A 72,089-nucleotide genomic window follows, 5' to 3' on the forward strand; every position below is an offset into this window, starting at 1 on the left:
CTACCTTCAAGGATCGCTATTCCAATTCCCGACACCATTACAATATTCGACGCCGTCATCATTTCCGATGCTCTTGGAATCTCAGTCGTCATTACTATCGCTGACGCTATCACACTCCGTGCCGTAATGAAAGCCAGGCTGCCGGTTTCTTTGTGAACCGCTCACTGCCACGTCCGGGATAGTCAAATTCTAAGCAGTCATTATTAGACCGGCACCAACGAAACCCATCAAAAGCGCAAGTAGTTTCTGGTTGTACCTTTTAATAAGATTAAAATATTGAACCAACCTTTCAGTTTTTCACCTGGGTCCTCAATGGTTATCGGTGATTCGGTTTCATACAGTTCCCTTTGAAGAGTGAGTACCGTGGTGAGTAGATGCAACGCTCAAACACGCAATAGTGATTGTGAGCATATTTACCTGCCAACCACCCACAGAGCGAGTCGAGGGGCTACATGTATTAAATATCTCCCTTAGGGCCCGAGGTAGACCACCTGATGTTCCGGTTCGAGATGTGTTAGCTAGTCGGGATAATTAACTAACTTCAAACGCGTTTTCATTGCAAGCAGGTTTCGGAAGTTCGTTATTAGAAAATTACTTCACCATTTGTTTCAAATTTCGCACACACTTTCTACATGTAAAATGTCAGACTTCAACGTTTTCCTTTTCGTTTTTTGTTACTTTGGGAAGGTTTAACAGCTATAAAAGGCGGATTTTTCGTGAAAAGTTGCATTTTTGACTCTAAACAACCACCAAAAATTCAAAAGATTAAAAAAAAAAACAAACAAAAACATACGGGTCTAGAAAAAAAATCTACTTTAACAATACTGCTTTGATTAGTTGACTTTTGAGATAGAATGGACACCGCAAATCATGATTTCTAAGAAGCGTCCTCAAAAAAAACTTCTTCACCGGCTTATTTCTCAATATTTTTCCACAAAAAATTCACGGAATGTTGTTCGAATGATGCTTTGTATTATGGAAAACATTTGAATTTATTTTGTTGAACGATAGCTCTAAAAAATCGCTTAAATAGTTTTTTAGCCGTTAGATCCTTAAGACACAAATGCATTAATATAAATGTAATCTGTTGTAACTAGCTCTGAAAGTTGCCCCTATTCCTCGACTGATGCTAAGAATACACTTCACTAACAGATTCGACACTAACATCCGCCCGATTCTCCCCATCCCACGTCTGTCCATCATCTTCGTTGGAACTAATAAGATCTTTATTACTTATTTCTGCTCGCCTGTGCCCCGTCTCTTCACCTTCTCAATGTCAACTAATTAACTAATTTTCCGAACAAAGTCATTTCGCTTCCGTACCCCTGTTTCAATCCCGTTTACTGCAACATTTACTTTTCTCTGTGTTACCCTCCTGCTCTTCCACAAAATTCATCGCCCAAGGAATGCCGCTCAAGTCGATGACTAACATGCGGACCACCCGCCTGATCTTAGTGACCCAGGGGTGTGTTCCGCGAACTCACATCAAAAGAAGCATGCGGCCACCAACGAAAAGTACCAACGTCACCTGGACAGTTCCTCGTTATCCCATCCACCAGTCACGGCTGGATTTTCCCAGAATTGCTGTGAAGCGATGTAACAAATTACTAAATTATCCGCTTTTCGAATAGCTATTAGAAATACCCGTAAAACTAATGTAGTATGCCTTAATAAACATATCTTGATGAAAAAAAAATCTCGCGAAAACTCATTATTATTATAATGTTCATGGTACAGATAAATCTGTCAGAATGGTTTTGCGGTATATTGATTTTTAGTTGAATAACGTGTCACAATTTAAACTAATATTAGAATATCGATATTTTTTTCTCGGCAGCTGCCTGAAACATAAAATCATATTTACTGGTTTTTTGCAGAAGCCATTTTTGATTTTACAAGTTTGTTTTATTCACTGTTCGTCCCGACAATTTCTGTTTCCCTTCGTTTAACCTAAAGAGTGTACGAAATCAGATTGCATAACAATACAATTTCAAAATTGACCCTATCAACCTATCCTCTCCAAATTTTCAGGAAATCAAATCAATATTTAGCTTTTTCCATGTTCATTTTATTATTCAATTTCAATCACTCCTATGATGTATTTCGATCGAATAGGATTATTTCGATTATTCTGAATTTCGATCGAATAATGCTTCTGTATTGAAAACACGAACTCGATCGAGATGCAGAATGCAACATTTTGTCTACGATGGAAACATTGCGGTTCGATCGAACTACACAATAGGGGTGAATCCATATCCAAATAGACGAACTTTCTTCTTAGCCCTACTTATAAGGGTTTGTACAACGTTTGGACCAACATTTTTGCGCAATAATTCATTTTTCATATCTTCCGTCGATTCTACATCATTAAGATGTTACTGATGCGCCTGCTTCAGTATGTCTCAGTACTTCTTAATCGGCCATTGCTTCGGTTCGTTCGAAGGATTGAAGTCTTTCGGTACCGAGTTGATCTCATTAGCCTCATACCATTAAAATCCATATTTCGAGTGATGGCTCGAAGCTAAATCCGACCAGAAAAAAGCTCCTTTGTGCGATTTTAGAAGTGGAAGTAGGGTCCTTCCTTCATGTGTATCTGCCCGTTGATCGTCCCTGTTATCAAGAATGGATCACTCCGCTTTTTTATGAGCAATGAAAAATAGGAATCCCGGAAGCTGCCGGAAGTCAACTTTCACGTCTTGTAATCTAAATTGTACGCAAATGCAGTTTTTTCGTCACATCTCTCAAAGAACTCAAAGCATGAGCTATCCGCTCGTAAAGATGAATTTAGTTGAATTTGGCATCTTTAAGCCTCGAGCTTTTTTTTGGAGCAATGTGTGACTTGAATGTTTTTTATTTAGCCTCCGAGGTAATTTTTATTCAGTTTAACTGTTTCGATTTTAGTAGGGCGTGTGCTGCAACTTAATTATCTCAAAATACAGTTGTGTTCAAACTTAAAACTTTGAAGACGGGAGTGCGTTTCTTTTTCGGTACGATTCGTCGATGAAACACATTAAAATTGCAATAAGCGTAGTAGTTATCGACTCGTGCTCGTTTCTCATTTCTGAATTTTTTATTTTTCATGTTTTTCTAAATTCAGTCTTACTGATTTTTGTACTAATGTCGGTTGTAAATCATTACTATTTCCGGGAAGTGGATCTTTATCGCTTTGACCTGTTCATAATCATATTTTATCCTTTTCATTCATCGTATCTCGTCTAATTTGTTCTGGTTTTCATGTTTCTGCGAATCCGAATAGATCGATCGACAATTGGCCACGCCGCAAAAATGGCGTCACTAGATACTATAACAGTCGGTGATCATCGGTGATATAACACTGTAAACATTCAGTAATACTAGCGAGAACACGTTGTTAGGTTTACTATTAATCTTGAGCTAGAAGTGAAAAGTTTTTGAAACTTCGAGATTTAGAATCTCTGTATTTTATTGTTATCTTTGGTTCGACGTTATGTACTATCGACAACAATTTTCTTACATATTTTGCTCAATAGCAAATTCAGCATATTTATTTTTGAAATTTTTATTTTTGGAGTTCTTTGTTTAATAACTCTGTACAGTTAGTCAGATGTTCACTGTCATTTTCTATTACTATTTCCGCCATATTAGATTGAGATTTTTCGGGTACAGATTGTACTACAATATTGGCACTATCGTCGACATTTGTATTATTCTGGATTTCTAAGGGTATTTCTTCGATTTCTTTACAATCAGTCGATGGAGTTGAAGCAGTATCTCTGGAATTTGGTAATATCGGTGAAGGAGGTTTTTTGTTATCATCTTTGATAATCCCTTCGCAACAGTGTTTCTGTAGACAAGTCACCTGACGACACTGCATCAAGCATAAACTAGTGCTGGTTGGTCCGGTAGTATCAGTTGGAGTAACTAGAAGCGGTAACACTGGGAGAATTGTTTTGAATTCCGGCTGAATCGTGACCTGATTGATACCCTGGTCGTGGAAAAAGTCGATAACTCGATCATTAATCGCGGTGTATACCTAAAGAATCAGAAAAAGAAATACTTTAAACTTGAATTCACAACGTTTTTCAACTCCAATAGTAAACCTTTGGTGTCTCAAAGATGATGTGAGCCGTGGAGACATACTTGTTTGAGCTTAGCTGCCAAATGTGTAGGTCGTGCACGCTGACAATGTCAGGAAATGTCCCCAAGAGTGACTTCTCGAATATGTCGATATCGATCGTATCAGGAATTGTCTGCAATAGGATCATTCCTGATTCCTTCACTAAACAGAGAAAAAATATTAAATAAGTATTTTGTTTTAGCTGGTTGTTGAAAACATAGGTGATATAATGTTTGGTGGGTTACGAATTTGTAATAATAAGTCTCAAAGGTGATCGCTAATAAAGATACCAGTGAAGAAAAAAAAAGACGCATTTGAGCAGGATGTCATACGTATTTTGGAAAAATTATCGCTCATAAGACCGATTGTTCACTCTGGCCACGAGATCTGGGCTATGTTGACAGATGATCATCGCTCAATATCTATCTCTAACATACCACACAAATTAATACTGGATTAAACATACACTAGTGATGGACAGAGCCGTTCATTTTAAAAAACCATTCAGCCACTGTAGCACTTTTTCTATGGGAATGGGACCATTGTAAGGATTAATGGGCAAAACCGTTCATTTTGAATGAACCGTTCAGAGATAGAAAGTTCAATCAAAAGAAAGAAGTATGTTTTTGCAAAGACTACACGAGAACTCAGGTTTATCGAGCAAAAAACAAAGAAAAATGTCACTCGAATGAGGTTTCGAAATGTCGCATTTTTATTAGAGAAATACCGTTTTTCAACAAAGAAATATTCATCACTCATTTGAACCGTTCGCGAACGGATTGTCCATCTCTAACATGCACCCTCATTCTTGTTTAAAACCGTATGAAACACGTTCGAAAGTATTCCACATTTGTAATACTGTTTACGTTCGAACAGAAGCCTGTCAGCTTGATGCGAAATCAACCATCAGTTCAGCAACGCCATCGCACGGCATCACATTCAACCTATCATATCAACTGTATGGGTGTACAGTGCTGCTATTTTGGCGCGCACGAATTTGACATTTCTCTTCCCTACTTCTATGCACGACATTCAATGCGGACTCGCGTGAGGGCGCCAAAAAAGATTTATTCGTAAATGTGAGAGCTGGATATTTTGTTAATAATTATGTCTTTGGTTCGAACCAATCGCACTTTCAAATGTCGTACATACATAAGAAAAACGCCAAAATAACATTAAATCATCAATTCCGATACAGACTTGTAATTACAAATATTTGACTTTGTATGTTGTTTGGTTTGATTTTTCGCTTATTTTGTATCATCAATCTTGTTTACGTCCGTATCGTCTAAGAAATAAAGAGGGATGTTAGTCCAACACTTGTTGTTACTAGAGGCCGTATATACTACTGCGCACTTCACAAGTGTCACGGGAGAAAGATATTTGTTAGTAAAAATTTCAGTATTGGTATTATTCGCGCGCGACTCAGTATGTTCCGATTTCAAGATGCTCGGATGCACCACTAAACTCACTAACTTCCCCAGTGAAGTCCCGGGAAGTCTTGATTCACAGCTCTTATTCGAGGAAACTGAAGAAAAATTCGCGTAAAGAATAAAAACTTCCCTATTTTTTATAAATGAAATTACGTGATACAAAATAAACGAGTGAATAGGATTTAGACAAAATAGTTGACATATTCTAAATAGATTTTTTAAATCATTTTAAATCACCAAAACAGGTCAACAGTTTTCACGCGCGTTTTGATTCTTTATTATTTCCGCTTTACTATTTTAATTATTTATTAAAATTATTATTTGGTAATATTGGTTGATCTGAGCAGCCAGTATTTTTTTTACTATGTATTTAATATACCGATATATGTTATCTCTGTTATTAACTTTGTAATATCAACGGATTTACGCACGCTAGACGGAAATTGGTAGGTTGAATGAAGAGATAATTTAGTAAAATAAAGTAATCAGAAGTGAAGCGTTGAAAATATCTGATAACTGAAAGCAGTGTTGGTGATTGCCGATATATGTTATCTCTGTTATTAACTTTGTAATATCAACGGATTTACGCACGCTAGACGGAAATTGGTAGGTTGAATGAAGAGATAATTTAGTAAAATAAAGTAATCAGAAGTGAAGCGTTGAAAATATCTGATAACTGGAAGCAGTGTTGGTGATTGCCGAAAATTTGACAGAAGCTGATATATTGCTATCTATATTGTATACAACATCTTCAATCCGGTAGAAGATGCTACAAGAACTCGAGTCTCTCAATGCATGAACCGTGAGGGAATTTTGCTACATTTCTTCGCTCCACTTCATACTCTGAGTATTTCACGCCCTTAAAAAAAATTTACAGTCTGATAATGATCGTTGCTGTGTAGAATTTCCCGAGAGAGAATTGCAAGTTGACAATTATCGCAAAAAATCGAATCGATGATTCAACTTGATGATTCTCGTACTAGGTTGCAATATTTCAAAACCCTTGTGTGGAGCATTCACAGACATTTTCATAGACACAAATTATACAAAGGTTATATGCACATAGTTAGAATAAGCGGCAATAGTAAAATGATTCTATCGCAATTATCAACTGCCTGTATAGAATCGGATCGTGGAACGAAAATAAGCGACCGTTTGTTGCTTCGGAGAGGATCCCCACGCTGCGTGCAACCTTTGATTCTCAGAAATGTCATCGAGAGAAATTCGCTCTCACACTGGTGTCGATTCTATGTTAAATGAGCCATGCCGGTTTTTTGTTGTTGCGATGGTATCCGTCTCTCTTTGATGGCACTGATTCAATCGTTGAAGAGTTGCCAGGGAGCGTTCATTGATACGATAAAAGCCATCCTTGACAGAAAGGAGAGAGAAACTCCTACAATTGTCGCCTTTTACGACATGGAAGCAGGAACCCAGTGGATCTATTATTGGTTCATTTTTTTCTGTCAGATTCCACAAGGCATCTAGGCTGGTACTGTGCGGAGAGAGCTAATAGGTACTATCAATCTCCTAGTGGATCTCAGCCCCGAGAATTATGGTGTATTTTTTGTGTAGTCAAAGTTCTTAGAAACTAAGTAACCACTAGAATGATAACAAAACTGTTAGTACTATGAGAATTACGTGCTAGGACTTCTTAACAAGCGATTAGGTTTATCGTCACAGCCAATCTCTATGTAGTAGGACTGTTTACATCCTCGTGTGGCAGCTTGGTTCTACAGTAGACAATTATAAGGCAAATTATATGTAAACAGTCCTATTGTACTGCCAGGTATCTGTATCGTACGATATCTCTAACCTGACCGGACTGCAAGAGTACCGAAATGTCAGATGATGCACAATATCTCTATGTTGACCGGACTGCAAGGGAACCGAGATGTGAGTAATAGGAATTGATAAAAAATATATAAATCGAAAAAAATGTGTACAATAGAAACCCTTCAAATTGTTTTAAAAGACATAATTTTTCTATTAAGATAAAACAAAATATAAGATTTGAACAAACAAAAGCGTAAGTAGCAATCCTTATTATTTTAGGGGTATATCTTATCATTTATTTCAACTGTCAGGTTTATAAATTCTAAGCCCTACAAATATTCTCTTTATCTAAAGTTAGCACATTTTTCAGTTCATTTCCAACCCATTTTGCAAGTTAAATTTACTATGCAAACGATTGTCAAGAAATTGACAGGAACGCACAAGTAAAATATTTGTTAGTTTGCTGAAACGCACAAGTCAAATATTTGTTATTGATGCCATTCTCATTTTCATTTTCTCCTGTAGAAATTCTCCGAAATACCACAATTCAACAAAGTTTAAAAAATATTTTTGAAGATTTCTGTTGCATAATACTACTACATTTGAACGTAAGTTAGTGAAAATCTATTCAATCATATGCTAGAAAGTGAAGTGAGCTCCATTTTATTACATTTGATTACTATTGTTGGTACTTCCGCAACCAAAAGCCGGATATTGGCATAGTGACATTCGGTTCATTGAACCATACACTAATATGATCTACACGTTTTTTTTACCATTCACTATGATGATTTGTATTTTGGGAAAAATGTACCGGTAGTCGGACTTGGATAAAATTCAGCAAATCATTTGTGGGACTATCAATGGTTTATTTGGTTACAGAGTCTCATGGTCAAACTAGAGAAATCACTAGGCAATATAAAGATGTAGCTTATAAACAAAGTATTTCTGAAATTGACGTTTTCATACTGAGCACACTATCTCCGGAACCAGGTGTTTGATCCGAATGAAAATTAGAATATTCTTATGGCATCTTAAGAACTTCCATCTCCGAGAAAAGTGAGTGACATTATTTTCTCATTATTAAGGAATTATTTCTACATTATTGGTGCATATCACCCTGTAATTCCGGAACCGGAAGTTGGATCGAAATGAAATTCCGGAACTTTGTATGGGACCGTGAGACCTTTAATTTAAAATAAGATTGTGAAACTCGGTTCAACTATTTTGGAGAAAATTGAGTGACGTTAATTTCACATTTTTGGTACATATCATCCTGTAATTCCGGAAGCGGAAGTCGGATCCAAATGATATTCAGGAACTTTGTATGGGACCATGAAACCTTCAATTTAAAAAAAGTTTGTGAAACTCGATTCAACCATCTCCGAGAAAAGTGAGTGACATTATTTTCAAATTTTTGGTGCATATACAGGTCGGATCCAAATAACGTTTCAAGCAACAATATTTGAAATATTTCTCTGATTGTAAAAACGATGCTTGAATACACGAAACATTCGAAACTAAAATGGCATACATAGACTCGCAATTTTAGTGGTCTTCATGACTTTTTTTTGAAGAAATTTACTGATATTTTAAAATTTTGTGGCAAATGATTCGCTTTCGAAATCATTCGAGTGAAAATCAAAAGGTTTATTCGTATTCGTTCGAAAGTATGTGTTCGTTGAATGGTCAATACGTAAACGTAAACAAGAATGAGGGTGATTTTCTCGATCAATTCCTAACGAATCCTGCAATGGCAAGAACCACTGAACCTTCTAGAACGACTTAACGTAATACAAAATGCATAAAATGATAATTCAGAACAAAACTTCTGACATGACTAATTGCTCTTTGATTGACAATTGAAAATGTTAACTGTCCAAAAGGCCCCAGATAAAAACTCAATACTTTTAGCTAATCAGATACTTACTATAAGGATAACTTAGCGATAGTAAAACAACACAGGATACGATGGAGCATAGTGGATCTACAAATTTGGATGTATCTTCATCTTCGTTCGTGTAGTGCACTATCACTGAACACACGATTACAAACAGGGTACCTGAAAAACAGAGAAATAATTAATTACTTTCCATCACAACTGGTTTGAGTAAAGGCTTACTGCAAATATCTCTCAACATTTCTCGAACACTTTGTCGTTTGGTAGACTCGTACGGCACACTCGATAATGCAGCCATGTGTTTGCGTGAACCAGAAAGCCGTCGTTCACCTCTCCGCATACCGTCGCCAGTTACAACGCGATCAAGCACTACATTGCCATTGGATGTGATATACAGGAAGCTACCCTGATGGTACGTATAGCCACCTATCAGCAGATAGCAGAACCCATTCAAAATAATTCCCAAGGATCCCAGTATCAATACCGGAATGGGATAATGCATCGCATCTTGATGATGAATATGGGAAAGTGTTTGTAAAGCTTCCACAACGGCAGAGAAACAGAAGGATGCTAGAAAAATGCAAACAACTAGCATCGTAAGAACATCGATACGTGTCCAGCCGAAAGTGTTCCGTAAACTGCTTTCCCGCTGCTGGCGACTCTTCGTTTTAACTTTCAATTTTACACTGGCTGGACTAGACTCTCCCGGATTTGGTGATGGCTCAGTCAGGGCTTGTATACCCTGTGCTTGTGCCGGTAGTTCAACAAAGCATGCGTCACTAGCATGATCTAGTGCGAATTGAGAGACGGATACCTGCTCGTGACACGCTCTAGATGATGGTGATTTTTTACTATGCTGTGAAGTAGAAGAAAGAGAATGAATTAGATTTTCATTCTTAGGAAATTTGTGACGAATCGGAACAGCTTTTTTACAGTGAAGTGTCTGAAAATTGAATGTGAAAATTGAATAAAGCTAACATGAATAATTGTTGAATATCACGAATGCCGGCTCTTAATTCAGTTCCCGAATCCGTCTCTAGTATTCATGAGCTGAAAAGATATGTTCGATCTCGACCATGGTACACTCTTATGAAGTCACGAAAATTGGAATTCCAATAAAAAGCCTTATGAAATTCATACGAAATTTTTAGGAAAATTGTGCGAAATTTCTATGACAGACATAACTTCTCTCATATACAGTGGAAATCATAAACATTATAATTGAAGTATGTTTTCATATTAATCTTTTGAAATTGTGATTTTGGCGATTTTTGATGCATCATAAGATTTGCCTTATGGTTTTCTCTACTCATTTTGCCTGAGTGTGGGTGCGCAGTGCTGCTATTTTGGCGCGCACGAATCAGACATTCCTCTCCTCTACTTCTATGTACGAGATTCGATGCGGTCTCGCCTGAGGGCGCCATGCTCGCAAAAAAGGATGTTGCCAATGAATTGTTCGCTAAATGTGAGAGCTGGATATCTTGTTAATATGATATCTTTGAATTTGTACAACCAGACCCTGTCAGCTTGGAGCGAAATCAATCTTTAGTTCACCAACGCCATCGCACGGCATCACATTCAACATATCATGTCAATTGTATGGGTGCGCAGCCCTGCTATATTGGCGCGCACGAATTTGACATTTATCTCCCCTACTTCCATGTATGAGATTCGATGCGGACTCACCTGAGGGCGACATGCTCGCAAAAAAGGATATTGCCAATGATTTGTTCGGGAAATGTGAGAGCTGGATATCTTGTTAATATGATGACTTTGCTTCCCGATATCACATAATTCAGGATACCACAATGACTAGAAGATGACGACACTAAATCGTTACGTTGAGCAAAACAAGTCGGCCTGATTACGATAGCAGAAGCTGTACATGACGAAGTTTAATTGCGAGGTATAGGATGATGAAAACTACATCAAGCTTCCTGAATACCATCAACCAAGAAATCTATATGCAGTGCAGCAATTGCTGAACTGCTCAAAGTGGTTGTACGACTTTCTCCCGAAAATTATTTCGCTGAAGTTGAAGCAACGAAGTATTTTTCCCAGAAGGTACGGTTCTCCAGAAAACCATATTCACGAAGGAACTAATTAGTAGAAAGACACACAACAGAATGTACCATTTCCCAGAATGCCATCTCCTTTCCCCTGAATGGAAAATAATACAGAAACAACATAGGAACAGATATTTTACCAGAAAAGCACCTACTAGAATCAGGCGCGTATACATGAGGGGTTTTAGGGGTTCAAACCCCTCCCCCCTGCCACCCCCTGAAACTCAAGAAATTATTAGGGGAGACAGGGGCTAGACCGGACTGCTTAAATATCTTATAAACCTGCTATTATTTCGATTCATAGATTGATTTTGGAAACGCGCTAGGAGATGACGCGGTAGAGATGATTTGGGTGAAAACCCAGTTTTAGTGGTTTTTTTTTCATTTTCTTAAAAGTGTCCGATTTAGTCCCGGTCTCCCCTAGATTAGAAAATACCCCCCGAAATTTTTTTCTGGGTACACGCCTGACTAGAATGAACCAGTCCAACAAAAATAATTTTCCAGAAAATTTCGGGAATGCTCATTAACTGTAATTTCCAAGGCAACTATGCTTATTTCAAGCTTTGTGGGTCTGGAAAAGAGGGTTCTGAGAATAACGAGTTTAATAAAAATTAATCAAATTATATAACGGGTATGAAATCATTTAGTTATAATTATTTAAATTCAAACATAGCTTCTTTAAATTGGGTTTTTTTTCGCATATAGTATATATAGTAACAAGCTAATCTTTCGTCGTTACTTTGGTCTATTGTACGTGTACTAGCAACAGATTGTTTTGATACATTGTTTAATTTTCTTATCGTCTTACTTTGAATCTTCTAGTGATAAAGTGTTGTAAATAGCACACTATCATCTTATATAAGTATCTTATTCAATGCTAACACAATATTCTGTTCGTAATAGATGATTCAGATCGAGACGGCCGGAGGCCGCGAGTCCTCCGGCGACCCGCCGTCAGAAGCGGTGGCCACTGCGGGGTAATTCAATTTCAATGTAATTTCACATCAATCATGGTTTTAAACCAGATTTTCGTTTCAACTGATGTCTGTTTAATAGAACTATTGGTTTACATGTCGTGTAAGTTTCATCTTTTCTTTCTGTGTTTGACTGATTTGTTATGACGTTTGAACTCTGGCAGCAATTCACGAGTAATGCGCGTTTGGAACAAATGCAAGTTTAAAAAGTAATATAACATCGCTTAATATGGATTTTCAATTTTTATTAGAGGCATTCGTTTCATAATCATTTTTTTTAATCAAAATCGCAGAACCAAAACCACAATTCATGTCCATGAATAACAATGTAACGCATTCTCAAGTGAAACCTTAAGCCATGAATATAATTGCAAGAAAGGAAAACCAAATGAAGCCAAATTTGGCATAAGTGGAGACATGCAGCTAACATACACAGAAAAAAAAAGATGAAACTTACACGACATGTAAACCGATGTTACTATGAAATAGACATCAGTAGAAATGAAAATCTGATTTAAAACCATGATTAATGTAAAATTGCATTCAAATTCATTTAGTTTTTCATTGAACAAGACTGTATATTAACAAACCGCTTAGTTCTGTAATGTAACTTTCCATTCAATTGCCTGTTCCAAATATGTGAATGAAAATAAATGTTAATTCACAAAATATTTTTATCTATGTACGAAAATTAAAAGCTGATCAAATGTGGCGCTCGTACAATTTCACACTCATAATGAAGTTCAAGTAGTATGTCGACTGATTGAACTGTTCAATAAAAACAAATCGATCATTTAAAATTTTGGCTGCCTTATTCCACATCAATAGATCGAACAACTCCATGGGGCTAGACACATTCATGTTGGATGTTAGATCCTATAACCATATAGTTTATGTTGAAACACAATCATAACTTTATTCTAGAATTCTTCATGAGAATTAGACTTGAAAAGAGTTTTAGTGACATTTTTTCAATAAATTTAATACTGCACAACGAGTTATTTACCAGAATCCTTTTTCTTTCAAATGAATATTTATCGAACATAGGACTCATTCAGTAATTAGAAACTACACAGTTAAATGTTTTATAACAGAACATAAAACGTTGAGGACGTGAAGATATTGAAAAAAGATACATATAAAGCAGTTTCATGAGAAACTGAACTATCGAGAAATATTAGATCCATATTGTTTTATTTTGTCATTCATTTGTGAATCAAAAAACCGAATATTTACGATTTTCTTCAACAGTAACATTTTTTCAAAAATCATGACTTTTGAACCTTTTCTGCTAACTTTTGGTTATGTTGTCAATAAATGCCTATAATTTTTAGGAAAAACATGCGAATATTGTAAAGCTGAAGTTTTGTGTTTGATTTTTGGATATGTCATGTAAAACTGTTTCAGCTTGCAGAAAAAATATAAAATGACATCGCGCCCGGTCGCAAACCATGAAAACCGTTGAAAAACCCTGGTCGCAAACCATGAAAACCGTTCAAAAATTATACAATTGACAGTTCAAAAAAACTTCAACTAACAATATTCGCATATTTTTCCTAAGATCTATAAACATTTATTGACAACATATCTAAAATTTAGCGGAGTCGATCGAGTGGTTCAACAGTTATAAATTTATCAACCACATACTTTTTAAAGAAAATCGAAAAAAAACACGGAAACATCGAAGACTTGAAATTTTCAAAAAATCATAACTCAAAAACATATAAACATACATGGCCATGTTTTGGATATGTTATGTAAAAATATTTCAGCTTTCAGTAAAAAATATAAAATGACATTGTGCGCATTGGTCGCAAACCATGAAAACCGTTGAAAAGTTATACAATTGACTTTTTAAACACAAAACTTTAACTTTACAATATTCGCATATTATAAAACTTATTGATAACATATTCGAAAATTAGCAGAATGGGCCGAGTGGTTCAAAAGTTATGATTTTAAAAATAATGTATTTTTTGAAGAAAATCGAAAACAATCGATTTTTTTATCCATCCTAACAAGGAAATGATCACCCTAATGACAAAAGAAAAAAATACGGATCTAATATTTTTCGATGGAAACGATTCTTACCAACAGGCGCGTAGCCAGAGAAAATTTTCGGGGGGGGGGGGGGGGGGGTTTAGAACATGGTGATAAATCAACACATGTACAATTTATATCACAATGTTTCCCATGGGTTATAATTTTTTGTTTCGGGGGGGGGGGGGGGGGGGGTTTGAACCCCTAAAACCCCCCCCCCTGTGTACGCGCCTGCTTACAAATATTACGAAATTTATTGGCATTTATTGATAACATATTCGAAAATTAGCAGAATGGGCCGAGTGGTTCAAAAGTTATGATTTTAAAAATAATGTATTTTTTGAAGAAAATCGAAAACAATCGATTTTTTTATCCATCCTAACAAGGAAATGATCACCCTAATGACAAAAGAAAAAAATACGGATCTAATATTTTTCGATGGAAAACGATTCTTACAAATATTACGAAATTCTGAGAGATTGTATATCTGTTTCTCATGGAATTGCTGTATACACGTTTCGTTGGAAAAAGAGGTGCTTCCCAAACAAACGATAATAGTTATTCGCGAATCTTGACGCTTAAAAATAATGTTGCATGCTGAAAGAATATTTACACTCTATTGCGAAATTTACATAGTAACAACGGAAAACAGCACACAAGAGAAAAAAAGGCAACTTACACACCTAGAGAAAATCATGTTAATTTTTCGTCTCCCTGTACCGACATATTCGAGTATCAAAAATGACTCGAATGCGAAGATAATTTGAGTTCCTTTCAAACAAGAAATGTTAGATAACTTTAATCATCTAGCAATAGCATGCCTATTGATATGTGAAATAGCTAAACCTCGGGTGTGTTCGGCAGGTTGGTTTTCTATTACGCACAGTATACCCACCCTTACATCATTCAATCTTCTTTGTGATAGTTTGAATGAGAATCATTCATCACCTCGATTAAAACGGGTATGCAGAAAGTAAAATTGAATTTAATCTTGAGAGTAGCATACAAAAAAGAGTTTGAATGGTTTATAGGTTAATAGCAGCTATATGCATCTCTTTAGTCATAGTATCTAATGGTGTCATTGATTTTTTGGCTTACAATTGAGTTGAGTTGGAATTCGGAAGAGATTTTTACTGTGGAACAATAAAGGAAACTTTTAAAATTTGAATAAATTCTACTAACAGCTACCGTTCAAGGAAAAAATAAGACTCACAGAGCATTATGAACCTGCGTAAGTATTTTCTGTTTCAAGAAAAAATGATTTCAGGATTCCCCTCCGTCAATTTCAGCTCCACCATTCATGTCATATATTGAACAATTAGAGTAAGTACTAGTTAGAGTAAGATTTTGCAAACGACTTTTGCAATGCAGAATTCGTGCCCGGGTTTTTCACTGAATAGTTTTATCAGACTCTGATTTCAATAATCCTTTTTTTTTTATTCAAAGATATATTCAATAAGACACATTGCCTTAGCTCTAAGATGACGAGAGTAATTCAAAAATACTTAAATGGGTTTTCAAAATATGTTGCACTAATCCGATTTTAGCATTCAGCTGTTCTTATATCTGTTGCATGGATTATTTTTGGGAAATTGGTATCAACTTAAGCAATTAGGCAGTCTGTTACAAAAGAATACAGAATGATGTGCACAATTTAGTTTAAAAAAACAATTCATTTATTATCATTATTTCATTTTTCTACACAGAAATAGAAAAACATGCCGTTGAAGCTAATAAAGATATGTATTTGTATGTAGTTTAAAAACAATTTGAAAATCACCTAATTGTGTTATGATACATTTCTCCTCAGCGTTTATATAAAATATCGATGTGACACTACCACACGAGCAGTTTTGAGATCAGTTTTGAAGATTGAATCGTTTTTGCCTTTCTTTTAAAGAAAGGTTATACAATCATTGGAAAACCGACTTCCGAAACGAGTGCCGTATACCATTTGAATTACTTCGTAGAGATAGAAGAACACAGATAAAAATATTTTGTGAATTTACATTTATTTTCATGCACATATTTGGAGCAGGCAATTGAATAAAAAGTTACATTACAATAAAATGTAAATGTTTGTAAATATACAGTCTTTTTTAATGAAAAAATAAATTAATCTTAATGTTATTTTACATCAATCATGGTTTTAAATCAGATTTCCGTTTCAACTGATGTCTATTTCATAATACTATCGGTTTACATATCGTGTAAGTTTCATCTTCTCTTTCTGTGAATGTCTGTATGTATGTTAGTGTGTATGTATGTGCAAAAATATGAACTTGATTTTCTCAGAGATGGCTGAACTTGATTCCAGGATCCGTATTTACAGGGTGACATGTGAAAAAATATGTAGTTGATGGCAAACAAAATTTATTTCGAATATATCGGCTCTCAGTTCTCGGTTCCGGAAGTACCAAAAATAATGGTCAAAAATTTCAAAACGGAGTTGGTTTCATTTTATCTGAAATTTGAGTGACATATGACATATGATGAAGGGAGAATTTGATTAATCATTAGATCGATGCTGGCTTTTATTCTATATTCGAATAATTACAATAATTTAACAATTTGGTATAGTTTCGATATTAATAAAAAAAACCTGTTTTAATCCACCTAGTGGTGTAAGGATGCCTTCCTCATATCAACCATATTCTCATATATAACACTATGGTATTCTATTCAAAATGTTTCTCTTCGATTCTTGAAAGAAGAAATTCTTTTTTTATTAACTAGTATAACATACATAATGAAGCAGTTCTCCGATCGGTTGGGCCATCCATGATAAAATGAATAGATTGCCACTATTGTAGGTACTTTCCGCACTGAAACCCAAGCGGTATAATCGAAGTTGGTTCGTATGACCATCAACATGACGTACAACCTCTACTAGTTGTTATTCAAATTTTGCTGATTTTTAATTTTTGTTGAATCTGAAGAATATGCTTAATTTTTGGTTGGAGCATAAGATCTTTCATTTGAACCTAAGATTGGGTATATCGGTTCTGTCATCTCCAAAGAAAAAAAGTGAGATCCTTTATTGAATGCATGACTATTATCTCCCGTCGTTACTCGAAACCGGAGACCAGGATAGCCGGAATCGGTTTGTATGGTTGCCTACTGATAATGGCTTCAGTAGTGCATAGTCCAATTTAAAATTTTGTTATGTTTTTTGTTTCGCTGCTTCAATATTATGTAATTAATTTTCATATACGGTATGATCTTCCATTTGAATTTAGGTTTATGAAAATCGACTCAGCCATCTTCGAGAAAAGTGATTGCATATTTTTGTTACATACGTACACATGTACACACAATAAAAAGTCGGTTTACACAGTGATTGCATAGCCCTTCTATATGATCAAGGCAAAAACATTGAAAAATTCAGTTTTACAATGACTGAGTGAAAACATATATTGGAGAAGCCAAATGAATGAAAACTTAACAGAAAAGATGATTTTTTGGAAAAAATGACCACTGATGGTTAAAACCAGGATCAAATAAAATAACATGATTAATACTAATTTAAAAAAAAAATCGAATAATTCTTGTCTTATATAATATGCTTTAGATCTAAAGGCTTCATTGGAAAGAATCTTTATTATTTCAGTGAGTAAATGAAAGCAACTGAACAAAAACGGATAATGTATAGGGGAGAGTCGTCAGCCTTGTGCCATTTTTTGGTATTTGAGAATTCCAATTTCTGTCATTTTAGTATACCGCCTTATCTTTATTATGAGGTTTTGGTAACCAGATTCTTTTGTGATTTATACATAAATAATGAACTTGAAAATTTGGTCATGTAGGATGACAGGTACCTTTGGTCACAACTTCTATCAACTATCATAATTGAATTTAGAAATGTTTCAATTTACAAAATTTTGAATAATACTATATCTTGTAAAGAAAAATATGATTATTTCTACTAGAAATAATATCGTAAATTATGATATTATACATCATGCAAGTAAAATGAAAAAAAATATTTATTTAAAGCAATTTGGTTTCTATACTTGACTCTATTCATTCACTTAACGATTTTGTGGTTTAGATCCATTCCACTAACCGCACAAATCCCAAAAAATTTGGTTATTTGCAATCGATTGGTAATAAACAATTTAAATAATGGATGCTATAGGAAAGATAAATTTGCAAGCCTGTTATTAACAATACAGTCAAATTCTCGAGACATTTTCGGAGTGTTCTACATTTCTCAATTCATATCAATCAAATGGTTGTCACAAAATTAAATCAATCATATCTCACCTTTATTGTTAGTATATAGCCACTAAGCGCAATTATATTGCATAGCATGTGATAGGAGTCTACCAACAGCACCAAGGCGTGAGAGATGTGGCTAAGGAATAGTTGCACTAGAAAGTATAGTATCGATAATACAAGGACAATGTATAACTGTAACGGTTGAAATCGGTAGATCCATTCCTTCATAGGCATTTTTACAAAAAAAATAGTTTTTCTATATGAAATTATCACAATCTTTTGGCACTTCTATGGCGTTTGTACTGCAATATACTAATGAACTACACTTTTATCACTAATATGTTTACTATTTTGAGGTTTCCTCAATCACTGCTTAAAACACATATTTCAGATCTTTGAAAAAATACTTTCGGTCGTCCGTTCCCAGCAAAGAGTAGAACTTATCTTCTGTACGCGACAAGCGTCAACTGCCGAATGTTACTCAGTCTGAAACACGACTGATTATCTGAAAAGGACAAAAAGTAAAAAAGAATTATACATATTGCGAAGCAGATACCAGCGACTAGTACTAATCAATGTATATAGGCTTCAGTAAACTCAGAGGCGCTATCATCTCACTCGTGCTCGTTGATTTATCACATTGTATGGTTCAATATTCGTACTAGTAGATGTTTGCAATTTAATGCTGATAGATAAGATAGGAACAATTTAAGGTTTGGAAAAGGATAGCTTATCGGACAGCTCAGGTAGTGCTACTTAGATTGCCGATGGTTCGGGTCATAAACTTTGCTGCCATGTTAGAGAAGAAATAAACCAAACTGAGACGTGTTTGGTGTTGCGATAGTCTCTTTTAAGCCGAAGACACTGTACTGATATGTGAAGCACTGAGTCTGGAACGTAGGTCTGAAATAAATTCTTGGAAAAATGGTGAGCTATCGAGAAAAAAAAAAACAACATAAATCATTTGATACCCTGTTGCTTTTACCTGCTGCCAGAAATTAAATGGCAAAGGATTTGCTGCTCCCAATAATTTTGTTTTTGGTTTTCCCATTTGTCATCTCTTGACATAAAACTTGTATTTCTTGAACAGTCATGTTTTATCATTGGCCTTTCGGAATTTTCTTTAATATATTCGTGAATATATTTGCTACACGGGCAAAATTCCGATTATAGAAATGTGCAAAGCGAGTCATGATTTGGGGAAAATAATATATTTTCATGTTATGATAATACACCATGATTAAAACTTCTCGAATCATGATCCATTTGGACTGATTTCGCTGAAATTTAAACGTAACGCACTTGACGTTGTTGGGTATAACTTCAGGTGTGTTTCTGCTACGATGGAATTTTCACAACATAAATTCAGGCGTTATGTGTAATTTTTGCAACGATGGTAATTTTTACACCATAAATTCAGTGAAAAGCACGACGAACTTCTTTTAATCAGAATCATTAACAATTAAAATATTATGTTTTTGACAAACGACGATGCCCAAAATAACGTTTATTATCAAATATGTAAGATTACGTTCAAACAAAATGTAACATTGATGTTTGTCAAATGAAAAGTGTAGCCGTGCTTAGTCTCTTATGATGTCAATTTTCGGTTTATTATCTTTGTTTTCATGTTATGTTTATATCTCTATCAGCCGTTGCATAAAACAACACGATTATTAAATGAATATGCTTCAGGATCAAGTAAACATTTTCAGTAGACCTTGCTTTTCAATGTCTGCTTTTTGCTTTATCATAAATATATTTAGCAGTCTATCACATCACTTGAGGCAGAGGGTTCAAAGCGATATCCGGGTAAAAAATTGGAGCTACGAACTTTGAAAGAATTACATTCCTCAAGTAACGCATTTTCGAACCATGAATAATTTTCATGGGAGAGGAGTTATTACTCATGGTTTCATGAGGAGTTAAAATTATTGGTTTCATGATTTTCTAATCATGGCAGCAGTAACGGATTTCTTTCCGTGTACAAATATGTAGATATTTTAAAGCCTCAAACAAAATAACTTGAACAAACATTTTTCATACTGGAGATGTAATTTATAATGCGTGTCCGTTTGCCGTTTGTCTCAGAGGAATTTTTATAAACTGTTCGAGTGGTTTTTTTTTGTAAACTCGAAAATTCAAAAAATCAAATCTCGAAAATTCCACGTACCATATTGAAATGAAAAAAAAAGAGTCGAATATTTTCGAGTTTTTTCACAGAAAAAGAAGTTAGATTAAAAAAAATGTGGGTGCTAATCTAACTTCTTTTTCTGTGAGAAAACTCGAAAATATTCGACTCTTTTTTCATTTCAATATGTTACGTGGAATTTTCGAGATTTGATGTTTTGAATTTTGCGTGGGATGACAATTTTGACAGCAAGATAAAACAAAACAAACAAATTTTTAAAACAAAAATAATGAAAAAATAACAAATAAATGCACGAGTTATTAATATAATAAATTGATAGAATAACAAATTAGTAAGTTATTATATTATTAAACTAATAAATTAAAAATTTATTAATTAATAAATTATAAAATTAATAAATTAATACATTAACAATGGAAAAATGCATAAAGATATTTTGTATGGAAAATGGAATTTTCCGTTGAAAGAGTCGCCTATGCTTGCTAGATCGTCGATAGGTGTTTGGCGCACAACGAATTGCATAATTCGGTACTAACATGTGATTAGAGCATATCGGGCATATGTTGCGCACAATTTCATAGATTGGACTTTTATCTACGAGATTATATCGATTATTGTGTAAATGAAGGCTGTAGAGCTGAGCAATGAGCATTATATTTTGTAACATTCTCAAGAGCCTATCGTGCGTTATGCCCTAATCACATGTTACTACCGAAGTATTTGGCCGTCGAAGAAAGAAATACTACACACTTAGAAAATGTTACATCTTTATAGATGCACATAAAAGGAGCGTCGCGATACACTTACATTCACAATACAAAGCATGTAAATATAAGTCATATCATCAACTTCACAGTTGATTTAGCTGAAACTTACATCGATACAGACGCAACAGTTATGTTCACATGTTAGTTGAAGTAATATTGTGTCATCGCCGAAGAAATTACGGCATATTTGGTTTTACGTCAAGCGTAAATTTCATTTTTTCTAAGAGTGTAGATCGTTGAAAGAATCTTTTGGCGCGCAATGAGTTGTTGTGTGTGATGTTTTCATATGCATAAAGTAGTCATCTTAGTTATCCCATATGACGAAACCATTAGTTTAGAACCTTCGATGCACTGACTCAAAAGATGATATGGCGATCGGTGCATTCAAATTTTTGCGTAAGCTTCTAACATATTCACAATATTTTTTACCTTTTTTTATAAATATAAAAAATAGGTATAGAATTCGCTCATACTGTAGAAAAATTTTCCGAGGCCCGGAGGGCCGAATGACATATACCAATCGATTCAGCTCGACGAACTGAGCAAATGTCCGTGTGTGTGTGTGTGTGTGTGTGTGTGTGTGTGTGTGTGTGTGTGTGTGTGTAAGTGTGTGTGTGTGTGTGTGTGTGTTTGTGTGTGTGTGTTTGTATGTGTGTTGTCAACTAAGAGGTCGAGATCTCAGAGATGGCTGGACCGATTTTGATCAAACTAGTCGCAAATGAAAGGTCTCCCCGTCACCCAAAACGCTATTGAATGGTTTTGAGATCGGATGTTTACTTTTTGAGTTATACGAAGTTTTATGTCAAAATTTTTAGTTTTTTGATAGTATCTGTCACAATTGACCTTGAAAAAAGAATATGTTTTCAGACTTAGATTCCGCACGGTAATACCTATCCAACAAGCCATAGATTGTTAAAATCCGTCCATTTTTAACGGAGATATCGAAATTTTTGTGTAAACGGCTTTTCCCCCTATTCCAGCAGTAGGAGTTTCGAGCGCTGTATGACAAAGAAATGCTTGGGAGTAACGGAAAACACGATTTTTTATACTGTTACATACAATTGTTTCTAAGTACCAAAAAGACTGTGTACAGCATCCTGTTTCATGACATTTAGCCTCGGACCGATTTTAGCACGGCTCGTTTTTGGCAACACAATCGTTCGAATATGGCATTTGTAAACCAGATGATATCAGCATTTTCGAGTTGAAAGTAATTCCATAATTATATTGATTCAAACTACTTACAGCAACAAATGCTGGAATAACATAACACCCATATATCATTCGAATCAGTTCGTCGAGATCAGCAAATACGTGTGTGACGAATAATTTTATAAATTTTCTCCGAGATGACTCAACCGTTTTCTACAAACTCAGATTCATATGAAATTAGTGTTTAGTATAAAAATTTCTATCCCACATATATTACTCAGGTTTATCGGGTTAGCAGATTTGGATAGTCGATAACAAAATAAACTTTTTCAGTTTTAGTGGTATTCAGTTTTCGATTCAGAAAGCACCTAAAAATTTAATTCGTGCTATGATTTCTCAAAGTTGTCTACACTGATTTTCAAATATTTTGAAACAAATGTAAACTATACAGCTACTCAGGTGAATTTATTTGACTTCGGCCATACCAATTTTAGAATTCCGATTCCAGTATCAAATCGTTTCTCAAACCTCAATCGTTTTCTCAAAAAAAGCCTAATCGAATTTCAGAAACAAAAATTCAAATTAAAATAAACTTATAGTCCGATACAAAATTAATTAATTTTATCCAATTATGGCTTCCGATTCTCGAATTACATGATGATGAATTTTTAAAATTCAAACCGAAAAGCTTCAAAGTTGGACTCAAAACTGTTGTAATTTATTCGTCATATGGCCATACGAATCGGTTTTTGTTATGCTGGTTCCTGAATACCGGCTCTGGAAGTACCTTAAATTACCGTAAACTCTAAAGTGGAGCTTACTTCGACATATCAAGGCATGTTTAATCGATTATCACACTTTTAGATTCAAATTCGATCCGATTTGCAGTTTCGACATTACAGAGTAATGAGTGATTAAAATCGCAAATTGCCACTTAAAACGACGGACATTAAAATAATGTCATGAAAACTTAAACACCGAAGAATATTCATGAAAAAAACACATGCGGATTGATAAAAAAGGTATCATCTCATTGCTAGGTGGATTAAACACGTTTTGATAAATTCATCGCAGCCAAGTAATCAGTAAAATAATGGAAAGATTCATTAACAGCATAAGACGTTTGACAATTCTACCGTCCGAAAACATAAATTCAAAAAAAAAAGATTCGGGCGAGACGAAGTTCGACGGGTCAGCTGGTAAATTAATAAATTAATAAATTAATAAAATAATAAAATAATAAAATAATAAAATAATAAATTAATAAATTAATATATTAATAAATTAATAAATTAATAAATTAATAAATTAATAAATTAATAAATTAATAAATTATTAAATTAATAAAGTAATAAAATAATAAATCAACAAATTAATTAAATGAATAAATTATTAAATTATTAAGTTATTAAATTATTATATTATTAAATTAATAAATTATTAAATTATTAAATTATTAAATTATTAAATTATTAAATTATTAAATTATTAAATTATTAAATTATTAAATTATTAAATTAATAAATTAATATATTAATATATTATAAATTATTGAATTAATAAATTAATAAACTATATCGGGAAACGGCTGTAGCGTGATGGGTTTCGATTCGTAACTTCGCACATAGGGTCAGAATACTTTTCTGGATCGAAGAGGTGAATGACCACAATGGTTAAACATCTATAATTGAAACAAAAACTTGTGTTTGTCAAAATCGGCTAAAAATGGCGGAGTTATTCAATGTTGAAATATTATCCAATCAGATGAGCTGTAGTAACAAAAACAATGCTTTTAAATTTGTTCTCAATAAGGGAATATTCAGTGGATGTAGATGTAGATTCAAAACTTATGACAGTTATATCATTCACACCAATAGATTAGAAAAAGGTAAATCCCAGCAATATGTTAACCTATCACTATTTTACTGGTTCGCTGCTTCCAATTCGCATAAAACTTATTGATTTCATATTCTCCCTTGTCATCATTATCACGAACTCGTTTTGTTCCATAAATAGGTACTCCGTCGACTGTGTTTGCCTCCAGTAAGCAGCATCTCTCCTATCTAATAGATGTTGAACAAACATAGCAAAATTTTAATTGATACTGGCATATGCAGTGAGCCGCACTTCGCCGTACCAGCAGGTAGAACAAAGTCTTGTAAACATAAGCACAGCACGGTAACCTAATATGAGGCATTGGGTAACAACATAATGGTCGTGCATGTATAATTTGCTGAACAATCTATTGAACTATCCGTGCAGGTTTGTTTTCGAAAAGTGAAATTTATTATGAAATAGAACAGTATCTTAAATTTCAAAGTACACTATCCAATGTCCCAAATCGTGACATTCCATACATGAAATTGCTTTATCATTTCATTGAGACCATTGGAGTTTCAATTTGATTTTTATTTCTTTTTATGTTAGCCTCCTTCCTCTTCCATGCCCATAGCCATTTATTTTACTTTGAGCAAAAGTGATATACTGATACAAATAAACCTACAATAGTTATAAGATCATGTACAGTATATACAAAAAATGTGTTTTTTCTTTTAAATAATTTAAAGCAAATAATCGTTTGGTGTTTTTAAAAAGCAAAGTCCTTGCATTACATTCCTTTTGTGGAATTGGGGCTTTCTGTTTCAAAAGACTTCGCTGCCGATTTTAGCGTACAAAATCATTGGAAGGCTAATACTATGATCCTATTGACACTAAGAATTCTTCCAGAATACGACAACTGGCTTGAAAAACCAGCGCCCTATGCGTTGAACCGCCAACTCGAGCAACAACAGTGTTTTTGATTATATTAACTAATGAGAACCGAAATATTAATATAATATTTAAGGAAACTAGAAGTAATATGTTATATTAAATACTAACGAATAAATGTGACTTTATTCGAAATATATTAGGTTTTAGATGAATATGGTGGACGCTGCGGCGAAGAATAACTAATGTATATTGTTTTAAGAAATAAACGTATTTATGAAAAAAAGTATCTTCATTTTCTTGATCAGAGAAGCTTGCGGACTTCGCGCTAAGTTATTAATGGTGTCAATGCTCTTTGTACCGGTTTGACTGGTAACATGTGTTTGGAAAAAAGTAAAAATATCGAGAATGCCACGGTGTGTTTAAAAATAGTACCATAATAATAATTCGCGATAAAACGCGAATAAAACATTCGCTTAATTCGCGTTCGTGTGAATGTTTTATCGTCTCGCCACCGAATAATTTTGCCATATGTTCATCCAATTTTCACTTGAAAGAGTGAATCAATAAAAATACTGTGGCTAATAAAAATGCATGAAAATGTGATACTTCCTGTTATCTTGCAAAAGTATGAATATTGAAGAATTTTGAGTACTCAATGGGTTCGAGTGAAAAACTCTTGATACTCGTCAGTGAAGTGGAGTATGAAAATGGCCAGGACATGTCACACGAATGGTACTAAAGTGGATGACCTAGGTGATGGGCAGGTGATGAGAGAAGGGTAAGAATGGGCAGGTAACAGCGATAAAATAATAGTTCCATATTGGTTTGTCGAACAAAATTATTGCGAAAACTTACAACTCACTGTATCTACTTCCCTTCTAGACAGAAATTTACCAAATTTTGCACAATACTTCATAGAGGTGTATATTTTACATTTACAACACACAGTCGCCATGATCCGTACTGAGAAGTTTTTCACGGAGATGTTGATCAGATATAGTGACTGTGCGATGGATGACGAAACATACGTTAAAGCGGACCTTCTACAATTCCCAATATCGAATCGAATTTTCTCTTTTAGAAGCCTGTCTGTACTACATACTCCCATAGTAACAGACTGGTGAATACTTCTAAGGGAACCAAACGAACCGTCAAATTCTCATTCTACAACATTCGACTTCCGTTTCTGGAGTGTTGGGGTAAAGTGTATTAAACATTGTACACCGTCACTTAAAGCAGCGAACAAAAACAGTAAAAAAATCTAAACTGGACTCAAAACTACACAAAGCGATAGCCATTATCAATAAGCAGCTAAGTAAACCTATTCCGGCTATCCTGGATCTCCATTTCTGATTCCGGAAGCACCGGGAATAATGGTCATATATTCCAAAATGGATCTCAATTACTTTTCTAAGACGATGGCTTGACCGATTTCCACAAACTTAGATTCAAATGAAAGGTATCGTGATCCCATACGGAATTCCGGAATTTCATCTGGTTCCGAAAATGTGTTAAATATTGTACACCTTAAAGCGGCGAAACAAAAACCGTAAAAAAAATTCTAAACTTGACCCAAAACTACACAAATTGATAGCCATTATCAGTAGGCAGCTGAACAACCCGATTCCGGCTATCTTGGTTTCCCGTTTTCGATAAACGACGTTAGGTAATAGTCATATGCCCAAAATGGATCTTATTCACTTTTTCCAGATATTGCAAAAGCGATCTTACCCTAAAATGGTAGGTAAAATTATGGTCCTACCAAAAATTACTGCATATTTTCGGATACAACAAAAATTTATACCTCAGTTTAGAGTACGATGTAAAAATCGTAGAAAATCTTCAAAATTTGGATAAAAACTAGTAGATTTTGTACGTCATGTTAGTTGATGGCTATACGAACTGACATCGATTATACCAGTTCTCGGGTTCCGGTACCGGAAGTACCTACAATAGTGGAACTCACTTCTCTTTCTCGTATTTCATTCTGAAGGTTCTAGTTAATGCACAAACAATCCCTCGGATTCTTTCAAGAATTGAAACATGTTGAAAAGAAGATCATAATATTATATATGAGAATATGATTGATATGAGAAAGGCCTTATTACACCACTAGGTGGATTAAAACAGAGAAGTGGACCCAGATATTTTACAGACGGATTTTTGGATTGTTGAAAAAATGAACAGGCATCTCTGGCATGTAATGCAGCTCTGTTACACTTTCTAAATTTAAATTTCGGTAAATATTTTGCAATTTTAATCAGCACTTTTAATAAGAATATTAAAGATTTTATCATTACCAGGAGCCTTCGTTTTTGCCTTTCTCTATAGAAAGCTATTAGAATTGCTGGAAAACCGACTTTCGAACGGAGCCTCGGAGACTCATAGTGTTGAATACCATTCGACTCAGTTCGACGAGATCGGAAAATGTCGGTGTGTGTATGTGTGTGTGAACTTTTCGAAGATATTTGTACAGGTCAATTTTCTCAGAGATGGCTGAACCGATTTAAAAAAAAACTTAAGCTCGTTTGAAAGCTACTGTCGGGCCATTGATCAAGTTCGAAGATCAAATAGCTGTGATTTCTAGTTCCGGAGATATAATGGTATAAGAGACGTAACCGTGTTGTTTTTTACCGCGCAAGTTTCTCGGAGATAGCTGAACTAATTTTAACAAGTCTAGGCCCGTTTGAAAGTTATTGTTAGGCCATCGATCAAGTTCGAAGATCAAATGGCTGTGACTTTTGGTGGATGGTATGAATGACGTAACCGACAAAACGGGGTACATGAGTCTTAAATTGCATGAAACGACAAGATTCAGTGTTCTCTTGAAAAAATTATTTTTTTTAAACAACTTTCTGAGACTTGAAAAAAAGTCCCAGAAAGTTGATTTTTTCAAAAAAGCCATTCGACTCAGTTCGACGAGATCGGAAAATGTTTGTGTGTGCACTTTTCGAAAGTTCGAAAGTCGATTTAAAAAAATTCTTTCGAGAGTACACTAAATCTCGACGTTTCATGCAATTCTAAGACTCCTACATCAATTTTTTTTTCGATTTCGGAAATTTCATGTAACCTCACTTTCTTCCCCCCCTCCTATGATTTTTCAAGATCTATGAATGTTCCACTAAGTGGACTAAGAAGGGGTTTGCTTTCGTTATAGAAAGGTATTAGGATTGCTGAAAAAACGACTTTCTAACGGAGCCTCGGAGACCCATAGTGTTACATACCATTCGACTCAGCTCGACGAGATCAAAAAATGCCTGTGTGTGTGCGTGTGTGTGTGCTTTTCGAAGATATTTGTACCGCTCAATTTTATCAGAGATGGCTGAATCGATTTTAACAAACTAAGGCTCGTTCAAAAGCTACTATTGGGCCATTGATCAAGTTCAAAGATTAAATGATTGCGACTTTGAGTTCCGAAGATATGATGATATAAGTGACGAAACCAACAAAATGCGTTGATTTTTTGCCGCGCAAGTTTCTCGGAGATGGCTGAACCGATTTTAACAAGCTTAGACTAGTTTGAAAGTTACTATTAGGCCATTGATCAAGTTCGAATATCCAATGGCTGTGACTTTTGGATCCGGAGATATAATGGTATAAGTGACGTGCCGTGTGAAATCCGGCGGAAAAAATAAATCAAGAATAGATCCACTTTGTTCCTGCTTCCATGTCGTAAAAGGCGACAATTGCAGGAGTTTCTTTTTTCTTTCAATAATCAGATATTTTCAATGTTTCACTTCTGATTACTCTATTTTACTAAATTATCTCTTCATTCAACCTATCAATTTCCGGAGAAAAGTTTTATTAAGAATGTTTTCTTCTTCCTTTTTATTGATTGTCTTTCAGGATTATAAATTGAATGATAAAAATCAACTATTGCGCAAATCCGTTGATATTACAAAGTTAATAAAGAGATAACATATATTGGTATATTAAATACATAGTAAAAACCCTTCTTAATCCACCTAGTGGTGTGATAATGCCTTTCTCTTTCTTCAAAATAGTCTCATGATTTTTTAAATCTTTTTATAAAATAATATCTGACACAATTTCAAGACGTTTGACATAAAAAAAATTTTAATTTTGGAAATTTCATGGTAATATATGGTAATTTTTCAAGATCGACAATTCTCAAACTTTAACCGCTGTGTAGCACCCCTTACCTATGCCCGATTTACCTCAAATTTTGCATGGGGACTTTTTTCGAGGTACCTAAACTTTTGAACAATAGCGCTTAACTAAACTAGAGATAATCCCAAAATATTGGTACTCTTATATACATTAGAGCGATAAAAAACAACGTGTTTGGTCGGTTACGTCACTTATACCATTATATCTCCGGAGCCAAAAGTCACCGCCATTTGATATTCGAACTCGATCAATGGCCCAATAGTAGCCTTCAAACGAGTCTAAGCTTGTTGAAATCGGTTCAGCTATCTCCGAGAAACTTGCGCGGTAAAAAAACAACACGTTTTGTCAGTTACGTCACTTATAGCAACATATCTCCGGAACCAGAAGTAACAGCCATTTGATCTTCGAACTTGATCAATAGCCTAATAATAGCTTTCGGTTAGGCCATCTTCGAGAAACTTGTGCGAAAAAAAAACAACACGTTGTGTCGATTACGTCATTTATACCATCGTATCTCCGGAAAAAAAAGTCTCAACCGTTTGATCTTCGAACTTGATCAATGGCCCTACAGTAGCTTTCAAACGAGCCTAAGTTTGTTGAAATCGGTTCAGCCATCTCTGAGAAAATTGAGCGGCAAAAATATCTTCGAAAAGAGCACACACATACACACATACAATAATAGCTTTCAAATGGGCCTAGATTTGTTAAAATCGGTTTGGCCATCTTCGAGAAACTTGCGCGAAGAAAAACAACACGTTTTGTCGATTACGTCATTTATACCCAAGGATGGCTTTTATCATATCAAAGAATGCTCACTCGCAACTCTTTCACGATGAAATCAGTGCCATCAAAGAGAATCGGAAATCATCGCAACAACAAAAAAAACCGGCATGGTACATTTAACATAGAATAGACACTAGTGCGAGAGCGAATTTCTCTCGGTGAACCGTCTGAGAATCAACGGCTAGCACGCTGCTGTGGGGATTCTCTCTGAAGCAACAAACGGTCGCTTATTCTCGTTTCGCGATCCGATTCTGTATGGGCAGTGGATAAATGCGATAGAATCATTTTACTATTGCCGCTTATTCTAACTATGTGCTTATAACCTTTGTATAATTTGTGTCTATGAAAATGTATGTGAATGCAATGGGTTTTTAAATATTGCAACCTAGTATGAGAATCATCAAGTCGAATCATCGATTCGATTTTCTGCGATAATTGTCAACCTGCGATTCTCTCTTGGTAAATTCCACACAGCGGCGATCATTATCAGACTGAAATTTTCTTTAAGGGCCATGAAATACTCAGAGTATGAAGTGGAGCGAAGGAATGTAGAAAAATTCTCTCGAGGTTCATGCATTGAGAGACTCGAATTCTTGTAGCATCTTCTACCGGATTGAAAATGTTGCATACAATATAGATAAAAATCGAGCAGCTTCTGTCAAATTTTCAGCAATCACCAATACTGTTTATACAATCATATCTCCGGAAAAAAAAGTCTCAGCCATTTGATCTTCGAACTTGATCAATGGCCTAACAATAGCTTTCAAACGGGTCTAGACTTGTTGAAATCGATTAAGCTATCTCCGAGAAACATGCGCGGTAAAAACACACATCTCCGGAATCAAAAGTCACTGCCATTTGATCTTCGAACTTGATCAATGGCCCAACAGTAGCTTTCAAACGAGCCAAAGTTTGTTAAAATCGGTTCAGCCATCTTTGAGAAAATTGAGCGGTAAAAATATCTTCGAAAAGTGCAGTGTTAGAAACAGATCAATTTTAGAGGGGTTTTTCACGAAAGAGAAACATGTCGGATTACTGGGAATGTGTGCAAATGTATTCTTTTCATTTGTATATGCTGGTTACCTTCATCAATTTCTATTTGATAAGTAGCTAATGTTTCGTTAAAATCCACAATTAACAATTAACAAATAATTTCATAGTAAATTCAATTTGATTACCTAACTTTAAATCAAGTTAATAATAGTACTGCTTCAAATTTACAAACATTTTAGTTACAATAAATGAACTTGAGTTTAGTTATTTCAACTAACGCTTTTGTTTGTTATAGCCATACATTTTTGTTTGATTTAATTTTGTAGCTAGCTTTCGCAATCAGAATCACATTTCATTGATTTTATGAGCATTTCAGTCTGTTGTTTCTGTGTATCATGTGAATCAAATTATCACATAATTTTATAGTTCAACATCTGCAACGAGCCTACCTATTCAAAGTGCAGCCATGTTTTTTATATCAGCTTATGTATTTGTAGAGGTTTTGTTAGAATTTTCAGTTTCACTAAAATTTCCATTAATCTTCAGATGTCAAGTAATGGTTTCTTGACATATCCTCCTGCGCACGGGCCTGATTTCAGATATCATGGCTCTTGTAAAATGTTCAAGAGTTACTGTATTTCGTGCCAAGACGTCAGAACTACCAACAGTACCAAAAAACCTGGAAGTATTCGGAAGCGATCTGTGAGAACACCAGGGTTGATACAATGTATTAAGATAAATGTAATTCGTATTCGTTCGGAGCATGAGAAAAATGGCAAAGCAGGCTAATGTATCAGAAGCACCGGTAAGAATACTTGTGAAATATGACAAATCTAGAACACGAGTTAAAGGACATTTGATTACTGACAGAATTAAAGCGGCTAGAGTGGAGCGAAGCAAGAAACTGCTTAGTAATCTGAAGAAGAGGTCTACCGTTGTTCTCTTTACGGATGAGAAGCTGTTTACTGTCGACAGCGTGTCCAACATTCACACCAACCGGTATATAAATTTGAAGAAAGCATCTGATGTACCTAATAGTACCAAATTCCTGTTTCGGACCAAGCATCCAGCAGGGATTGGTTGCTTCCGATGGCTAAAAAATGAACCCCGTTTTTATCTAAGAATGTCTGAAAGTGAACACAGATGTGTACTTAGGAATTCTTAAGGATCATGTTTTGCCTTGGATTACATCTTGCAAGGTAAGGTTCCAGCAAGACGGGGGCCCTTTCCACACGTCAAAAAAAAAACACAAATGTGGTTTAGGGACAACTTGTCTCAATTCTGGTCCAAAGAGATGTGGCCAGATATAGCTCGTCTGTCTGAAATCCTCTGGATTTCAGTATATGGGAGAATATTGAAGCACGTGTATGTGAACATACTCATTTGAATTTGATCTCTTTACGGACCTCCATAACAAAGCATTGGAGAGAAATGTCATCAGATTATGTTGCCAAGGTCAGGCGTCGTCCAGAAGCGGTTATAAATGCAAATGGTGGACCTATTGAGTGAAGAGGAAGCTTAATCTTCTACGAACATATTATGTTAATACAGGTTTTGTTTAAAGTTGATAATAAAGATACTAAGCCCCAAGGAAATTAAAAATATTTTAGTCTCATTATTTTCAGACGCATACTGTACAGGTATGTAGTGCTTATTTTTCAAAAATAGGTAGTTAGAAACTTTTTTAACTCTTCGGTAAAACTAGTCAAATGGGGCCACACGGAACCACCCGCGATCTCATTTCAACCAGAATATTAGTTGATTTTCTGAATTCGATTGGTTAAAACTTGGTACAACTAATCGATTGTTGTTTTAACTAAACTGTCATTTTTGTTTTTCGATTAGCAGAAACGATGGTTGAAAAAACTAATTCAACGGTTTGAAAAAAAAAAATGCTGTCAAGTAGTGAGGACACATACCTTTCAATTTCAACAAATATTTTAGTTGAAATAAATGTTGTTGTTATTGAAACAACTCGAACAATGTTATTGATTTGTGAAAATAATCAAAATCTGATACACGTCATGATCTATTTGAAATAAGTTCGGTATGTTAAGATTCATGAAATAAATATCGTTGTTAAAATATAAACAGTATTTTGTATTGACATGTAATATCATTAGGGCTGGGAAAACCACCGATTACTGCTGATTTCAAGTGATCTTAAATAAGAAATAAATTATCATTACGAAATCAGAACTGATCTGATCTCTAAGTGATTTTGATTTTTATATGATCATGATCATGTCAAGTCGAGATCAGAAAAAAATCTAAATTCTAAAAAAATACTTCTGATTCGATCGGAAATGATTGATGTAGAAAAACGTTTTTAATAAGCAAAAGTTCCCGGAGGGGCGAATAAATTAGCGAAATTATTAAATTTACCTAAAATGAGTATTGAAAGATGATGGCTTCAAACGGTTGAACTAAAGTTATGCACTGATAATTTTAGTCAATTTCATATGAGCTTGGGTGCATCAACCGCTGGGAATTGGAATTTTGCGACGGCAATTCAAACGCGCTATTCAATCGCTGCGCGTTCTGTGTGTTTAAAACCGTTCGCTCCTGTTACTTTTATAAATTAAATTCATGTTAAAAAGCGTTTTATTGCTAATACATGAACATCATCATCGGTATCAAACAGCTGGAAGTAAAACAGTCTGCTGGAAGTAAATCAATGATCGAATTTGAAGCATGAAATTTTTGCGCATACCTGAAAGATTACGAGATGATCATTCATAAACACTTTCTAATCTGTCACCAAATCTTTTTCATCTTAAACAAGGTTAACTTTATCACAACACCGCTGTTAGATAAACACTTGTTATCATAAATTTCTCAAATCGAATGAACACAATTTCACCAAACGCTTTAACCATCGATGTTGTTTTCATTGACATTTTGAAGCTACGCGAACAGATTTCAACTAAAAAAGCTGTTGATTTTGCATTGCGATTATTGTTTTGCTTTCAACTGTCTCCGGCATTTGGCAGCATTCAAAACAACATATTTTTCAACTACTTAAATATATGCAAATCAAAAACCATATTGATTGAATCAAAAAGAAATTATTTAAATCAACTATCGCAAAAATCAAAAACTGCGATATCGCAATTTTATGATCGAAGGGTTCTCCGTGCACAAGTCATCATATTCAGTGTTGGTGATTGCCGAAAATTTCACAGAAGCTGCTATATTGCTATCTATATTGTATACAACATTTTCAATCCGGTAGAAGATGCTACAAGAACTCGAGTCTCTCAATGTATGAACCGCGAGAGAATTTTTCTACATTCCTTCGCTCCACTTCATACTGTGAGTATTTCTCGGCCCTTAAAAAAAATTGCAGTCTGATATTGATCGCCGCTGTGTGGAATTTACCAAGAGAGAATCGCAAGTTGACAATTATCGCAGAAAATCGAATCGATGATTCGACTTGATGATTCTCATACTAGGTTGCAATATTTCAAAACCCTTGTGTGAAGTATTCACATACATTTTCATAGACACAACTTATACAAAGATTATATGCACATAGTTAGAATAAGCGGCAATAGTAAAATGATTCTATCGCAATTATCAACTGCCTGTATAGAATCGGATCGCGAAACGAGAATAAGCAACCGTTTGTTGCTTCAGAGAGGATCCCCACAGCAGCGTGCTAACATTTGATTCTCAGAAATGTCATCGAGAGAAATTCGCTCTCGCACTGGTGTCGATTCTATGTTAAATGAGCCATGCCGGGTTTTTTGTTGTTGCGATGATTTCCAACTCTCTTTGATGGCACTGATTCAATCGGTAAAGAGTTGCCAGCGAACGTTCTTTGATACGATAAAAGCCATCCTTGATCATATTGAAAATGGCTCAACAATGGACCTCTGTCTGCCGGGTTTGTTGAACGAAAAAATGGCGCCCGATTCAATGCTCTTTTTCAGAATCGTGTACGAAAGTCCCGTTTCGGTCTCCCGTTGGACGATTTATTGGACATTCATCGTACCAACGACTCAACGTATTGGACCAACGGAGGACTTCGGTAAAAAGTTTTATTGAAATCAAACTTCTATATTAAGTGTATGTTCATGATGGAAAATTTTAAAACTCTTTTCTAGCATCGTTGCTTCTGGCATATGTGTCAGTTCCATCGAAGTAACTTATGTGAAAAATCAAAACTGTCTCTTCTTCCGTTGAGCAAAATTTATCATAATTGCGACACAATAAAATATAACAACAATGTTGTTTTCTTCCATATATTCATCATGTATACACATAACGGATGCAAACTTGCTCATTTATCATGGCAGATTATTTAATCGATCTCAATTGCCCATTTGAAAGTAGATTCCCATACTTGAATGTTGTTGCGGTTAGTAGAGTAACGGTACCAGTAATCAACTTCGCTTTATCAATCATTTTATATATTGAAGTCGTTGATTACAGGGAGAGATCTAAGATGAAAAATGAAGCATCGAAATATCGCGTCGCTGTAATAGAAGTAGTATACATTGTTCACACTATTTTTTGCTTCTTTATACTGAAGTATTCTTGACGCCAAAGCAAAGATATCGGAACCGACTACATTGCAACCCGAAGATTGTAGGCCTAGTCTTTTGACAAATATTGTGGTTCGACTATTGAGATGACTATTGGTACAACTACCCTAATACGAATTGAAATAACAACATGCTAGTAGTCCAACTGTTTCTCTTTGACTACCGGTTACTTGAATGACTATGTTCGAATGCTGAGTTGCATGCTCCTAACAATACCGGCTACCATCGGGAGAATGCCTGTGGTACAGCAGATATGATGTCTGAATTCCGAGCTTGGAACAGCTTCTCCGAGTTGATACCGTTCTTAGTTTGATTATTGCCATGAGATTTATGATTCTCTCCGGCGATCTTGACACATATTTAGACATGAAATTCTTAGGCTTTTTATGAATTGTAGCGTATTTCTTCAAATCGTTGCAACTCGGAAACTATAAATTTTACGTGAAAGGTGTCCAAGGAAAAGTTGAAGGAGATTGATTGGTAAATATGAAGGCTGTACACGGGAAAAATAGAACGCTTCTTCACGAATTAGAATGTTCACCGAAAAAATGGAATGAAAATAATCGCATGCCTAGTGTGTGTGTGTGTGTGTGTGTGTGTGTGTGTGTGTGTGTGTGTGTGTGTGTGTGTGTGTGTGTGTGTGTGTGTGTGTGTGTGTGTGTGTGTGTGTGTGTGTGTGTGTGTGTGTGTGTGTGTGTGTGTGTGTGTGTGTGTGTGTGTGTGTGTGTGTGTGTGTGTGTGTGTGTGTGTGTTTGTGACATATAATGTCACTCGATTTTCTCTACTTTGAGACTATTAGTACCCGGTTTCCGCTTCCGAACGCACCGCTGCCGCAAGCACCCGAGCCGATTTTCACAAATCATAATTCTAATTAAAGCTCTCATTGTCTTTAAAGAAACAGTGCAATTTCATCCAGATCCGACTTCCGATTCTGAAATTATAGGGCAATGAGTATCAAAACTTTCATAGTGTCATACAAAATGATGTTAAATCGGTACGCATCGGTACGTGCTGGTACGAAAGAAGAAGAAAACGCACCCGCCTAGCACACAGCGTGCTCTTTTCAAAACTGTTAACTGTTAACAAATTAAAAAGATGTTTATACCAAAGAATGTTTTTGATTTTATTCAAGTTTGAAAAAAATCTTAACAGAATCTAATGTAATATGTTTTTGAAACATAAGTAATATGGGAAAGGCATCATTACACCACTAGGTGGATTAAAAAAGGTTTTTCTATTAGCTCCGTTTTCTCGATAAACGTGGGTAGGGTATGATAAGAGACTCACGTTTTGTGGGTTTCTGCTTATTGTCGTTCGGGACAAGCAAGGTTTTAAGTGAGCCTCGTCATTTTAGCCTTCGTTTAGCAAATGGTATGATTTAATAGGCTTAATATAAATCGTAACATTTTATACCTTGACAAGTATTAGCGCACGTTTTCTTATGAACGGATCTAACTTGACATGGTTACAGCTCTCTGCTATTATCGAGGTTTCTATGTCCGGTGAAAAATGAACGGCGACCATAGTGAAAAATGAGTGGCCGATATATTTCAGGATGAGTAATGTTCAGCTAAAAACCTGTTTTAATCCACCTAGTTGTGTAATGATGCCTTTCTCATGTACATATAATATTGTGGTATTCTATTCAAAATTTTTCTCTTCAATTTTTGAAAGAAACCAAGAGATTGTATATGCACTAACTAGTATAACATACATAATGAAACAGTGCTTTGATTGCGTAGGTCATTCTTAAGGAAACGAAGTGAGTTCACTACAACTACCATATATATATATATATATATATATATATATATATATATATATATATATATATATATATATATATATATATATATATATATATATATATATATATATATATATATATATATATATATATATATATATATATATATATATATATATATATATATATATATATATATATATATATATATATATATATATATATATATATATATATATATATATATATATATATATATATATATATATATATATATATATATATATATATATATATATATATATATATATATATATATATATATATATATATACAAGGTGAGATGAAAAAACTGCAACAAAGTAAAACGCCATAATTTTTTCATTTTTTTTTAAATTTTATTGAATGAAAGCAAAAAATGTCGGAAATAACATCAAATTTGAGAATCGGTTTAGATTTGTTCGAATTGGCCACCTTTGGCACGAACTATGGCCTTCAAACGGCCAATGAAACCATCACACGCTGCCCGAAAGTGGCTCTGCGGTATTTTGTCCCATTCTCGGCGAAGCGCTTGCTTGAGATGATCGACACTTTGGTATTTTTTAGTGCCAACCTTGCTTTCCAAAATACCCCAGGCACAATAGTCCAACGGATTGGCATCCGGAGATTTTGGTGGCCATTGTGCGGTGGAAATGAAGCGAGGAACCTCATTTCTTAACCATTCTTGGGTGGCGCGTGCTGAGTGCGATGGTGCTGAGTCCTGTTGGAATGTCCAAGGTCTGCGGCCGAAATGTTTGCGTGCCCAGGGCTTCAGAACTCCCTCAAAAATATTTTCGCGATAGATTTGCGCATTTATTTTGACCCCACGGTCGATGAATACGAGCGGCGAGCGACCATCGGCTGTTATGGCGGCCCACACCATCACCATGGCCGGCTTTTGAGTTCTGGTGGCCAACCGAAGTTGCAAATTTTCAGCTGACCTCTCTGGCAAGTAAACAGGATCATTTTGTTTGTTTACAAACTGCTGGATAACGAATGGTTTCTCATCGGAGAAAACCAAATTCGGCAGTTCACCACTTTCGGCCAAGCGAAGCAACTCTTTAGCTTTTTCGAGTCTAACTTTTTTTTGCGCATCAGTAAGATCTTGCACTTTTTGGAACTTCAATGGCTTTAGTCCAAGCTCATTTTTCAATATTTGCCGAATGGCATATTGCGATATGTTCAGCTCACGAGCCATTTTTCGGCCACTGCGACGCGGATTTCGTTCAATTCGCTTCTTCACTTTTCGAACCATTTCTGCCGATGTTGCTGTTTTTTTTCGTCCACTTCCTTGACGTCGGGCTACGCTACCAGTATCACGGTAACGAGCGATGGTACGAGACACAAAAGATTTATTCACTTTTAAATGCTGGAGGGCTCTAACGATAGCCACTTGTGGTTTTCCAGCCAAATGCAAAGCAATCACACTATCACACTTGAATTCCATCACAAATAACTTTTTTTCTGAAAAATTCCCACCAAAATGCTTTTGTGCGCTTGTAAATAATATAATGAGCTGTCACTAGAATAAATCTGACAGCTGTGGGACGAGCGGTTTAGAAATGACAGCAGTCTGAAGTTGGTTGCAGTTTTTTCATCTCACCTTGTATATATATATATATATATATATATATATATATATATATATATATATATATATATATATATATATATATATATATATATATATATATATATATATATATATATATATTAACAGGCCTATTGTATCATTGATCAACCCAGCGAATTAATGTTTTCTTCATTGGAAGATTATAATCGGTTGGGAACGCTACACCTACACCAACCATATCAGTATCGCACCCACGGACAACAGGTCAGCCTGGAAATAGATGACGGAAGTCAGCGGCATCCATCGGAATTCGAATTCAATTCATCAATCTCCAACATGAACGCCTTCATAAAAGGTTCTTTCCAGAGCCACCATTATTTTATTATAAAGAACTATACTGGTTATTTCATAATATTTGTGATTCAGAATGTTTAAAGAACTAATTTGTACTTTAGTTTAGGTGCATCGTTCAAACTCTAGTAGTTAAAAAGGGGAATGCTTGCATAATTCATACAATTGATCAACTAATTGATATTCGGAAGTCTTAATGAACATGCCAGTTGTTTTCGTATTCACAACATCCAGTTATGTCTCTGACATCACCCACCCGCCTTTTGTTATGGGTTATCACTTCGACAGTCGAACAATTATGTTGACAAAAAGGAATCGTGTTAAAACCCAATCGAGCCAAAATATAATTAGAGCATTCAATCTTTCTATCACTTATTATATCAAATATTGTGTCTAATTTTTATTCCAAGCGTCATTTCATTGTGCTTCGTTCAAAACCCCAACTATTGAGATATGGCGAAAACATCGATATCTCCGTGAATAGTTGACTGATTCATATAATCTACGACTCGTTTGATTGGTATCTAAATTTAGTTTTTAGTTTTCATGGTAAATTGTGACAGACAGTGTCGAAAAACTGCAAATTTTGAAATAAAAGTTTATATAACTCGAAAACTAATCATAAAGTTCCAAAAACAAAAACAATAGCGTATATACTTCCTGGAAAATCTTTCATTTGCAACTAGTTTGGTCAAAATCAACACAAATACAGACACACATACATACACACATACATTTGCTCGGTTTGAGCGAACTCTAAACCTAGTTTTTATATTCATAAAAAAAGTAAAACTAAATTTTTGGTCCTCTGAAAACAATGCTATGTATCTCGACACCAATCCATTTTAAAAAGTTCGACATTTTTTCTTGTAATATTATGGTCTACCACTTCTGCGAAGAAAAAAATTCTCTTTCACGCCATACAGGCAAATTATGACTTTAAGGTCTGAGGACAGATGGTCGCGTGTTGAGTTTTAAATCGACCACGTGGCTCGCTCAATTCCGTTTGCGCATAGTATTTCTCTTGTACTCTCTCGTATATGTGCAAACTGTACCGGGTTGCCAGCATACATGTTATTATTTTGATGTAAAATTTTATCACATAAATCTATCGAATCCATGTCTTGTTTTTGAACTGATCGTTTTTTGCATTCGAGATTAAGTAAATGTTTTTCCGAACTAAGTTCATCAGATTTTTCCATTTTTATGATCTCCTGAATTGGCTTTTCTCTGGGTACCATAGCTCAAATACGTTAATATACATATATAAGCAGTCAATTGAATGCCATTAAATCATTAAGAAGATAAAATATTAAAATGACAAATTGAACGATAACACATCCCAATGTGTTCTTGATGCATCATCGAACTGTAAGTACAGCTCATCATATGTGCTTCTCATCACCCGCACAATAAGCGCCTTGTTTATTTATCAAAACAGACAGCCACTGAATAATTAAACTCGCGCCGGTTAGCCGGCTACTATACTATCGTTGTCGTTGCGAAAGCATTTTTTTTATCATAAATGCTTGTCAAGTGCCAGTTTAGGGGACATTGCCTTGGCCTGATGCCCCATAAGCAGTATGTTGAAGTTGTGTTGCATTTCTTGTCATCAATCTTATGGATTCTTATTCAGCACCGTATTTTGTACGTCCCAGGAAGGTGTTGTAAGAAAAATTTAAATTTTTCTCACATATTCCATGCATTGTTATTATTGTGTTTCACTGCATTGGAAGATTGTCGCGGGATGTTATTATTCCTAAGATGTATATAGAGCACTGCGAGGCAAATTGAATACCTAATGATTACTTTGTGGAGAGGGTTAAAAATAATAAATCGGAGACCTTGAAAATAATACATACAATACACTACATTTTGAACGAAAAAGGACAGAAATAGACTTGTATTGGTTTTGTGATTTTGTAAGAATTTTTCGTGTTCATAAATAACTATAAATAATTCGGAAATATCACTGTACGACTTATTAAATAAAATCATTGTAAGCAGCGAGATAGATTTTAACACGCAAACAATAAAAAACAATTCACATGTGCATATCAATATATTGTTTTAATTATTGGAATATATGAATACATTAGTATCATAACAATTGAAACTCTCAAGTTTACCATTACTTTTTTCGGAAATTAATAAAATGTACAGATTGCATATTGTGAAGAATACCGGAAATGCATTAGTTTTGGATATAAAATATTTTTTTTGGGGCCTGTGAGCGAGAACTGAGAAAAACAAAAGAAAGGCGTGTCTATTTTGCTACCCGTCAATAAAATTCCATAATTATCTCGAAAAAACGATAGAAATATACATTTGGATTACCTGTATGACATTCGCTGTGTAGTCAAACCAAATACGATGATTACGCATTCTAAAAGCTTCTGATGAGCACTAGATAATTGTAATCACGTTATAACAAGTACCACTTTGTGCAAGTTCAAGGCAATCTTGATGGTCTTTCGTTTGTCAATGGTATCACCATTTATACGGTTGGTACGTGCGTATGTTTTTGATTTGAGGGCAATGAAAATGCAATTTAACCAACCAAACAGAGGCCGTGGTGCGATAATGGCTTCCGATACGTCACTGTTGGTTCCGTGTTTTTGTATTTCCAAATCATAATCAACATTTGGTATCGATAAGATCTACAGAGTTTTTGTTAAAATTGTTAAAACATGTTTAAACAATTTAACAGCTTTATTATAAAAGTGTGGCATGTATTTTTAAGTGGAAAAGTAAAGTAAAGGTTCAGCAGAACTGGTGAAGGTGATTTTCAACCCTGTTATATAAATGATTTAGTTATTACCATTAGGACATTTGCTTCAGTAGTTCTGAGATTTTTTGTAAGTAATATTGTACACCAACCGATAATGTGTACGAGGGGAAAGGAGCTTATTAACTTAATTACTTTTTCTATCCACCTTATTCGTCTAATTGTCCCGATATTATCTGTTCCTAAACTTCAAAGGATGACTTATGCATGACTTGTTTTATTTATTTTATTTCAGTCGTATTTTTCTTTCACGGAGTCTCTGTGTCATTAAAGTGGATGTATGAACCTATATGATCCATGCATACAAGTCGAAATCCATTTAACTAACATGCTTAACATATGGACCAATAAAAATTCATTACAAGGTATAATGTTTGGATCCACTCAGACTAAATGATGCGTGTTCAATCTCATAATAAAAAACTTACTAGAGCAGTTCTTAATTATTCAATTGATCATATGAACACTAAAAAGGGCTGACGTAGCGTCATATAAAATTGACGCGGACGCGGGCGAAATAAAATCACCACCATACACATAACTAAGAAAGGTACAAAAACCAAAAAGTACGTTTGGCATTGAATATGCCTTACTCGTCACTATACGGGACCGGGGGTCAACTAAAAGTATCAAAAATAGTCGCGTAACTTTTTTGTGTCATAATTTTGAACGTTAATAAATCAGTCATTTGTTGATGGATTGATATAATTTAACAACCAATCGATTTGGAAACTTTTAACTTAAACATGGATGCCAACGTCGTTTCAGTATTTCAATAGCATACTGTTGAAAAAATCCCAGTTGTACAAAATGACGTCATTTTCTTGTTCGGCATAGGAGGCTTTGCGCCATGCATAAAAACACCGCATCGTTCTGCGTAGTATGAAGAGGAATCTATAAATATATGCTGCAAAATATTTCTTTGTCTAGTTGATGTTTGACTGTGAACGAAACAATTAGCTCGTATAATGAGGTGATGACTAGATTGTATATGCGTTCGCTCGTTGGTCGCTTTTGCTTACTCTTCACTGTAAGAGGCTGGGTGTCAATTTAAAAAAACCTTTTTCATTCATATTTTCGAACGCCTATAACACAATCAATTGTTCAAAGATTTATATAATTTAACTACCAATCGATACGAAAACATATAACTTAAACTTATGAGTTAACGTCGTTTAAGTATTTTAATTGCATGCCATTGAAAAATTGGTTTGGATTGATGTTTTGACGAAGCCAATGACAGTCGCAGTGTATGATGTCATAATCTCGTCCGATTTGTGCAGTATGAACTATAGCACAAAAAAGGAATCTTTAAATATTTTCCTAAATACATTTCTGCTTTAGTATACATATGGCTGCCATTGAGGAAAGGTAAGTGGACAACAAAGCTGAAAGTTGCATTTATTCACTCGCTGGAGAGTTGCTTTTAGATGTGTGCGGTGTGTTGATACCGTATTCACTGGTATGAATACAAGTTAGCAATTAGAACTATCGCGGATAGATTTTTCGAACCTAATTTGAAGCGCTTGTAACTCTGTGATTTATTAATGAATTATCGTCATTTAACATAAATCGAAAAAGTTTAAAAATGTTTTAATTTGTTTAATTTGGTAGTGAGCATACTGAAATCTCCATTTACATACGAACAACACGGTGGCGCGCAAATAGATTCAGTAAAAAGTTGTGTTATGATGATAATCATAGACAATGCAAATCGTTATGCAGTATCAATTTGAATAAATTGTCCCATGCTTCAAAAGGTTCGGAACTTAGTTCAAATAAGTTGCACAGACCCACATATACATATAGAATTATCAGACGCAACGAAATACAGTATCAAAGATAAGCTCAAGATAAGCTGATCTGCGATTTTACATGTATCATTTGAATCCTTACTGAACTCGGGTGACCGTCAGTTTCAGTTAAATTATCATTTGCTTCAAAACAACAAGCATCTTCATTCAGTAATAGCCGTTCAACCGAGAAGGTTGTGTATAGAAGCGTACAGTTTAATAACGCTGGTTAGTTTACACGCGTTAAATACGACAACGGTTGAACTACAGGTAGAGACCTGTTGGCAGAGGCCGTTAAAACGTAAAATCGTGCTGCATAAGAGAGCCCTAGTGCTGGGCCAAGCTGGTGAAGGAAACAACAAAGGGCGTTTCCCAAGCTCTACCCAGGCCACAATATACAGCCACAAGTGCTGAGCAGGAGAGTGCAAAGGCACATTGAAGAAGAAGAGTGCAAAGGCACACAGAAGCAGGAGAGTGCAAAAGCACACCGGTGCGAAGGCACTTCGGTGCAGAAGCATATCGGTGCGGAGCACAAGGAAGAAGGAGACAAGACAACTCGGTCTTTCCACTGCCATACAACACGCAGGTATACACCGGTGACCTGCGCTGGTTGCAGCTGGCGAAGACAAAAGTAAATCGAAAATCGAGTGGTGCTGGATGTCAGGTAGCAGTAGCATCACATCCAACAATCAGCATCCAACAAGAACATCTAGAGCAACGAGGATCTACACGGCAGTGCAACGGAGATAGACAACAATTTCAAGGTAGAAGTTTTTTCTTTTCCTTTTGATTGAGTACTGTGTAGTGTTGGTTTCATTTTTTATTTTAAAGTTTGATTAAAAATTTTAATGTGATGGATGAATCCATGGACGTAAATCCTAGCATGAATCCTATACCCCCACGAACGAAAAAATATCAGGAGAGCTCTTCTGGGCCTTGGATAATCTTTTTTAGACGTATATCAAAGCCATTAAACATTTACCAAATTTCTAAAGGTTTGACATCACGATACTCTTCAATCAAAGAGATCATAAAAGTAAATAACGATAAAATTCGTGTTGTGGTAAATAATTTGAAACACGCGAATGATATTGTCTCTTCGGAACATTTCAATAAAGAGTATAAAGTTTACATACCCTCCAAAGATGTCGAAATTGACGGTGTTGTTACCGAAGCGAGTCTTTCGGTAGATGATTTACTCAAGCATGGTGTTGGTCGTTTCAAGAACTCTATGCTTGAGGGTGTGAAAATACTGGAGTGCAAACAACTGTACTCAATAGTTTATGAAGAGGGAAAAAAAGTTTATCGCCCATCAGACTCGTTTCGAGTGACATTTGCCGGATCTGCGTTGCCGTCCCATGTCTATGTCGATAAAATTCGCCTCCCTGTTCGGCTTTTTGTTCCAAATGTAATGAATTGTACGAACTGCAAAAAATTCGGACACACAGCTACTTACTGTAGCAATAAACCAAAATGTATTAAGTGTGAAGGACCTCATAAAGATAATGATTGCAACAAAGAAATTGAAAAATGTATTTATTGTGGGGAAAGTCCTCATGAGGATATTTCAGTATGCACTGCATTTAAAGTGCACAAAGACAAAATTAAGCTTTCTTTAAAAGCACGGTCTAAGCGCACATATGCAGAAATGCTTAAAACGGTCATTGATGTCCCCCCTTTGGAAACCGAAAACGGGTTTTCAAATCTAGAGGAAACAGAGGACTCTGACTCTGACGAAAATAGTGAAGGTAATTCGTTTATCACTACCCAAGGGTCAGTTAAGAGAAAGAAGTCTTCTTCCAAATTACCAAAAAAGACACCTAAAGTTTCATCTTCAAAAAAAGATCCCCGTGTTAAACAAAAAAAAGTCAAAACCAAAGATTGTGCCTCCTGGTTTGTCAAATTCACAAACCAATCCAGGATCTAGCACAGAAAAAGGTAATAATCCTGTGGGCTCCATTTCACAGCCACCAACAGGATTACTGAAGTTTTCGGAAATTGTTGAATGGATTTTCTCAGCATTCAATATATCTGAACCCTTAAAGACCCTCATAATGGCATTCCTTCCAATAGCTAGAAATTTTTTGAAGCAGTTATCAGCTCAATGGCCAATTGTCTCAGGTTTTGTATCTTTTGATGGATAATTTATCACCCGCCGCAAATGATACAATCACTGTCCTGCAGTGGAATTGTCGAAGCATCATGCCAAAACTTGATTCGTTTAAAATTTTATTGCGTAGTCAAAAATGTGATGTATTTGCTTTATGCGAAACATGGCTTACTTCAAACATAGCTTTAAATTTTAATGATTTTAACATTATACGTCTCGATAGAGACTCTCCGTATGGTGGAGTGCTTTTGGAAATTAAGAAATGCTGTTCCTTTTATAGATTAAACATCCCTTCAACTTCTAGTATAGAAGTTGTTGCTTGCCAAATAAACATTAAAGGCAAAGATATTTGCATAGCTTCGGTTTATATTCCTCCAAAAGCACAAGTTGGACAGCGACAGCTTAATGAAATGGTTGAAGCCCTTCCTGCTCCACGATTGAATCTGGGGGATTTAAATTCGCACGGAATGATGTGGGGTTCCGTTTACAATGATAGCAGATCATCTTTAATACAAAACATTTGTGACAATTTTAGCATGACGGTATTAAATATGGGTAGCATGACACGGATCCCAAGACCTCCTGCACGCCCAAGTGCATTAGATCTATCTCTTTGCTCAACATCAATTCGACTAGATTGCACCTGGAAAATATTGCCTGATTTACACGGTAGCGATCATTTACCAATCATCATCTCAATTAGCAGTAACAAAGGCATTGCTAATTCAGTTAATATTCCATATGATTTGACAAAAAATATCGACTGGATTAAATACCAAAGTAGAATCTCTAGTATTTTGAATTCAATGGAAGAGCTCCCTCCACTTGAAGAATATGACTTCCTCATTTGTTCGATTCTGGAGGCAGCAGAACAATCCCAAACTAAACGCTTTCCTGGGCCAACGACTAACAGAAGGCCTCCCAACCCCTGGTGGGACAAAGAGTGCTCAGAGGCTAAACTCGCAAAACAAAATGCTTGCAAGACGTTTCTAAAACGGGGAGGAGGAACTCCTCAGAATTTTGAAAAACTTATGGTTTTAGAAACCAAGTACAAGAGCATACTTCGAGCCAAAAAATGTAGCTATTGGAGACATTTTGTCGAAGGTTTGTCAAGAGAAACCTCAATGAGCACTCTTTGGAATACGGCCAGACGAATGAGGAATCGTAACGTGGGCAATGAGAGTGATGTATACTCGAACCGATGGATATTTGACTTTGCTAGGAAAGTTTGCCCAGATTCTGTTCCTACGCAAAGCATTATACGGGAATCTCCTCCAAATAATGGTTTTATTAATAACCCATTTTCAATGATGGAATTTTCTATAGCACTCTTGTCTTGTAACAATAACGCCCCTGGGTTGGACAGAATTAAATTCAACTTGGTGAAGAATCTGCCCGACCTCGCAAAAAGACGTTTGTTGGAATTGTTCAACAAGTTTCTTGAGCAAAATATTGTTCCGCCTGACTGGAGACAAGTGAAAGTTATCGCCATTCAAAAGCCGGGGAAACCAGCTTCCAATCACAACTCATATAGACCCATTGCGATGTTGTCCTGCATCAGAAAATTGTTCGAAAAAATTATTCTACGACGTCTCGACACTTGGGTCGAGACGAACGGTTTGTTGTCAGATACTCAGTTTGGCTTCCGTAGAAATAAAGGGACGAATGATTGCCTTGCATTACTTTCGTCTGACATCCAAATTGCCTTCGCTCAAAAGCAACAAATGGCATCTGTATTTTTAGACATTAAAGGAGCATTTGATTCAGTTTCCATTGATGTTCTTTCAGACAAGCTCCACCAACATGGACTTCCAGCGGTTATAAATAATTATTTGCACAACCTTTTGTCAGAGAAGTGCATGTATTTTTCACATGGCGATTTGGCAACATTCAGAATTAGCTACATAGGTCTCCCGCAAGGCTCATGCCTCAGTCCGCTCCTCTATAATTTTTACGTGAATGACATTGACAGCTGTCTAGTAACCCCATGTACACTAAGGCAATTGGCAGATGATGGCGTGGTTTCAGTTACTGGGCCCAAAGCTATTGATCTGCATAAACCATTGCAAGATACCTTAGATAACTTGTCCGTTTGGGCTGTTCATCTTGGTATCGAATTCTCTGCGGAGAAAACAGAGTTAGTCGTCTTTTCAAGAAAGCATGATCCCGCGCAGCTTCAGCTCCATATGATGGGAAGAATGATCCAACAGGTTTTAACTTTTAAATACCTCGGGGTGTGGTTCGATTCCAAATGCACGTGGGGAGGACACATTAGGTATCTGATAACGAAATGCCAACAAAGAGTAAATTTTCTTCGAACAATAACAGGATCTTGGTGGGGTTCTCATCCGCAAGATCTAATAAAATTGTATCAAACAACGATACTTTCAGTGATGGAATATGGATGCGTTTGTTTTCGTTCCGCTGCAAACTCTCATTTTATCAAACTTGAGCGAATTCAGTACCGTTGTTTGCGAATTGCCTTAGGCTGCATGCACTCGACACATACAATGAGTCTTGAAGTTCTGGCGGGAGTTCTTCCATTAAAAGATCGATTTTGGGAGCTTTCATCACGCCTGCTAATAAGATGTGAGGTGCTGAATCCCATGGTAATTAATAATTTCGAACGACTAGTCGAGCTTCGATCTCAAACAAAATTTATGACAGTATATTTTAACCATATGTCACAGGAAATCAACCCTTCAAGATATATTCCTATCCGTGTCAGCATCCTAAGTGCCCCTGACTCAACTTTATTTTTCGATACATCCATGCAGCGTGAAGTGCGTGGAATCCCGGATCATCTACGCTCGACGGAAATCCCAAAAATATTCTCAAGTAAGTTCAGGCATATTGACTCTGAGAAAATGTTTTACACGGACGGATCGCGAATTGAAGAAGCGACAGGGTTTGGTATGTTCAACAATAATGTTTCGGCCTCATTTAGGCTTCAAGAACCTGCATCTGTTTATATAGCAGAGCTAGCAGCAGTTCATTATAGTTTGAGTGTAATCGTCACATTATCTCCAAACCATTATTTCCTCTTCACAGATAGTCTGAGTGCAATTGAAGCCATTCGCTCAATCGCTGCTGGCAAAAATGAACCGTTTTTCTTGGGTAAAATAAAACAGTGTCTGAACGACATATTGAATAATAATTATCTAATCACTATAGTCTGGGTCCCGGCTCATTGCTCCATTCCAGGCAATGAAAGAGCCGATAATTTAGCCAAACGTGATGCTATTGAGGGTGAAATTTATGAGCGACCGATTGCTTTCAACGAATTCTATAGTTCGTCTCGCCAAAGAACACTTGCCAGCTGGCAAGCATCTTGGGATAGAGATGATCTGGGTCGGTGGATGCACTCAATTATTCCGAAAATATCGACAAAGGCATGGTTCAGGGGACTGGATGTGAGTAGGGATTTCATTCGTGTGATGTCCAGACTCATGTCCAATCACTACACGTTAGATGCACATCTCCTTCGAATTGGGCTCTCCGAGACTAATCATTGTGCTTGCGGAGAAGGTTATCGGGATATTGATCATGTCGTTTGGACATGCGTGGAGTATCGTGATGTCAGATCTCAACTAATAAATTCTTTGCGTACCCAAGGTAAACTATCCAATATCCCAGTTCGAGACATTCTTGCTTGTCGTGACCTTTCATACATGAAACTTATTTATCATTTCATAAAGAAAATTGGAGTTTCAATTTAATAAAGGCCCCTTTTAAGACTTAGTTCTGATCCCAGCTGCGTCCATGAGTTCAACCAATAGCTAAATTAGAATAAAAATTATGTAATGATACAAACAAACTCGAAACAGTTTATGAAATTATCAACAAAATGTCTGAAAATAACAGCTTATTTTATAATTTATAGAAGTTAATCGTTTGGTTCAAATAATATTTCTGAGTAGATTTCATAATTAATGACGAGTTACCTAAGATGATATTTAAGCTATAAGAGAATATTTTTTAATAAATTCAAAACGTTGTGACTATGTTAGAATTAAATTAGGATAAGAATATTATGTAAAAGTGATGCTACGGCGAAGAAAAACTTATGTAAACTGCCTTAAGAAATAAACGTATTTATGGAAAAAAAAAACAAGCATCTTATCACTGCATGCGTTGTAAATATGGAAATGTTCGTTCATGTATTAATAATATCAAGTTATAATATGAGCATAATTAAGGAATTTGGTCGTGTATGCATTGGTTCCTTAATATGCAAAAGTGAAAATCAATGAAAGTAACAAAAAATGTTCTGCGGACTGTGTCACATATTTTCTTCCTTGTATTGTTGCCATTCTATTTTCAGACACTTTCCGAAGATTATCGACACCTTTTAACGAAGGATCAATAAAATTACACTATTACTGAGTTTATTGGTTGACGGGTATTCACATTTTTCACATTCACATTTTTGGATCAAAATATATAAAATCTTCTCTAATCGCTGTTTATAAAATGAATGTTTGTACGTTCTCTGTCTTGAAATTTATGATGTAAAATCATTTCATTCGGCCAGATTTTGATAGAATCTTACTGTCAAATTGATCATTCGCAAAAAATCTAAACACTAAAAGAAGAGTAAGTTTGTAATTTGTCGCTGTTTAGTGCATCCACCATCATCTTTATTTTTGTATTTATTATGGATACCTTAAAATTATTTCATTTTGAATGTAATCGTGCTCGGTCGTGGCTTGCATACAACCCTTTATTTTTTTATTGGGTTTCGTCTTCTACTCATTGATGAACATTTTTTTTGTTTAACTGAAAAGCTACAAGGGATAACCCTATGGGGTTGTTCGAATTATTGACGTAAGACTACACAACTATTGTCTAAATTACTACAAAAGTATGTTTTCAATATTTAGGCAACAGTTTTGTGTACGTACCACTTGAACCAATTTATTTTGATTCCTGAGCTCCGACCTGATGATTTCGTTGACAGTTCGAGTCGGTTCTGTACTGTTTCTTGTTTTGAAAAGGGGCTATTCTTAAATGCTTCCTTCTGTTTTATCACCTAGTAAAGCTAACGGTGTGTGTTGCAAATAGCATTAACTCTACGTCTGCTTGGTGGTTTTTGCTGACCTGCTAAGTGGCATAACAATACTACATAAACTGTTATGCACTTACGAGTCTAAGGCAAAACTTAAAGTAAATACGGTTATGTACCCTAAGCAAATTTTTTTTAGAATAACCCAAAAATAACAGGACAAAATCGATCATCTAAAATATATAGTTTTACTTACTTGAACTGATGCGTAGAAATATTTCCAAGCAGTAGATTTAATAATATTGAAAATCTGCTTGGCATCCGTTGTTCAAAATCTGACCACTGTTTATTTTCTGTATTTTAAACTCGCACCACTTGATAGCAAACAAAGATGTAATCCAACTTCCAAGCCACACTTTTGTTAGTACATTAAAAGTGTTGTCCAATGGGAGTTCAATTTTACGTCTAACTATGCGGCTCAAGTTGAAGATGCTAGACGGTACTATCAATTCGAATTGTTATGCACCGACGAGACGAAGACGAAACGTCTAGAAAATTGAAACTGATAAATTACTCTTCGTGCGAACTGTTTACTTTTGATGAAGCCACAAAACAAATATTTTTTTTGCTTTCAAATTATTTGTCTGTTTACTTGTTTTATTTTGATAGCCCTGATGACCTCGTTTGGCTTAGCTGTGGTATTCGACACCAGGCAGTTCATTATCTGATTGGCTAAGACCTAGTAACAAAACGTACCGATATAGTGCATTACAATAGTGTCAAATAAGCCAGTAACCACTCAAGTTACTGACTGTGATAAGCATTGTTCACGATAGGTATAAAATAAATTGAAAAAAATTCAACTGTAAAGAGTCTGTTCTATTCCCTCGCGAATTTTAAATTCGTCATTATTTTGTAATAAATAATAACCACTACTGCGAGTTCACTGTGTCGCACAAATATTTGACTCAACCTTCTTATGTTCAGCTGTATATTGAACAAATATACTGGCAAACTTTAAAAGTATATTTTACTTTAGAAAAGCACAAATTGTTTTTTTCCGCTAGTAAACCGCATGCATTGTGATTATGTGAATCAGCACCATCAGCTGATTCCTTTTAGGCATTATGTGATTTGTTCTAGCAACAGACAACCGTGTGTTTATAACATGCGATTGGTTTCGAACTTTATGTTTATACGATGATTCGATATGAGTCTTGCGTGAGTTGTTGTGAGAGAGGAGAGCTCGATTAATTTCGTTCATTCTATACTTGATAACACAGTCTTACATGCTCCATGATTATGATTGTGGTTTGAACAAGTATTTCGTTGATTGACCGACCAAAAACCATTCACACTGATTAGATCAAGCTCATTGTGTTATCAGTTATTGCAGATTATAACGTTATCTGACACTGAACTATGTTCTTTTCAATTACTTGAGATATTTTACATTCAATGACACTTGCACTATTTTCCCTAGTATGGTAGATTGTTTTGTTTTTTTTTTCTTGTGGGCGACAATTTTGCATACATTCGGCTAATAAATTCACGAAATCCACCAAAATTACGAACCGGTTTTCGACCCTACACACAATCTTGTGTATGGTTCTAAAATTAAATCGACGCCGCGCGTGGAACTAAGCATGCGCTGGTAGCACGCAACAGGCAAGTAAACTGTTTCCGACGCTTGTTGCCTGTGAACTGGTTGAGTTTGTCTGAGCGTGCTAGTGCGAAGCACGGGGATTGAGCGAAAAGCCGTCATAAAACTGACATGCACGACTAGGGCAACGTGTTATAATAAGGCCCCCTTAAGAAAACATTGAGATATTTCTAAATCTACTGATATATTTTCTCCCAGAATGTATGTATGCCTTTGCAATACGTCCGAGGAACATAATTTTCAATGATTTCGGTAGAAGTAATGAGAACTGACTGATACAAACACATTTTCCAAAACGACCACATTCTCACTTTTTTCGCTTGCCGCAGATAAAATGACCCAGCAACCGTGTAATATGTCTCACGACAAATCAGTGTTATGCCCCACAACAATGATGCAATATGCCCCTTGAAATGTCGGTATAGAAGAGAAGATAAAGATAAAGAAGTTATGCTTTGAATCAGAAATCAATTGCATAATCAATTATTTACAATTGGAAACAAACATATTTTAACTCGAAGCATACTGTTGAATCGAAGGTGGGGCTTAATGACCGTTGAGTGACTGTTATGAGAAAATTGGTACATCAAGGAAATGGCTTTGTTTCTTTGGATTTTTATACTGTAAATAGAGACATTAGCACTTTCTCCTCTTTATCGGTCAGGGAGTCCACCCACGCTCGTTTATCCCGCCTGCACGAGCGCTTTACTTCCTTTGAGAGGGCCGAATACTGTTGGCGGGCTTGGCGTTTCGCTTCTCTGGCTCTCGCTCACTCTATCGCGGTTTTTGTGTCACTCCGTTCGTCGATTTTCCGCCAGGTATCATCCGTGATCCACTCCTTCCTCCGGGCGCGCAGTTCACCCAGATTGTTTTGGCAGGTCTCTGTAAAGGTATTATTGAACGCCGTGCACTGTTCCTCCACGCTGCCACCTTCAGGAATACCCTCAGCTCTGGTCTCCAGTTCTTCCACGAATGACCTCTTAACTGCTGGGTCTTTTAATTGGCGTGTGTTGAATCGTCACCCGAGCCTCTCATCCTGTCACATGGTCCGCGTAATACGTAGGCGAATCTCTCCGATGAGAAGGTGGTGGTCAGACGCGACGTCGGCACTGCGTTTATTACGGACGTCAAGAAGGCTTCGTCTCCATTTCCGGCTGACGCAGATGTGGGCGATTTGATTTTCAGTATGTCATTCGCGGGAAACCCACGTGACTTTATGCGCTGAGCGATGGGGGGAGAGCGAGCCCCCGATCACCATGGCGTTATTGCCACAAAACTCTGCAAGTAGCTCATTGTTACCGCTCATATCTCAAAGACCATGGCGCCTCATGAGCCGATCTTCGCATTGAAGTCGCCGGTGTAGATCTTGATATCACTTTTTGCAATTTTATCCACGACGGCATCTAGTTCACTGTAAAAATTCTCCTTATCTTGTAGCTCGGCAGCATAGGTTGACGCATAACATAGGATTATGGTTAGGTTGAGGACCCGCGTTCTAAATCTGGCAACGATTATCCTCTCATTGATAGGTTCCCACTTGATGAACGCCGCATTCGCTTGGGCGCTAAGTAGGAAACCAACTCCACGGTGACGGGGAGTATTTTCACCTCGTATACCAGAATACAATAGTACCTGACCCGACGGTACCTTGTGTTCTCCAAAGTTTGGCCAACGGACTTCACTTAGTCCCAGGATTTCGAGCTTCATGCGGCGAGCCTTACTGGCAAGTTGTGCCAGTTTACACTGTTGGGCTAGCGTTAGTACATTCCATGTTCCAATTCTTGTCCGTTGTTTTGCGCTAAACATCGTTGCCGTTAAATCAGTTCGTAATCTTTCTCTATTGGTTTCTTTAACAGTTCTTGATTTTCGGAGACAGTAGGTGGTTAGCCTAAGGTCCCCTATCCTTGGGATGAGGCTACCATCTTGGACATAGCTTCCGAGGAATACCAGACAGACGCTGTTTGAGCCGTCCCTAATATGGTAAATAGACGTTCGTATTGCAAGGGGGTTTTTATTGACTGACGCATTTAAGGCGTCGTCTACAGTTGCAGCTGTATGAAACCGTCACATTCTATCCCTCCCCCGCTGCTTGTCCGGGACTGCTATCGCAACTAACTTCCATATCTGGAAGCCGTTACACTATCCGCAACCTGTGGATCCGCTTGGTTGTTTGCAGTTAAGCATCCTGACCACCCCTACAGTTTGTCATGAACTGACTAAAGGCCAGGACCAAGGTTGCTACTTAATAATTAACATTTAGCAGTGCTAATATCTCTATTTCCAGTATAAAAAACCAAAGAAACAAAGCCAGTTCTTTGATATACGAATTTTCTCATAACAGTCACTCAACGGTCATTATGCACCACCTTCGATTCAACAGTATGTTTCGAGTTAAAATATTGTTTTAAAGATTTATAACGGTTATTGAAACAAAATATAGCGGTAGGAGGATCAAATATGTTTGTGTCCAATTGTAATTAATTGATTTCTGATGGAAAGAAGATCTATTTTATCCCCTTTTTTTCTATACCGACATATCAAGGAGCATATTGCATCATTGTTGTGGGGCATACCACTCATTTGTTGTGAGGCATATTATACGGTTGCTGGGGCATTTTGTCTACGGCAAGCGAAAAAAAATGTACGGGTGTGTAATGTCAGAGACATAACTGGATGTCGTGAATACGAATAAAACTGACACGATTTCTTTATACTTTCGAATTCGAATTGATAGTTGATCGATTGTGTGAATTGTGAATTCACTACTAGAATTTTAAACGAGTTTTGACGTCGATTATCCCATTTCATTGAAATGAATTTCTGCCTTCTAGAAGAACCAAATTGTGGAATTCTCTACGATATTTAGCACAGTTCGGAACATTATTCTCGAACGATTGTCGCGAAGCTGATTTTATATAATGTTGTTCACTTTTCGTTTTCTTTCTCTCCAATTGAAACGAGCAGCAGCTATGTTGTCTGATGCAATTGTTTTTGCTTGAATTGAAACTAGCTTTGCGAACAAACCGACACATCCGCTCACAGTGTCAAATGATGCGATACTGGTTTAATGCGTCTTCTCGCCTTGACGCCTGAGGGTTTGAGATTTTTAACCACGCAGAAGGTGCACTCTCCGAAGCTCCTGGTTGATCAAATCATTCCCACGACGTCTGCTTCCATCCAACGCACAAAAAGAAATGATCGATTTTCGACCACGGTTCCTCTTTTGTAACGTTCAGTTGAATATATCTGCCTGACTACCTCAAAATCGTCGTCCTTGCACGAAAACCCCAAGCGAAAGTAAAGAGTCTTCCGCGTTTTTTTTAGAAATTTTCAGATAACTTAATTTTTGAGTTGTTATCTCACACTGTTTAAACTATTATCCTAAATTCCTGATCATATTTTTGATGAAATAGTGAAAGAATTATGTTGCTACCATTAATGCAAGTCGAGATATTAACGATTAAGTATTGCCCATTCTTCCATATGGCTAATTTTGAATAGGCACCCCATAGTCAAGTAAGTCATATTCACGACAAAACTAAAAATGTGGTTGTTTCAGAAAATGTGTTTGTATCACTCAGTTCTCATCACTTCTACCAAAATTATTGAAAATTATTTTTTTTTTTTTTTTGTTTCGATTATAGAGGTTTTAACCTTAAGGTCATTCGCCTCTTCGGGCCAGAAAAATTTTCTGACCCTATGTGCGGGGTTGGGAATCGAACCCAGGTGGGCTGCGTGAAAGGGCATCGACATACCCATCACGTTATACCCGTCCCCCATTGAAAATTATGTTACTCAGGCGTATTGCAAAGATATACATACATTCTAGAAAAAAATATCAGTAGCACTAACACTTTAACCTAATCCGCTTTTCACAAAGAACGGATATCGTAATGCCACTGTCTTTCCTGTACTTTTACAGGTTGGATTAATTCATTTGAAAGTGTAGCATGGTTGTTGGCTCTTTTGCGTTAGCTGGAAATCGAACCGAAAGTCGTACCAGTTTTCATGACTCGTAAGAATCCTTGTTTTGTCGCGAATGCGACTTACTTTACTATGGGACGCCTTTCCAAAATTTACCCTCTGAGAGAGAGATAAGTTTTTGATCGTGAATATCTCTTGTTGTATATAACGTATCAACATAATGTTTGCTACATGCCATTGGAAATATGATCACAATTTTATGATAAAATTTTCAGTTGTATGACATAATCACAAATAAAGCAAAATTAAACTTTTCTGAACTGTTTGGTCTCAAAGACCTATCAAAAAGAAAAACTAATGACGTGTTTACTTTCTCGTATTTTTAAAGCTCATGGCTCAGTTATCTGTAGAAGGATTTGTACAGGGTGATTTTTTAAGAGCTTGAGAACTTTTTTAAACAATAAAACGCATAAAATTTGCAAAATCTCATCGGTTCTTTATTTTAAACGTTAGATTGGTACATGACATTTACTTTTTGAAGATAATTTCATTTAAATGTTGACCGCGGCTGCGTCTTAGGTGGTCCATTCGGAAAGTCCAATTTTGGGCAACTTTTTCGAGCATTTCGGCCGGAATAGCCCGAATTTCTTCGGAAATGTTGTCTTCCAAAGCTGGAATAGTTACTGGCTTATTTCTGTAGACTTTAGACTTGACGTAGCCCCACAAAAAATAGTCTAAAGGCGTCAAATCGCATGATCTTGGTGGCCAACTTACCGGTCCATTTCTTGAGATGAATTGTTCTCCGAAGTTTTCCAACTTTTCTAGGGCCCATTCACTGAAAATTCGACGTTGTGGCAGATCGTTCGGCTTCAGTTCTTGCAGGAGCTGTATTTTATACGGTTTTACACCAAGATCTTTGCGTAAAATCTTCCATGTGGTCGAATAACACAAACCCAATTGCTGCGAACGGCGACGAATAGACATTTCACGGTCTTCAGCAACACTCTCAGAAACAGACGCAATATTCTCTTCTGTACGCACTGTACGCATTCGTGTGGTTGGTTTAATGTCCAATAAAGTAAACTGAGTGCGAAACTTGGTCACAATCGCATTAATTGTTTGCTCACTTGGTCGATTATGTAGACCATAAATCGGGCGTAAAGCGCGAAACACATTTCGAACCGAACACTGATTTTGGTAATAAAATTCAATGATTTGCAAGCGTTGCTCGTTAGTAAGTCTATTCATGATGAAATGTCAGAGCATACTGAGCAAATAATAATGCATGAAAATCATAACCTCAAAAAATCTGAGCAAATACTAATGCATGAAAATCCTAACCTCAAAAAAATCACCTTTTATAATCTAACTATCAATAGATTCGAAATTTTTCAACTTGAACGTGTATTGCAGCAACATTGAAGTGTTTCAATAGTACACTATTAAAAAATCAGTCTGATTTGATTTATGTCAGCACCAGCCAATTAAAACGCGTTCTAAGTACGAGAACACAATATGTATCGATATAAAATACGAATATTTCACCGTTTTGCATAAATGTCTGAGCAACACTTGTCGAAGCGAGACATTAGGTTTTTAATCGTGACGACACAAATGAACCAGTATTCATCCTTGACAGTTCAGCGGTACTGTTTACAAACAAGCTTAAACAAAAATCGAAGAGCACATCTAAAACAATCATCTTTACACTTTGCAACTAGTCACTTTTATTTAATAAACATCAAAAACAAACAGTATTCAATCGTGAACAAATGTTTTAAAACTTTATTTAGGCGATACGGACCGTAAATGGTCTGATCCAATTTGTCAATAAACGAACAAAAGAAATTTCTGTTTACAAACAGTACTGCTGAACTGTCAAAATATGTTCATCCGAATGAGGTTAGCAGTGACTGTAAAAAACCTAATACGGCCTACGGGAGAGCAACATCGAAGATATCACGCTTTTGGAATGAAACGATCGCCGAACAGCGAAATTGTGTCGCAGCCTGGCACACACAAAAAGCCTGCCAGTCAGAGTTTTCTCGTTATTTTTTCAAAAATCTGCCTCTAACTCAAAAAATTATCTGGATTTTTCTGTGTCTAACTATGTACACGCAGTGTAAAATATTGTAAATGTAACTAAATTTGGTTTTAACTCAACGGTTTATGTTATTGAAACAGTGACAAAAGAAAATTTGGTTTAAAATAGCAAATATTGTTGCTTGAAATAACAAACCTATATATTCAATATTTGTTAGCGGATTAGTTTGTGTCAATAAATATTTTGATAAAACTATCAAATATTTTACTTGTGTATTCCTTTCAATTACTTGACAAACTATGTAATAGTAAATTTAAGTTTAAAATGAACTAACTGTAGACTAAGATTATATTTGTACGCAAGGATGGCTTTTATCGTATCAAAGAATGCTCACTCTTCACTCTTCACACGATCCAATCAGTGCCATCAAAGAGAGACTAATATCATCGCAACAACGAACACCCGGCATGGCTCATTTAACATAGAATCGACACCAGTGCGAGAGCGAATTTTTTTCGATGACATTTCTGAGAATCAAAGGTTAGCACGCTGCTGTGGTGATCCTCTCTGAAGCTACAAACGGTCGCTTATTCTCGTTTCGCGATCCGATTCTGTATGGGCAGTGGATAATTGCGATAGAATCATTTTACTATTGCCGCTTATTCTAACTATGTGCATATAATGTGCATATAATGTATGTGAATGCTCCACACAAGGGTTTTGAAATATTGCAACCTAGTATGAGAATCATCAAGTCGAATCATCGATTCGATTTTCTGCGATAATTGTCAACTTGCGATTCTCTCTTGGGAAATTCCACAGTTCCGTGAAATACTCAGAGTATAAAGTGGAGCGAAGAAATGTAGAAAAATTCTCTCGCGGCTCATGCATTGAATGACTCGAGTTCTTGTAACATCTTCTAACGGATTGAAAATGTTGTATACAATATAGAGAGCAATATAGCAGCTTCTGTAAAATTTTCGGCAATCACTAACACTGTTTGTATGGCTTGAATTTATAAACTTGACAGTTGAAATAAATGGTAAGATATAAACCTAAAATGATAAGGATTTCTTACGCTTTTGTTAGTTAAATCGTATTTTTTATTGGCTTCTGATAGTAAAATCGATAGTTCCACCACAAAAATATAAGCAAATGAGAGCCTCTCTCTGTTCACTTTCTCTTTTGATTATTAGGGAGCCATCACTGCAATTTCTTGAAAGTTTCCAACAAACTTGTGGGTTTAACTTAAAAGTCTTGCAAAGACTAAGGCGCCAAATATAAAATCAATCCGGTAAATCGCGAAAGAAAAAGTAAACAAAAATGAACTGTCATTTGCAATTAGGCCCTTTTGTCGTGGGACTATCGAAATGATTTCTTTCAAAATAATTTGGAAAGTTGTTTTTGACACATTTTTTCTTCGATTTATATATTTTTTATTACATCTCACAATTAAGTCCTGGTATATTTCTTTTTATAGTCAAAACTTACTCTTGGATTGTTGAAAGGCGCCACAGAAAAATAAATAAGCAGATGTAATTTTACTTGCCACTTTTCTGTTCTTTCACTATAGATAAAAATTTCCCTGATTTATTTCTCATAAAACTGATACGGTTCATTTCAACAATAATCTTTGTTGTTTCTTTGTACAAATAAGATTTTATAGATAAGATGAATCAAACTTGTTCTTAACATAAAGGTAAAGCAGAATTGAAACAATCTGGATATTGCCAATAAAATAAACTCAACTTTTGTTGATATGTAATAAATAGGCAATTTATTTCAGCAATAAAATCTGCTGTAACACCATTTTGTCGTTTGGCTAGACCAAATTTTTTATTCACATCAAATAAAGATCAATGTTGATGTTGAAAGAAAATATTGATATGAAATAATCATATTCTAGCTTGAGATTAACATAAATCATATTCAAAAATCTTTTAACTGTTTTGCAAAATCTGGCAAAAGATCTGGTTAGTTAGAGGGTCTGGCGAAGCGAGAAAAATTTGGCATTTGCCAAATAAATCTGGAAACCTGGCAACGCTGGTGCCAGTGCAAGTCATCAGTTGTCAATGACAACTTGTCATGGGAGCGCTGCTATAAGACAAGACCTGACAACTGGCTTTTTATTGGCGGCCCTTACACGAGAATTATTTTTGTCATTTTTAATGATGACTAAGTTATGATGAGCGGACCTTACACGAGTCATTAAAAATGTCATTAATAAAAAATAATATCATTTTAATGAACGTGTAATGGTGCACTAATGACGAAATTTCAAACAAATTTGAATTAACAGATCGGCTGAAAAGTTCGTATCGTTTCTATGAGAGGGCGCCACTAGAATTAAATCCATACCATTTTCAGTTAGTACCAACCTTCAAAAGATACGTATATACATTTGACAGCTGTCTGATTATTAGTTTGTGAGATATTGCATTTTGAGTGAAGCTACTTTTGTTATTGTGAAAAAATGGAAAAAAAGGAATTTCGTGTGTTGATGAAACACTACTTTTTGATGAAAAAAGTGCCGCCGATACCAAGAAATGGCTTGATGAGTGTTATCCAGACTCTGCACCGGGCGAAGCAACAATTCGTAAGTGGTTTGCAAAATTTCGTACTGGTCTTATGAGCACCGAAGACGATGAACGCAGTGGACGTCCAAAAGAGGCTGTTACCGATGAAAACGTGAAACAAATGATTTTCAATGACCGTAAAGTGAGGTTGATCGAGATAGCTGACACCTTAAAGATATCAAAGGAACGTGTTGGACATATTATTCACGAATATTTGGATATGAGAAAGCTTTGTGCAAAATGGGTGCCGCGTGAGCTCACAATCGATCAAAAACAACAACGAATTGAAGATTCTGAGCAGTGTTTGGAGCTGTTATATCGAAATAAAACCGATTTTTTTCGTCGATATATAACAATGGACGAAACAGGGCTCCATCACTTCACTCCGGAGTCCAATCGACAGTCATCTGAGTTGACTGCACGCGATGAACCGAACCCAAAGCGTGGAAAGACTCAACAATCGGCCGGTTATGGCGTCTGTATTTTGGGATTCGCATGGTATAATTTTCATCGACTACTTTGTAAAGGGAAAAACCATCAACAGTGACTATTATATAGCGTTATTAGAGCGTTTGAAGGACGAAATTTCATAAAAACGGCCTCATTTGAAGAAGAAAAAAGTTTTGTTTCATCAAGACAATGCACCGTGTCACAAGTCGATGAAAACCATGCTGAAATTGAACGAATTGGGCTTCGAATTGCTCCCTCATCCACCGTATTTTCCAGATTTGGTCGCCAGTGATTTTTTCCTGTTCTCAGACCTCAAGAGAATGCTCGCCGGTAAAAAATTTAGAAGCAATGAAGAGGTAATCGCTGAAACTGAGGCCTATTTTGAGGCAAAGGACAAATCGTACTACAAAAATGATATCGAAAAGTTGGAAGATCGCTATAATCGCTGTATCGCCTCTGATGGCAATTATGTTGAATAATAAAAACGAATTTTGACAAAAAAATGTGTGTTTCTATTAAACGATACGAACTTTTTAGCCGAACTGTTACATCATTAGTTAGTCATCATTTAAAATGACATTTTTAATACTCGTGTAAGGGCCGCTATGTATTTCAAATTTGATAGAAAACTCGTCATTACTGCACCATACACGTTCATTAAAATGATATTATTTTTTAGTAATGTCATTTTTAATGACTCGTGTAAGGGTCGCTATTCTTCCTTCCGAATCATCCTTCTCGTCATTGAGGTTTCTATGCCCGGTGAAAAATGAACGGTGGCCCTACTGAAAAATTGGTGGCCAACACGTTTCCTGATGAAAACAAAACAATATGTAAAAGCGATTCACACGCAGCATCAAGCGGCTATCACCTGAATGGAACGATTACGGAACAACAACATTAATTGTAAGCAATTCATATGAAAGGACACTTCGTCAAGTTCACGGAACTTTTTAACGTCGGATACGTGAGCAATATTCGGCTAAATAAAATTAATAAACCAATCTGGACGTCGACCGAAGTTGATTGATCGTCTGAACTGTGTTTAATGCATTCGTTTCCTGATGAAAACAAACCAATCTCATTTGCATTTGTGGTTGTAAGTGAGCTGTCAGAGAGCCTAATTTTCGCCCTGTGGAATAAATACCAACGTATCGGCTACTAGGTTTTTTACCGTCACTGCTAACCTCAATCGGATGAACACATTTTGACAGTTCAGCAGTACTGTATGTAAACAGATTTTTTTGTTTGTCTGTTAACAAATTGGATGAGAGCATTTCCGATCCATATCGCCTAAATAAAGTATTAAAACATTTGCTCACGATTTGATACGGTTTGTTTTTGAGATTCATTAAATAAAAGTGACTAGTTGCATAGTGTAAAGATGATTGTTTGAAATGTGTTCTTCGATTGTTGTTTAAGCTTGTTTGTAAACAGTACCGCTGAACTGTCAAGTATGAATTTTTGTTCATTCGTGACGTCACGATAAAAAAATTCAACAGTGTAGCCTTATTTACAGATTTTTTAATAACTTTATGCTAAGAAAAAATTATTAATTATATTTAAATTTTTAGACTCGGTTTTAGATTTGAAATAAACATGAAAAATGTTTTGGTGAATGCATTTTTTTAATATATATAAATGCTTAAAAACAATTAATTGAGGTTTTATCACAAAACACGAAATATTTCATGTAGAACGCAAAATTGAATCCATTGTTGACGTATTACCGGTTTTTTGGAAACCGGAAAAAAGTCAAGTTTGGATAGAACACTTTCGAGTTTACACTAATTTAATAAATCGACGTCAACATTTCAAAAGGGCCTTAAAACAATTGACAGATTCTCTTTGTTTACTTTCTCTTTCGACTATATCTGCGTTATTATACAAACGTTCGTTACATATTTGGTACTGTTGGAAACATGGGAATATTGTCTTTCATTCTACACGAATACTTTGTAGGTACACGTTAAAATAAGGAGATATTCACAAAAGAGAAAGTAATCAAAGAGAAACTCTCATTGGTTTATGTGCCCTTATGAAATGTTGACATCGAAATCTTTTTTTTGGTTACACCTTAATTCACTAAAATGGAAAACGGAATTCACTCAAATAAAAATTCACGTTCGATTCACTTGAAAAATCACGTAGAATTAGGTTTTTTACCGTCACTGCTAACCTCTATCGGATGAACACATTTTGACAGTTCAGCAGTACTGTTTGTAAACAGAAATTTCTTGTGTTTGTTTATTGACAAATTGGATCAGACCATTTACGGTCCGTATCACCTAAATAAAGTTTTAAAACATTTGTTCACGATTGAATACGGTTCGTTTTTGATAATTATTAAATAAAAGTGACTAGTTGCAAAGTGTAAAGATGATTGTTTTAGATGTGCTCTTCGATTTTTGTTTAAACTTGTTTGTAAACAGTACCGCTGAACTGTCAAAGATGAATACTTGTTCATTTGTGTCGTCACGATAAAAAACCTAATGGTTTCAAATGTCAAATTGAATATTTTACGTGACGAAAATGAATGTTATACGAACATCCCCTAAAATGAATATAGTCATCACATAAGGTTTACGTGAATTGATCAAACGTCAAACAATCTACGTGAATTTCCAGTGTGAAAAACTCGATTTTGAAAATGGCGAGCAGTGGCCCTCGAAGTGAAAGTAGTGTAAATATTTGCGAGAAAAGTTATTTAATTACAATTTTTTACTCCATCGACCGGACCATTCCAGTATAAAAGTTTCCATGTGTTCAACTGGACCGAGTGCCTGCGTGAGTCCGGAAATTTACCCGCTCCTGCCGAATGCTTCAAACAGGCCGTCGGTATGAAGCTAGAGACACTGGAACCATGTAATGCGACTTCAACCTGTATCGGTAGTGTTGTGGGAGTTCTTGGATCTCGACTTCGGCTTCGGTTGGATGGCAGTGACAACATAAACGATTTCTGAAGGCTTGTCGATTTGAGATACCACGACGTTATTAGTTGCTTTTTAAGCCATTGGAATTATATGACAATTTTCTGAAATATATGTTTTATATTTCATGGCATTTCTTTTGACTTCAACCAATATGTAAAATAGTAATTTTCTGGTATCTAAATTTGATATGAACTGATAGATAAATGTGATATGAACAGTACATTGCATTTTACCTATAAAACACGTAACTTTTACTGGATTATGCATTAAACAGCTTTTAAAAGCCAGTCCTTTAAAACCTACGTGAAAAGTAGGGTGGAAAATATTCACATAACTTTTCACGTAACTATAATATGATAATTATTTTGAGTGTTATTAGTTGCTTTTTAAACCATTGGAATCATATGACAATTTTCTGAAATATATGTTTTATATATCATGGCATTTTTCATTTCATAGATTTATATCAAAATCTGGGATCTTCCTTTCGACTTCAACCAATATGTAAAATAGTAATTTTCTGGTATCTAAATTATATTAACAGTACATTACATTTTACCTATGAAACACGTAACTTTTACTGGATTATGCATTAAAAAGCTTTTAAAAGCCAGTCCATTAAAACCTACGTGAAAAGTAGGGTGGAAAATATTCACATAACTTTTCACGTAACTATAATATGATTATTATTTTGAGTGTAGGTACATGTTGACAGTTAAAACCGTCAAACTCCACGAAGAAAAAAAGAAGAAGAAGAAGAAGAAGAACAATAAAACAGCTTAGAATCGCTTGTTTATGTCAATGGATTGAAAACAAATAATCCTATTAAAATATTGATCTAATTGAATATTCTGACGTCCAGTCCAAGAAGTAGTGCTTTGTAATAGTGCTCGTTTTTTAATGCATTGCTGCCGTAAGATTACGATGGATGCAGATTTTCTCAATCGATTACTTGACGGAAACCAACCTCAGCTAGTGGAATCGCTTACACAGTTCAACCAGATAAATTCACAGACTTTCAATTTCTCCCATCTAACGACCAGTGGACAATGGGTTATACTGTGGAACAAGTTTTTCGAATATCTAACCGTGCCAAACATGCCTCGGTTGGTGCAGTGTCTAATAGGTATTAAGATTCTCAGTCGGGATAAAACTTACTTGAATGAAACTGTGCAGATGGAACAGCTGGATTGCCTCATAGATCTAGCCGGCATTGGCTCGTCTGGTGAACGAAACGTTTCCGAAGATGTTCAAGTAGAGGCTCTGAAATGTTTGAGTAATTTAATATTCCAAAGCAGGAAATGCCAGGAATTTTGTTTGACCAATTCATGTACTAACGGAATTTTGAGAAGGATAAGAACATATAAGTAAGCGTAAATCGCACTTTATTTTGTTATATATTAAATTTGTTAATTTCAGGGATGGCTGTGTGTGTTACGATATCCGATATTTTGATATGAAAGTTCTGTTTTTGCTGACAGCCATAAACTGTGATATTCGATCAAAGGTTCGGGAGGAACTTCATGGATTAACATATCTTGTCGAAACATTGGATCTTTTCATGAATCAAGCTGCTGATGCAAAGGAATTCAATGTAACTAATAAAATATGTTAACAACTGTGACGACAAAATTTCTATTTCTAGGATAAAGATCTTGAATTGGTTAATGAAGTGTTAAAAGTATTGTTCAACTTGACCGTTCGGACTCCTGACAATGCAATTCCAGAAGAAGAAGAAGAAGAAGCTCAATTTCATCGAATGGCTGTCATAATCCATGATCTGTTCTTTTACCGAACTCTAAACCGCGATAAAATATTCTCTCTTCTGTCGAATATAGTTAATCTGCTCACTAGTGTTCCGGTTAGCTGCTATAACGAGTTGGTCACGAATCTAAGACAGGATGAGCGTGCAAGCAAAACCGTCGTGCCATTTGAAGGAAAAAATGTCTATGTGTTAGAAGTTTTAGTTGGTTATCTACGCAAACACTTTCAACAAGCAGAGAAAAAACCCGACCAGTTTGAAATATTGTCCCCAATTTTGACCGTTTTAGTTAAAATCGTTCGTGCATCAGGTCTTAACAGGCGCTTCATCCGACTAAAGATTCTACCCCCGCTGGTAAACGTCATGGAGAGGCCAGAAGTGGGTACAGAGCTCCGTAATTATATTTGCTCACTGCTAACTAGTCCATGCACTCAAATTGCGGATCTTTCGGCTGAACTGCTATTTGTTTTGTGTAAGGAAAATGTTGGTCGCATGATCAAATATACCGGCTACGGCAATGCCGCCGGGTTGTTCGCAAATCGTGGATTACTTGGAGGTCGCCAAGGAAACACAGAGCAATACTCGTCCGACTCAGAGGACAGTGATACGGAAGAGTACAAGCAAATCCAGCATGCCATAAACCCGGTGTTGGGATGTTACGAGCCCCCAAAGACAAATCCGCTCGATGGCATGTCCGAGGAACAAAAGGAGTACGAGGCAATGAAACTGGTCGCTTTGATGGATCAGTTACAGCAGCAAGGAATTGTGCAACCGTGCAAGATCGGTGAGGATGGACGACCACAACCGGTTGAACATATTCTAGAATTGCAAGATGAAATTCCGGAACAGCAAAGAGATCATAAGCGTAAAACATAAGTTAAGGCTTGGGTGATAGTTAATATCGGGTTTCAAATAATATTTCTGTTGTTAATGCCCATGATTCTCTTACTCTGTCGTACTAATATTAAGGATTTGTATTCGTTTTCTCACATACAATAAGTTTTCTTGGTTGCAATACAGTATACACGTACTTTCATTTTTGTCATTCTCATATAGAAAGGTAATGTAATCACTTGAAAAAATATGCCATACGACTCAGTTTTAAGCTATTTAAAAACGAAAAACCAATATGTGTGCAATTTTGTATTGCAATTTTCATCATCGTCAAAGTATAAATGCTTGTAGATGTTTGTCAAAAAGTATTTTTATATACAAACGAAATGCTCCATTCTCTGGGCTAAAAAGGAATTATGAATATAGCGGGTATCTGTCAAAAGTATCGAAATAAGTTTGAGAAGGACATAAACCACGACAGGTCCTCTTTAAAGTTACAAAAACTTTCAAAGTTCAGCTCTAATATTTTTATGTGAACAATAATCGGATCCCGTAGATGAAAACCCAGTCTACTATTTTTTCGTTTCGTCTTCGATTCACCAGTGCACTAGTTTAGGCTGCTTACAAAACACTTAATTGCACCGAAGTACAATGTCTTGTCTGAAGTGACAATCGAATACATGTAACAACTGTCTGGCCGTCAATAGATAGTATTCATTGAAAGGGTTTTGGTACCTCGTGGATAACCGGTTTGTGCAAAAGTCTCATAACTATTTCCGTGTATTTTTACGTTACACCTTCGAATCATCAGCGCATAAGCAATTGATGTCTGCTATTTAAAATGAAATGACAACGAAATTATATACAAATTTCTTCAGCTCATAAAAACTGTGTAATGAGCATTATTTTTTGCACTTTCGCAGGAACCTGTCGTACTAAAGTCCTACAGATATCCTACTTCATTAAACTTCAAAATAATGGAATGAAAATTCAAATTTTGAACATATTTTCATTGATTTATTGGTTTAAAATGGATTTCAACCCAACCAAAAGACGAGACGAATGGAGACGGTCTCCCATGCTTAATGAATGAATGGCGGTGGTGTTGGTTTTTCGAATTCGCCCAATTCAGCATCGTAGTAAAGAGCAGCTCGGTAAGGTCTCAACTCCCACGGTACCTGCAAAGGAGCAAATTGTTTTTATAAGGCATGCGATATGAATCAGAAATTCAACATGGTACCTGATCTTCCATCAGCGTTAAATTAACTCCTAAATCTTCTAGCGAGGGAACCCCTTTTTCAATAACGTCACTCACGTGTTCGCGTTCAACTCTTTCAGTGTGTAGTTCTCCAACGGGAAATCCCGGGCTTATGAATTCGGTAAAACGAACCCTCATCATGAATGTTGGATCGTATCGTAGATCATAGCGTCGGTAGCCCCACCATTCTTCGTCTTTACGCATTTCTCGGTGGAACCAATCAACCAGCTCGCTTAGTTTGTATCGACGTGGGCCAACCGCTTGGTAAGTGTTACCCTGAGTGTCCGAATCTTTGATCGCATTGATAATACCTTGCGCGACGTCCGAACAGTAGACTGGTTGTTTAATTGTTCGCTCACCTTTGTACCACAATGGCATTGCACGGAACTGTCTACGCCAGATATGAGCATAGTACCGTAGAAAGCGATCTTCCTGGCCATATATATCCGAGGGACGAAAAACAATGGCCTCTGGAAACTCTTCTCGAACAGCTAGCTCTCCGTAGTATTTAGACTTGAGAAATTGACTTCCATCTTTCTTCACAATAGGCACCGGGTCAGCAGAGGCGTTCAAGCTAGACAAATGAATAAATTTCTCTACGCCAGCTTGCTTAGCAATGCGAGCTATACGACGGGCTCCATCCACATGTACGTCTTGGAATTTGAAGTTTTTTGTTTCCCAATCGCGACCTACTAGATTGATAACAACATTCGAATATTTGACAGCTTTGTAGATCGATTCTTCGTCGCGAAGATCGTATGGGTGAAACAGGACCTGACCTAAGTCACCCACAACCTTCAGACGCAGCGCATCGTAATGGTCACCACGATAGGGCAAAATCAATTGGGATCCAATTTTTCCTAATTTGTTACACACATAGCGCCCTAAAAATCCGGTACTACCGAACACGGTCGCAACTATCCCGTTAAAACTTGACCGACCACCAGTTCCGCGTTTTAGAGTTGCCAGATTGGTGCTTTTTAACTTGCGTGGTTCCTCCGTGCTATAATTGGCTTTCAAACAAATGATACCGAGTGCTCCGGTCTGTTGTCCTGCAGGAATAATACCAGTAAGATAAACAAATTACATAACACTAACTTTCAAGCAGAAACGTTGCTGCAACACGATAAAATTTAATACTTACTGGCCAAGCTGGAGCCGTTAACTAAGATTAGCGAAGCCATCGCGAAAGCAACCTTTCCACGATCGATTAGATGGAAAAAATATTGCTATCAAATTTCGTTTAATTGTCTCGGACGGGAGGAGGATAATAATTATTGGTCGGTGGCATCAGCGTTGCCAGGTTATTGGCATATTGTCGAAAAAGTGAAATGTAGAGGCGCTGCTTGTTTAGAGATGACACTTCCAGCAAAAGCTGTCAAATCGGTAGGAAAATGTCTAATTACTCCATCTTTTCAACGAGTTCTTTTGAAAACGGGCAAATTCATTTGAAAAATCATAGTAGAAGTTGAAGAAAAAGTATTTATTCTGAGGTGGTAATGTTGATCTTAGTTCATTATGCGAAATCGACCGTTTATTCAGAATAGAGCATTAAACTTGGTTTGATACCATTTTCCAATGCCTGGAAATAACAAATAAGGTATCCAAAATAAATAGTACTCGATCGCTATATATTCTAGTACTCGAGAAATCAACATTACACTGGTTTCTGTTTAAAAAATGTTGATCCGAAAAAACCTAACCATACACTGAGCAAAATACCATAGTAACCGTAGCCTGTTTTCAATCGTCATTTCAACTATATGCTTAAATAGTAGCAACAATCATGATATATGACTATTCATCATCTGTATTGTATAAATTACTAGACAACAAAGACTACGACTTGACTAAACTATTTGTATTAATGACTTTTCTGGCATAGTCATCCTGACAATGGTAGTCATCTCAAATATAAGAACAAATAGTTGAAATCACAATTTCTAGTAAGGTGAAATTGCTCTCGAGCCTTGATATATGAGGAGCTAAATAGTTATCGCTACCATGTAAATATGTTCACAATATAATAATGTTACCATAAATAGATACATGGTTTAAAAGACGATTATGAAGTTTGAAAACACTATTCATGTAGTCCATATCAACAGAATTTATGTAGGAAGCACATTATCGTATAGTGTTTTTCAACCTACTATGTATTACATTTGTGCTGACTATACAAATTGTCAATGAACGGGTGTACTGTTATTGTCACATACAGTTACAATTTAGCAGAAAATTTCGAACATTGGTAACACATCAGTGATGGATTTAAACAAAATATTCTATGTTGTGACTGTGTACTTTGGTAGGTCTTACAGGTAGGTAAAGTTTGTAGCCTTACTAGTTTCCGTCGTTGAAATTTAATTTTTCAACAATTTTCCGGCAACGGTTATGTTTTCCAGTGAAATCAACATCTCGTATACGTTTTATTATTCATTATCGGTCGCTGTAGAAACAACATCAAGCGATTGATGAAAAGGAAGATTATCATTTGATTCCCGGATTCAATTCGCTCGAATCCGACGGAAAATCGCAGGTGGGCATCGAGGTTTGCATCTGAACTTGGCTAATAATTTCTTTCCTGCTTCAGGAAAAACTCCACCGGACAGAGCCTTGGATCAACTGATGCTATCAAGCAATGCTAAGCAATATTTCACCAGGTATATTATCATTTGATTTGATGCGAAAATAAAATAGAGTTTAATGAAATTATTTTGTTGTTCTTATTTTAGAATTTAAATTCATAAAACTTTTCAACATTAGCTCATGTTTTGCTGATCTTCAGCATTGTTGAATCAACCACTGCTTTTAGTTTCAAAATAACTAGAAGTGAACTGTCAAAAATACCATGACTCTGGTTATAGCAAAAACTACAATGTAAAAAAAATATTCGGTCATGGTTAGGCTAACCATCTCAATCGTATTAGTTATTCATACAATACACTGTTCAATATTACTATTCTAGAGCCGATACCATTCATAGTAAACATGAACTTGACTATTGTTGAAATCATCTGATTTCATAGTCGGCTGAAAACCACTATACGCTCATGGTCAAGTTGGCCCTCTATATAGTAACAGTTACCATACTATTTTTCTGAGTGTACCCAATTTCACACACACACACTAAAAAATAAGTAGTAGTAATCACTTTGAAATCGATTTTCTTCTACTCCGAGTGTACTTTTATTGCAGATATCTATTTGTACTATTGAATAAACGATAAAAATGTTGCAAATCACTTCTGCCGATATGAAAATTTCCGAAAGAATCCTCCTTTTCTTGGTTCCATTTTTCATTGGCAGGTGTCTATACCGGTAAATCAGCTTTGCGACATTTTTTTTGGTCACTGAAATTGAAGCCATACTTCCCTCTCAGCAGGTGATTCTATTTTGATGGTCATAGAGGGCTTGTTGAACTACATACTGCACGAAATATTCGCACAGACTAACAGACATGACAGTATGAGTAAATTCTTATAAAAAAAAAT

The 72,089-nt window shown here is 35.9% G+C and overlaps 3 protein-coding genes and 1 long non-coding RNA gene across 12 annotated transcripts; 2 read left to right on the top strand and 2 right to left on the bottom strand.

The window, feature by feature from the left end:
• Positions 1–3,420: 3,420 nt before the first annotated feature.
• On the bottom strand, positions 3,421–52,845 carry LOC131435321 (proton-coupled zinc antiporter SLC30A1). 9 transcript variants are annotated; one of them, XM_058603067.1, is made up of 7 exons: positions 52,728–52,845; positions 51,409–51,700; positions 18,552–19,011; positions 9,428–10,061; positions 9,236–9,367; positions 4,083–4,261; positions 3,421–4,015 (listed from the first exon to the last, which is right to left on the bottom strand). In XM_058603067.1, the coding sequence occupies exons 3-7, from the start codon at positions 18,738–18,740 to the stop codon at positions 3,542–3,544; spliced, it is 1,608 nt and encodes a 535-aa protein (XP_058459050.1). In that variant the 5' UTR covers positions 18,741–19,011; positions 51,409–51,700; positions 52,728–52,845; the 3' UTR covers positions 3,421–3,541. The 9 variants fall into 9 exon arrangements, with proteins under 9 accessions (XP_058459050.1, XP_058459048.1, XP_058459049.1 ...); XM_058603065.1 differs by having other exon boundaries at positions 51,409–51,891; XM_058603066.1 differs by having other exon boundaries at positions 52,687–52,845.
• A 12,659-nt stretch (positions 52,846–65,504) lies between these two features.
• LOC131435861 (synembryn) lies at positions 65,505–67,703 on the top strand. The gene is made up of 3 exons (XM_058604102.1): positions 65,505–66,109; positions 66,162–66,336; positions 66,388–67,703. Exons 1-3 carry the CDS (start codon positions 65,643–65,645, stop codon positions 67,378–67,380), a joined length of 1,635 nt encoding a protein of 544 aa, XP_058460085.1. The 5' UTR covers positions 65,505–65,642; the 3' UTR covers positions 67,381–67,703.
• Positions 67,704–68,333: 630 nt separating this feature from the next.
• On the bottom strand, positions 68,334–69,899 carry LOC131435862 (NADH dehydrogenase [ubiquinone] 1 alpha subcomplex subunit 9, mitochondrial). The gene is made up of 3 exons (XM_058604103.1): positions 69,741–69,899; positions 68,579–69,648; positions 68,334–68,516 (listed from the first exon to the last, which is right to left on the bottom strand). The coding sequence occupies exons 1-3, from the start codon at positions 69,778–69,780 to the stop codon at positions 68,421–68,423; spliced, it is 1,206 nt and encodes a 401-aa protein (XP_058460086.1). The 5' UTR covers positions 69,781–69,899; the 3' UTR covers positions 68,334–68,420.
• A 994-nt stretch (positions 69,900–70,893) lies between these two features.
• On the top strand, positions 70,894–71,308 carry LOC131437839 (uncharacterized). The gene is made up of 2 exons (XR_009230837.1): positions 70,894–71,135; positions 71,190–71,308. It is a non-coding gene; the product is annotated as an uncharacterized LOC131437839 (long non-coding RNA).
• Positions 71,309–72,089: the final 781 nt, after the last annotated feature.

Source organism: Malaya genurostris, chromosome 3 (assembly GCF_030247185.1).
Source record: "Malaya genurostris strain Urasoe2022 chromosome 3, Malgen_1.1, whole genome shotgun sequence".
Lineage (NCBI taxonomy): Eukaryota > Metazoa > Arthropoda > Insecta > Diptera > Culicidae > Malaya > Malaya genurostris.

Excerpts from the sequence above, each read along its gene's own strand:
- LOC131435321 (XM_058603067.1), bottom strand. The coding sequence starts at position 18,740 with ATGCCTATGAAGGAATGGATCTACCGATTTCAACCGTTACAGTTATAC. Across the intron at positions 4,262-9,235 it reads ATCGCTAAGTTATCCTTATA|TGAAGGAATCAGGAATGATC; the intron begins GTAAGTATCTGA and ends TTCTCTGTTTAG. Across the intron at positions 4,016-4,082 it reads TCATCTTTGAGACACCAAAG|GTATACACCGCGATTAATGA; the intron begins GTTTACTATTGG and ends CTGATTCTTTAG.
- LOC131435861 (XM_058604102.1), top strand. The coding sequence starts at position 65,643 with ATGCATTGCTGCCGTAAGATTACGATGGATGCAGATTTTCTCAATCGA. Across the intron at positions 66,110-66,161 it reads AGAAGGATAAGAACATATAA|GGATGGCTGTGTGTGTTACG; the intron begins GTAAGCGTAAAT and ends TGTTAATTTCAG. Across the intron at positions 66,337-66,387 it reads CTGATGCAAAGGAATTCAAT|GATAAAGATCTTGAATTGGT; the intron begins GTAACTAATAAA and ends TTCTATTTCTAG.
- LOC131435862 (XM_058604103.1), bottom strand. The coding sequence starts at position 69,780 with ATGGCTTCGCTAATCTTAGTTAACGGCTCCAGCTTGGCCA. Across the intron at positions 69,649-69,740 it reads TAACGGCTCCAGCTTGGCCA|GACAACAGACCGGAGCACTC; the intron begins GTAAGTATTAAA and ends TTATTCCTGCAG. Across the intron at positions 68,517-68,578 it reads TAACGCTGATGGAAGATCAG|GTACCGTGGGAGTTGAGACC; the intron begins GTACCATGTTGA and ends GCTCCTTTGCAG.